This window comes from Cucumis melo, chromosome 7, assembly GCF_025177605.1.
Source record: "Cucumis melo cultivar AY chromosome 7, USDA_Cmelo_AY_1.0, whole genome shotgun sequence".
NCBI lineage: Eukaryota > Viridiplantae > Streptophyta > Magnoliopsida > Cucurbitales > Cucurbitaceae > Cucumis > Cucumis melo.
Genome location: NC_066863.1, coordinates 12,156,171 through 12,228,259, shown reverse-complemented (window position 1 = coordinate 12,228,259; position 72,089 = coordinate 12,156,171). Strand labels below are relative to the sequence as shown.

The window sequence follows — 72,089 nt, the reverse complement described above, 5'->3', positions numbered from 1 at the left end:
TTTGACTTAAGTTGGTCAAATGACCAAAGTACCCTTATGACTAATTACTTTATTAATTAACGTTAATGGGAAATGTGGCAGCCGGTTATGAATTGAAGCCCACTAATTTCATTAAAGAGTTAATGATTTGATTAGGTGTTGATAAGATATGAAATAATTTACATGCAATTTGCATGTAAATTTCATATAAAACTTCTCATTACCGAGTGAGAAAAGTAAGAGGTTTTCTCTGAAAAAAAACACCTAAACGATTGACTTCCATCCCTCTCAAAATTCTCTTCGCATAGCCGAGTCCCACAACTCAGTTCTTGGACCTGAGCATAGTAGGTCAGTTTAGTGGTTGTCCTTGCTCGTGATTTTCAGGAAGAGAAGAAGTTTTGGATCAAAGAAGTAGAGAACTACAAAGGTAAGTTCATCGTTTACCTTCCTCTCTCTTCGTTTAGGTCCATTGCATAGCATATGCATGTTAGCTTCTAAATCGTTTAGATGCATATATTGTAAAACATGATCTTTATCTTCCACTACTGCATGTCTCTTTTGTTTTTTTTTTTTTGTTTTTCCATCACCTATGAGCTTTTTTCGTTTTCGAAATTGTTTTATACAGTGTAAATATTTTGCCGCTTTGTTATAATTTTGAAAAGACCCCTTTGAAATATAAGACACCAAATGAACTCTTTTGTCTAAACTGAGAAAACAAAATGTTTTTTTTTTCTTTTTCCAAAATTCGTTTAAAAGTAACTACTTTTAGTTATATAATTTCTTTGTTTTGTAATTCAAATATCTATTGAGTTTGATTTTTAAAAATTCTTTAAAAATTATAATTTAAAAAAGATTAATTTTCATAAATATAATAAATCGGTAAAATATTTACGACTCGTATAAAGAAATGAATGAAGCTAGCCAATTTTTAAAAAATATTCTAGGTTTGCCATTCCTTTTTATTTTCTTTGTTGAGCAATAAATTTCGGCCAATTAAATTATGTCACGTCATCACAGTAAAATTTGTGCTAATTATAATTTCATTGAGTTCGAGTAGTCAAGTATTATCATACGCAATCCAATTAGCCCCTAAATATAAAAAATGGGCAAAGAAATGGACTTGATCCCACCAAGTAAAGGACTCAAGCCTAAGCCCAACAAGCAAATGGGTCCAAGTCCAAGCCCAACAAGCAAATAGGCTCAAGCCCACCTAAAGCCCATGAAATTTCTCTATAAATAGAGAACTTTGCCATTCATTTTAAGATCTTTTGATTGAACGAAGAACTGAAGGTCTGAAGAATTGAAGACACAAACTTCTAAAAGCTCTCAAGACGTGCAAGTTCTTATCAACCTCGAGATTATCATCATCTGAAAGATCAAAGACTTGGAAGATTAAACTTTCCTACAATTTCAGAAGATTGAAGCTCGAATCGACTTGCAACTACAAATTCCTGAAGATTAAGGACCACAAAGTTCTAAGTTTAAATTGTACGCGAGAGAAAGAATCAAAGGAGTAAATACTAGAGATTATATTCACAATATATAAATCAATATACAAAGTTCAATTCCAATAATTACATTTCTTCAAAAATCTTGTGTGAACAGTTTGGCACGTCCAGTGGGACCGTCTCTACCTTTCATCTCTTTCTCCTTTTGAAGAACGTCTAAAGAAATCATGACAACTCAAGGTAACACTTCCAAAACTCTCAGCGACATCAACAAGCAACCAAATACTTGTTGCCACTCAAGGGAGATTCGATCGTCTGAGAATACGCCATCCTTTGAAGTCGCAAAGAATATTTGGTAACAAATATCCAAGCCACCAAAAGGTGGAATCATAATCAAAGAAAATCCTGTGCTTGATGAACACAACTCATCATTTGAGCGCTCAAACGAGGAGGTGCCTCATCCAAATATAATGTTAGTTATGGTGACTGACGTGGATACAAGCAAATATAGAATGGCAGAGCTAAAAAAAAAGGTTAACATGCTCATGAAGGCGGTTGAGGAAAGAGATTTTGAAATTGCATCGGTAAAGAATCACATTGAGATTCGCGATGCTACTGAATCAAGTCACACTCACACACACTATCAAGAATGTTGACAAAGGGAAGACAATTATGCAAGAAAGTAAACCATAAAATTCGACATAATTACACCGTTGTCTGTCCAGCAGTTGCAAGAGATGATTGCAAACTCCATCAAAACTCAATACGGTGGACCTGCTCAAACTTTCTCTTTATATTTCAAGTCATATATGAAGAGGATTGACAATCTGAGGATGCCACATGGATGCCAGCCACCCAAGTTCCAACAGTTTGATGGAAAGGGCAACCCAAAACAACATGTTGCTCATTTCATCAAAACATGTGAAACTGTTGGTACATGAGAAGATTTGTTATTCAAACAGTTCGTTTGAACTCTCAAAGGAAATGCCTTTGACTGGTACACCGACTTGGAGCCCGAATCCATTGATAGTTGGGAGCAGCTTAAAAGGGACTTTCTCAATCGTTTCTACAACACCTAACGTATTGTTAGCATGATAGAGTTAACTGCCACCAAGCAGCGAAAGGGTGAGCCAGTCATTGACTATATTAATCACTAAAGAGCATTAAGCCTTGACTGCAAAGATAGATTAACTGAATTGTCAGCAGTTGAAATGTGCACTCAAGGAATGCATTGGGGGCTCCTGTACATCTTGTAGGGAATAACTTTGCACCTTTAAAGAGTTAGCAACTAGAGCTAATGATATGGAGCTAAGTATTGCTAATAGAGGAAACAATGATCTACTAGTCTAAAAAATTAGAAAAGAAAAAAAAAGTGAAGAGCACCCAAAAGGAATCGAAGGGTGCTACGAAGGAGGCTATGGTCGTCAACACGACCCTTTTAAAGTTTGTCTTCATGGAAAAGAAAGTGGAAAAACGTCAAGATGAAGGCGAAAAAAGATGTCCGACGTTGAAAGAGAGAAGAAAAAGTTTAGCCTTTTTTAGACTCTGACTTACCCGACATATTAGAGCAACTACTGAAAAGCAACTCATTCAACTTCTTGAATGTAAACGACTTGCATAAATGGGGAGAGTAAATGATCTCAATTACTGCAAATATCATCGAGTCATCAACCATCCTGTTGAAAAATGTTTTGTATTAAAGGAGTTAATTCTAAAGTTAGCTCTAGACAAAAAGATTGAGCTAGATCTTGATGATGTGGCACAAACAAATCATGTCGTAGTAATCATTCAACCAGATAGTCGATTGTCTGCTATAGGGAATCTAATCCAATTTGGATCATTAGAGTCTGTTGTTATATATTCTTCACCATAGGTCTTATAAAATAATGACTTCCAGACTGTTTGCTCCAAGGAAGAAGAAAAGTAGGTAGATGATGCTGATAAGGGATGGACACTGCTAACGCGTCAAAAGAAGCACAAACAAAATTTTTCTTAAAAAGAATCTCGCTCGTATCGAGAGTATAAGAGGAAGAGTAAGTCTCAAAGAAGAAAGACAAGTAAGAATGCTTGAAAGCTTCTATCGATCATTGAAGAAAGTGAGGAGCTTCCTTGACCACAACAACCAATAACTCTAAAGGACTTTTTTCCTGAAAACTTTTCGATGGAAATTATCTCGTGCCATACTATCAGTACAACTGAGGATGACGCTTCCCCCTCAAATTCGATGGAGGTGACACCCAAGCTAGAGGATTTGATATCTTTAGGCATAAATGATTTGTTGACACTATCGCGAGAAGTCAGGGATACAATATCGAGATATTAAAAAATGATGATGTCTCAACTATTGTTGCATCACCAACGAAGGCGTGTGATTCCTGTTATATATCAATATCATTGAGTGATGGAGATTTTCTACTTGGGTCAAAGCTTCATAACAAACCTTTATATGTGTCAGAATATATTCGAGAGCAAAAGCTCAATCAAATTCTCATTGATGATGGTTCTACCGTCAACATTCTGCCAAAGTCAACAATGAATCAATTAGATATCTTAATTGAAGAGTTATCAAACAGTAAACTGGTGATTGAAGGCTTTAATCAAGGAGCACAACGGGCAATGACACTGTTCGTTTGGAGATCACCATAGGGGATCTGCAAGCAAGCACAATATTTCATGTGATCGATTCGAGGACTACTTATAAAATGTTATTAGGCATCCATGGATACATGAAAATGGAATAGTAACCTCCACGCTCCATCAATGTTTTAAATTTTATAAATAGGGAATTAAGAACGTTGATGCTGACACTAAACCATTTTCAAAGACCGAGTCTCACTTTGCTATGCAAAAGTTTACACAAAAAGTGATAATGTGAGTGAAGCATATCAATTGAAGTTTCTGTGGTTAAAGGCACTTATAAGCACAAGCAAGGAATGGTCACAACAATGAAATCAAATGAAGGGGATGCACTCAATGGTCAAGAAAATGATGAACCAACGTCCCAAGCAAAGTTAGAGGCACCAAAGAGTGAAAAGATAGCAGTCCCACAAGAGGAAGTCTCAAATTCCTCTGTTTTATGCTATATTCATCTGTCTCGATGTAAGAAGGGAAAATCACTATTCGTAAAATGTTCAAAAATCTGATGGTCGGATGCATCGAGATATTAGGAAAACTTCACCACGCCACTTACCAAGATAGACAAAGGAGAAGAAAAAAGACTTGAGAAAACTGGGCTTAGAGGCATGCCTTCTAGAAAGATGAACAATGAAGGGATTCAACCCAAAGGCATATAAGTTGATGGCAAAGGTAGGTTATGACTTTACAACTCGTACTGAGCTTGAAAGCATGAAAATATTCAATGAAAGGCCCAAACTTTCACCTATGTGAAAGAAGCTTCAGAAACAAGGATATTCTATACCTAATTCCAAAGTTGGAGTTGGATATAAGTCTTTCGAACCAGTGCGAATAACTAGTAAAAGAAAATTAAAAGTTGCTAATGTATACCACATTACAGTTGAAGAAAGCAAAGATTATGAAAGAAGGTGAAAAAGACAAAAGTCAAAGGAGTTCCATTTTTTATCACATTACTTCTTCTGCTACACATCCTTTAGTCTTCCAAAGGTTGAGTACATCGACAGCGGATGACAAATCAAGGTTCAACTTCTGGCTCCACTCGACTTTCTGTCTTTTAAAGGCTAAACACAACTGCAAAGAAAGTACAATTTACAAGCCCAAGTTTGGCCACAAGAGAATCTGTCTTCAAAAGGTTAAACATGTCGGTAACAAGAGGCCAAAAGAAACCTCTCATATCCGTATCAAGCAAACCTGGCTTAGTGATACGGGGCGAGGAAGTCCGTAGTGCAGCTTCGTCAAGAATGAAAAGAAAGATGTTTGTCTCAGTAAATACAGAGGGTTCATTGAAAGTAAAGTGACATGACGATGTTTTTACTTGACCTAAAAATAATGAACCAGAAGATGAAGTAGATGTGGCAAATTGTGGTCATGTTACAATAGAAGAGGCATCCGACCATGAGACATTTAAAGAAGATGCCGAAGCTGCTCCGTTATCACTTGAGGACGGGATAAATCAATGATTGATGAGTTAAAAGAAGTCAATCTTGGTACGATAGAAGAGCCTCGTCCAACCTTTATAAGTGTCCAACTTTTTTATGATGATGAAAATGAGTATGTGAGCTTACTCAAAGCATATAAAGATATCTTTGCATTGAAATATAAGGAATGCCTAGACTCAATTCAAAGGTGGTCATTCATGGCTTAGCAATCAAACCAGAGCATCAGCCAATCAAGCAAGTCCAACAAATATTTCGACTTGAACTCATTTCTCAAATTGAGGAAGAGGTAAATAAGCTCATTGAGGCTGGATTTATTCGTGAAGTCAAGTACCCAATGTGGATAGCTAATATTGGTCCAGTAAGAAACAAGAATTACTAACTACGTGTTTGTGTTGATTTTTGCGACCTAAATAACGCATGCCCAAAAGATGACTTTCCTTTGCCTATTATGAAAATCATGATAGATGCAACCACAGGGCATGAATCTTTATCTTTCATGGATGGATTGTTAGGATATAACCAGATTCGAATGGCTCTAAATGATGAAGAGAAAACAATATTTCAAACTCCAAAAGATATATACTGTTATAAGGTAATCCTTTCGGATTGAAAAATGCAGGTGCCGCATACCAGCGTGCTATGCAAAGGATCTTTGATGATTTGCTACATAAACACATTGAATGTTATTTGACGATCTTGTAGTGAAGTCCAAGAAGAAATATAATCACCTGAAAGATATAAAGCTTGTACATGATCGCCTAAAAAAATATCAACTAAGAATGAACCCTCTTAAGTGTGCATTCGACATGACTTCAGGAAAGTTTGTGGGATTTATAGTTAGACATCGTGGAATTGAAGTTGATCAATCTAAAATTGAGGTTATACAGAAGATGCCAAGTTCGAAGAACTCGCACGAGTTCGGACGATTGCAAGGTCGTTTGGCTTACATCAGAAGGTTTATATCTAACTTGCGGGTCGATGTCAATCATTCCAGAGATTGATGAGGAATGATGCAGTATTTGATTGGGATTAGTCATGCCAAAATGCATTTGATAGCATAAAGAAGTATTTGTTTAACTCTTCGATCTTGAGTGCGTTGATATTGTATATCGCGGCTCAAGAGGCTTCACTCGGGGCATTACTTACACAAAAAAATGATAAAGGTAAGGAATGCGCACTCTACTATCTAAGTAGAGCTCTGACAGGAGCTAAATTGAATTATTCTCCAATTGAGAAAATGTGTCTTTCTCTCTTCTTTGCAATAGATAAACTGAGACATTATATACAAGCCTTCACTATACATTTGGTGGCAAAAGCTGACCCTGTTAAATATATCTTATTAAAGCCAGTCATCTCGAGATATGATATTGTATATATCCCCCAAAAAGTAGTAAAGGGCTAAGCATTGGCAGATTTCCTAGCTAATCATCCAGTTCCATCAAATTGGGAATTATGTGATGACTTACCTAATGAAGAAGTATTGTTGGTTGAAAACATGGAGCCTTAGACCATATTCTTTAATCGTACGACACGAAGAAGTGGAGTTGGTGTCGGCATTGTCTTCATCTCTCCCGAGAAACATATGTTGCCATATAGCTTCACACTCGGTAAGTTGTGTTCAAATATTGTTGCTAAGTACCAAGCCCTAATCATTGGCCCGCAAATGACTTCAAAATTTGGGATAAAGTACATAGAAATATTCGACGATTCAAAGTTAGTCATAAATCAGCTCTCCTATCAATATGAGGTAAATCATCAAGACTTGAAGCCCTACTTCGTTTATGCTAGAAGATTAATGGACAGATTCGACGGCATAATATTAGAGCATATACCGAGATTAGAAAATAAGAAAGTTGATGCGCTTGCAAACTTGGTCACTGCTTGAACAGTCTCAGAAGACGTACCAATAAACATTTCCCTTTGCCAGAAGTGGATCGTGCCCTCAATTGAAAGTCAATATGAAGAAGCTAATATGATATCGATGTATGCAATTAATTAAGAGGACTGGCGTCAACCCATTATAGACTATTTAGAGCATGACAAACTTTCCACCAATCTTCGACATTGAGCTGAGATACGAAGAAGAGCTACGTGATTTATTTATTACAATGACACTTTATCGATGCTCATATAAAGGTCTTCTTCTACGATGCCAAGGAAAAGAGCGATCAACAAAGGTCTTGGAAGAAGCACATTCAGGTAGACATCGATGCCCATATGTTCTGTGTATTGTAGTTATGTTGGTGAGCTATGTTGTGAACTGGAATAGTATGTCGACGGACTATGAAGTCTTAATGTTATGTAAAGTTGAAGTCTGTTGTCGGGACACTGGTTATAAACTTATGTCGTGGAAGGATTAAGAGTTCGGAAACCTCTTGTGTACATTGAGTATACACTGTTGAACTGTGCTATAGACTGAATATGATTGTTATGCATAATGTGGCCGTTACGCATAACATAGATTACCTGTGGATACGCTAGGGTTTGAACTGAGTCAAAGTATCGTCAGGTGACTTTACAAAGTGACGATTTAACTAGCTGACTGGATTTAAAGAAATGTGACAATGATGTGTGAATTGGATATGCATATAGCAACTGAGGAGATAGTTGTTTAAACATAAATTGTCTGACTGGCTAAGCCTATGACTGAACTTTTAGTTTGAACATTATCGGGATGTGACTATTGTAGATGGTTTAGTATAGGCTGTGGGGTAACGGTTAGCTTTATCTATGGGGTAGTGTACCTTACAGGCATGGTGTCCTTCGGGATTCCTCGACTGATATGTGTATCGTTCGGGATCACTAGACTGATATGTGCATCCTTCGGGATCACTAGACTGATATGTGTATCCTTTGGGATCACTAGACTGATATGTGCATCCTTTGGGATCACTAGACTGATGTGTACGTTCTACGGAACCACTAGACTGTTTATGTAGGGTACCCCTGAATAGGAAGTTAATTGTTATTACCCTAATGGGCCCAGTAGTGGGTCTCTTACTGGGTATATCTTATACTCACCCTTTTTCTCTTAAATTTTTCTTTCAGGTAAGGGTATGGCGAGAGGCAGATCGACGAGGGGCAAGAAGGATGCGTGAAGGCCGTATGGATGCGTCTAGTTTTCTTTATGCTTCCGCTGATGTATTTTGTTACTTGTTATTTTTCATTGTCAGATCGAGTCATGGTTAGAACATTTGATTGGTGGTTTTGATGATTTGAGCACTATATTTTGGAACTCTTGGGAACATAATTTAAAATAGGGACTGAAATTTGCTTTGTGATATTTTAAACATTTTTAATGAATCGTAGCCGGTCTTTTATGAGTTTGTGTGTTTTACTGTCGAGTCTGAGTACTACGTAGTGACCTCAGTTTAGTCCGGAAAGTTGGGTCGTTACAGTTGGTATCAGAGCCTAAGTTTTAGGTTCTGCAAACTGACTTACGATGTGAGTTTGTGTTCTTGTGTCCTTATGGCTAAAACAATCCTTTGCCACTCGTCAGGTACGCTTTCATGAAATTATATGTATAACTCTTTATGCATTACCTTACCTGAGTTAAACTGCGAAGTTAATTATCATTTGAGACTAAAGGAATTATTGGTGGTTGCTAGGGAAATGCCGCCAAGAAGAGGTGCGCATAGGGTTGGAGGCCTTAGGCTAGACATCCAGAGTTTGATTCGAGCCTTCCGACCCGCCACTCATGCCGATGCACTGTGCCTGGCAGTGGATCTCAGTTTACAGGAGAGGGATAACTCATTCAAGGTTGCAGGTAGAGGTTCGACCTCAGGACAGAAAAGGAAGGCTGAGCAGCAGCCTATTTCAGTGCCACAGCGAAACTTCAGATCAGGTGGTGAGTTTCGCCGCCTCTAGCAGAAACCTTTTAAGGCAGAGGAAGCTGCCAGAGGGAAACTTTTGTGTACCAATTGTGGGAAGCACCATCTGGGCCGTTGTTTATTTAGGACTAGGACTTGCTTCAAGTGTAGGCAAGAGGGACATACAACTGACAGATGCCCGATGAGACTTACCGGGAGTGCACAGAATCAGAAAGCAGGTGCTCCACATCAGAGTAAAGTCTTTGCTACAAATAAGACTGAGGCTGAGAGAGCAGGCACAATGGTGATAGGTACGCTTCCAGTGATGGGGCATTGCCTTAGTTTTGTTTTATTCTGGTTCGTCACGTTCCTTTATCTCCTCTGCATTTGTGTTGCATGCCCGCTTAGAGGTAGAGCCCTTACACCATGTTTTATCAGTATCTACTCCTTCTGGGGAGAATATGTTGTTGAAAGAAAAGGTGAAAGCATGCCGGATTGAGATAGCAGGTCATGTGATTGAAGTAACGTTGTTAGTCCTTGACATGCTCGACTTTGATGTAATTCTGGGTATGGATTGGCTAGCTGCTAACCATGCTAGCATAGATTGTTCCCGTAAGGAGGTAACATTTAACCCTCCCTTGATGGCCAGTTTTAATTTTAAGGGAGAAGGATCAAGGTCGTTACCTAAGGTAATCTCAGCTATGAGGGTCAGCAAACTGCTTAGTCTAGGTACTTGGAGTATCTTAGCGAGTGTGGTGGATACTAGAGAGGTTGATGTGTCCTTGTCATCAGAACCAGTGGTGAGGGACTATCCGGATGTCTTTCCTGAAGAACTTCCAAGGTTACCTCCTCATAGAGAGATTGAGTTTGCCATAGAGCTGGAGCCGGGTACGGTTCCTATATCCAGAACTCCATACAGAATGGCCCCAGTAGAATTGAAAGAGCTGAAAGTGCAGTTACAGGAGTTGCTTGATAAAGGCTTCATTCAACCGAGTGTGTCACCTTGGGGTGCACCAGTTTTATTTGTTAAGAAGAAGGATGGATCGATGCGCCTATGTATTGACTATAAGGAGTTGAATAAGGTAACCGTTAAGAACAAATATCCCTTACCCAGGATCGACGATCTGTTTGACCAGTTACAGGGAGCTACAGTGTTCTCTAAGATCGACCTTCGGTCGGGATATTATCAGCTGAGGATTAAGGATAGCGATGTACCAAAGACGGCCTTTCGTTCCAGATATGGGTACTATGAGTTTATTGTAATGTCGTTTGGTTTGACAAACACTCTGGCAGTGTTCATGGATTTGATGAACAGAGTGTTTAGAGAGTTCCTAGACACTTTTGTGATCGTGTTTATTGATGATATTTTGATATATTCCAAGACAGAGGCCGAGCATGAGAAGCATTTACGTATGGTTCTACAAACCCTTCGAGCTAATAAATTGTATGCAAAGTTCTCGAAATGTGAGTTTTGGTTGAAGCAGGTATCCTTTATAGGCCATGTGGTTTCTAAGGCTGGGGTTTCTGTGGATCCAACTAAGATAGAGGCAGTCACTAGTTGGCCCCGACCTTCCACAGTCAGTGAGGTTCGTAGTTTTCTGGGCTTAGCAGGTTATTATCGACGGTTTGTGGAGAACTTTTCTCGTATAGCTACTCCTCTTACTCAATTGACCAGGAAGGGGACTCCTTTTGTTTGGAGCAAGGCCTGTGAAGACAGTTTCCAGAACCTTAAACAGAAGCTAGTTACTGCACCGGTTCTTACTGTACCTGATGGTTCAGGGAGTTTTGTGATTTACAGTGATGCTTCTAAGAAAGGTTTGGGTTGTGTATTGATGCAACAAGGTAAGGTAGTCGCTTATGCTTCTCGTCAGTTGAAGAGTCATGAGCAGAATTACCCTACACATGATTTAGAGTTGGCAGCAGTAGTTTTTGCACTGAAGATGTGGAGGCATTACTTCACTAGTACAAATTTGGGTTTTAACGACACTACAAATCAAAACATTGTGTCGTTAAAAATAAAAAAAGGGTAGGGTGGGAGTAAAATGTGTCGTTGAAAATAGAAGTGACACACTATTTCTTGACACAATTCTACTGTCACAATTTAATTTTTATTGACACATTTAAAGTGTCGTTAATTAACGACAAATTCTTTGTGTCATTAAATAAATTTTGAAATAAGAAAACCAAAAATTCAAAATTTTCCAATTTCCTCTTCGTACGACATTCAGAAAGAGTTTTACAATTTGCTTTGACCTTTTCTCTCTCTCCCTACCAAAAAACGGAAAACAACGTAACTCATCTCCAAATCCAAGAGACTGTCGTCAAACCCACTAATCTCACACCGTCAAACAAGCAAACATTATCTAAGAGACTACTGTCGAACCCACCAATCTAAGAGACTACCATCGAAGAATCTTGGCTACTCCGATTTCTCTTCTCCTCCGACTACTAGAAAAATGGGTTTTAATGACACCACTAATCAAGGTATTGTGTCGTTGAAAATAAAAAAGATGGGGTGCGGTATAATTGTGTCGTTGAAAATTATTTATTGACACAATTCTATTGACACAATTTAATTTTTCTTGACACATTTAAAGCGTCGTTAATCATCAAAAAATCATTGACATTCAAGGTCGTGAGTTTGAATCCTAGCCGAGCGTATTCCTTTATTTCCCATTTTCGAAAGACTTCATGCACCCACCTTCTCCACTCTTCAGCCAATCTACGCATGCAACGTGTCGTCTTCTCCTCATGTGCTGTGTTCGAATCTCATAGCCTGCAAATCATTTTTTCTCACATATTTTCAATGGCAATCTTGTAAATATATAACAACTTTTCGAAAATCCTCTCATTTCCGTCAAATTGAGCGCGCGCCTGGCCCTGAAGTTATGAGTTCGAAACCTATGAAGCGGTTATTTTCATTTGCTTTCTATATATAAGAGATTTTTCTGTAAATCTTATGTTCAGTTATATTTGATCCATTCATAAATTCAACTCCAATTTTCACCCAAATTCTCTTTAAATATCATTTTTTCAGAACTCTCCCATCTCATTCTGTCATTTTTTCTCTAAAATATATTCCATCAATATTTTATTCCAATAGAGGGGTAATCTTCTAAGAGGTAAGAGGATCATGGGTATCAATTTATTTGAGAGTTTCTTTCATTTTTCTTCTAATTTAGCATGTTGATTTTTTAATTTTTGTTCAAGAACGAATTCAATTCCATGTGATCTCTATGAAACAATCTTTTAATTTGCTCTTGATTGTTTAATTAGTATGCAAGATACATTTTGTTTAGAATATTAAAGTACAAAATTCAATTGATTATCTTTGTCTACAAGAAATATTTTTTGATCCAATGGAGGGGTAATTTTCTAAGAAGTTGTAGATACAACATTTTGTCATTTATTTATTATTTTATTTTATTTTATTTATTTACTTTATTTTACTTTATTTTTATTTTATTTTGAGAGTTGGATTTGAATTTGAATTTAACTTTTTCTTTTTTTTTTAATAAAAATGAATATCAGTCTCTTTCCTATTTTTCCTCTGACTCATCCAATTTTCTCTCCACTCCCACCTTCTCCACTCTCCTCTCTATTTTCCCTCAACTAACCCAAATTTCTCTCTCACTCCACCTTCTCCACTATAAAAATAAATGAGGATTTTTTTTGGAGGGTACGTTTGAGATGAATTGGAAGGATCGAAAAAAAGCTAAGAAAACTATTCTGTCAAAGGTAACTTTTTAACTTTTTTTTTTAATTTCTTAACTTTTTTAAAACTATTCTGTCAAATTGGTCTTCAAGTGTTTTTTTTTTTTTTTTTTAATTTTCTCCCTTTCCCTTCCCTTTTGAGAGTGTGATCAATTATAAGGATGTAGTTTTTCAAACTTGTTTTTGTTGTAATTTCGTTAACTAATTTTAAGGTGACTTTAATTTTGTTAGGGTTAGTTTGCTTTTATTGTTTTTCAAATTTAGGTCAATTGAATTTATTGTTGTTTAGGTCAATTAATTTCAATTTGCTTCGAATTTGTTAGATTTAGGTCATTTGAGCTTTTAATTTTGTTAGGTTTAGGTCAATTGAATTTATGATTGCTTCAAATTTAGTAGATCTAGGCCAACGGATTCAAATTTGTTAGATTTAGGTCATTTTATTTTATATTCTTTAAATTTGTTATGTTTAAGCCAATTGATTTAATTTGGCTATCGTTAATTTTTTGGTTTACTGTTTATTAATTGATTAGACTTGTAAAATACAGAATAGTTTGTTAGGTTTGATATTTATTTCACAAACCTGTATTATTTCTCAACTTGTATATTATATTAGATATATTATTTTATATTATATCCGATATATTATTTTATATTATATCCGATATACTATTTTATATTATTTTCGATATACTATTTTATATTATTTTCAATATACTATTTTATATTATTTTCAATATATTATTTTGTATTATTTCCAATATATTTATTCTCAATCTGTATAATATTTCCAATATAGTATTTCTCAACCTTATATTATATTATTTGTCAACTATATTGTTTGCTGTATTATTTGCCAAATCATTTGCCAACCTGTATTATTTTCCAATCTATATTTGTCATATTTCACATTGTTTTGCTATTATTATTATTATTATTATTATTATTATTTATCTATTTATTTATTTATTTATTTATTTTTCAATTTCTATAATTGCAAAATGTATGAAAATTTCATTTGTTTTTTGCCATATGGATATAAAAATTTGAGACGGAAAGGAATAATGTTCATTTATGGATTTTATGGTTCTTGGCTTGCAACTAGTATATTATATTTTTTAATTAGTAAAAAAATTTCATTTTTCCTTACTTAGATGACTTTTTTTGCTTTTCCGAACTTCTGCCAATCTATGAAGTATCATGCTACATAAGTTTCATTATCATCTAATTTTAACATTTACGAATAGTGATAGACTAAATTAAAAACTATAAGAGGATAAGATACAAAACTAGGACTTCTCAATTTAAGCCATTAAAGATTTGCTTAGGTGTTGAATGTCAATGATGATGTTTTCTTAATTTTATGGTTCCCATGAAAAAACAAGGATTATTTAGATCAATATATTGTCTACTCGATTTTTTGGGTTGAATTTGATAGAAGAGGAACTACAAGAGATCTTTGATAGCAACACTTCCCAATCTTCATGGTAAGAAAGTTTTGAAACTTACTTATTTTGCAACTGGATTTTATATATTATTTGGATTTTTGGAGTACGTAAAATTTTAAAGTGTTTGTTATTTGTTACATTGTTGTTGTTTTCTCATAACAGTTGTTTTCTCATAACACTGGTTGCAACTTTTGTTCTTGGAATAACTTTGAAAATGATGTTAACTTAATTTATCATGAACTCCGTTAGGAATCAAATAATGAGTTAATATATTACATATGAAACAATAATTGTATAACTAACGTAGTTTGCTATTCATTATTAGGGCTTCCGAACTTGCAAGAAAGAAGAAACCTCTGTGGAGGGTAATCAAGATATGGGGGTGGAGATTTAGTAAAAGAAAGAGGTAAGCGTGCTTTATGTTTTGTAATGTAACTTAACTATTTTATTTTAGGAATCATGTTAACATGTATTTAGGAATGTTGCTTTGACTATCCTGCAGTGGTAACAATTGAAAATTTATTTTGTGCGATCCGCTTAGACATATGTTTTAGGAATCATGTTGACACATACTTGGGAACTTTACTTTGTTGTGTTAACTATTCTGCAGGTATGGTAGTCATTGAAAAGCTATTTTTTCAATCCGCTTAGACATATGTTATAGGAATCATGTTGTTTTATATTTACTTTGGAGGAGGTGGACTAAGGGTAAGTTTATGCTAAGTTTCAATTTGATGCAGACTAGAACATTGCTTGGTCTGTAAAGATTGAATCGAAACTTACATTTGCAACATTTATATACTATGCTTTTGTCTATGCTTATGTAGTTAGTGTTTTTTTTATCTTTTGCATTCTTTATGAGTCTTTTATTAAAAACCTTGGTTGTATTAACTTTGGACGCTTATTTTGAAAAGTTTATTGGTCTGCTTATTAAGAAGGTGATTTTTGTTTGGCATGTACTTAATGTTTATGCTTATGCTTATGCTTATGCATTTTTCGCAATGAATGTTGGCTAAGGTTCATTTTCTTCAAATTTGTAGGTAGTTGAAGAATCCATGGACCATGGTATCGATCAAGTTCTCATTTATGCGTCAGTTTGATTAGATTAGGTCACACATACATGTAATATTACAGTAAATTTATCTTTTGGATTATTGTAAAATCGTTACCGATAATGTAAGTTATATTTTTTATTATCAAATATAAATATCTTTCCAAACATATGTGGGTAATGCTGAAATTTAGTATTTAATTTTTTTGAAAGAAGAAATATATGACAGAAAAATATGTGTTGCGAAAATGAAGAATAACGACACCAAACATGTGTCGACATATAAGCCTTTATTAAACAGAAACAGTGTCGTTAAAGCACATTTTCTTGACAACAATTTTGTGTAACGAAATATTTACAACGACAATATATTAGTGTTGAGTTATATTGAAAGGTGACACACTTAAAGCGTCGTTGTAAGAGTATTAATGACAATATATTGGTGTCGAGTGATAGATAACGGTGACACATTTAAATTGTCAATGTAATAGTATTACTGACAATATATTTATGTCGAGTGACAGATTACGGTGACACATTTAAAGTGTCAATGTAAGGGTATTAATGACAATATATTTGTGTCAAGGTATAGATAACGGTGACATATTTAAAGCGTCAATATAAAGTTATTAATGACAATAAATTTGTGTCGAGTAATAGATAACGGTGACACATTTAAAACGTCAATCTAAAAGTATTAATGACAATATATTAGTGTCAAGGTATACATAACGGTGACACATGATTTGCGTCAATATAAGGGTATTGATGACAATATATTGGTGTCGAGTTATAGATAACGATAACATATTTATGGCGTCAAGGTAAAGGTATTAATGACACAATTTTGGTGTCATCTAAGCATATTTAAGGACACATTTTTCAAAGTGTCGTTAAATAGCCTTTCTTGACAGTGGCTTCAATGACGCAAAAATTGTGTCGTTGAAAGTCTTTATGACGCAAAACTTGTATCATTAAAACCCATATTTGTAGTAGTGCTTGTATGGTGAAAAGATACAGATCTTCACGGATCATAAAAGCTTGAAATACTTCTTCACTCAGAAGGAATTGAATATGAGACAGCGAAGATGGCTTGAATTAATGAAAGATTACGATTGTGAGATATTGTATTATCCAGGCAAGGCGAATGTGGTAGCTGATGCTCTTAGTAGAAAGGTATCACATTCAGTAGCACTTATTACCCGACAGGCCCCATTGCATCGAGATTTTGAGACGGCTGAGATTGCAGTGTCAGTAGGGGCAGTCACTTTGTAGTTAGCCCAGTTGACGGTGCAGCCGACTTTGAGGCAGAAGATCATTGAAGCTTAGAGTAACGATCCTTACTTGGTTGAGAAGTGTTGCCTAGCAGAAGCACGGCAAGCTGTTGAGTTCTCCATATCCTCTGATGGTGGACTTTTGTTTGAGAGGCGCCTCTGTGTGCCATCAGATAGTGCGGTTAAAACAGAATTATTATCTGAGGCTCACAGTTCCCCATTTTCCATGCACCCAGGTAGTACGAAGATGTATCAGAACTTGAAACGGGTTTACTGGTGGCGTAATATGAAGAGAGAGGTGACAGAATTTGTTAGTAAATGCTTGGTGTGTCAGCAGGTTAAAGCACCAAAGCAGAAACCAGCAAGTTTATTACAACCCTTGAGCGTACCGGAATGGAAGTGGAAAAACGTGTCCATGGATTTCATTACAGGACTGCCTAGGACTCTGAGGGGTTTTACAGTGATTTGGGTTATGGTTGACAGGCTTACCAAATCAGCACACTTCATTCCGGGGAAAATCCACTTATACTGCTAGTAAGTGGACCTAGTTGTACATGTCTAAGATAGTGAGACTACATGGAGTGTCAGTGTCGATTGTTTCTGATAGAGATGCCCGTTTCACTTCCAAATTCTGAAAGGGTTTGCTGGCTGCTATGAGCACGAGGTTAGACTTTAGTACGGCTTTCCACCCATAGACTGATGGTCAAACTGAGCGTCTGAACCAAGTTTTAGAGGATATGTTGCGAGCGTGTGCATTAGAATTCCCAGATAGTTGGGATTCCCACTTACATTTGATGGAATTTGCTTATAATAAAAGTTTTCAGGGTACCATTGGCATGGCACCATTTGAGGCCTTGTACGGCTAATGTTGTAGATCCCCTATTTGCTGTGGTGAGGTGGGTGAGTAGAGATTGATGGGTCCTGAGTTAGTTCAGTCTACTAACGAAGCAATACAGAAAATTAGATCACGTATGCACACCGCACAGAGTAGGCATAAGAGTTATGCTAATGTGAGACGGAAGGATCTTGAGTTTGGTGGGGGACAAAGTGTTCTTGAAAGTAGCACCTATGAAAGGTGTCTTACGATTTGAAAGGAGAGGAAAGCTGGGTCCTCGTTTTGTTGGACCGTTTGAGATTCTAGAGAGAATTGGCCCTGTAGCGTATCGCTTGGCGTTGCCACCATCACTCTCGGCAGTTCATGATGTGTTCCATGTTTTTGTGTTGAGGAAGTATGTGCCAGATCCATCCCATGTAGTGGATTACGAGCCACAAGAGATTGATGAAAACTTGAGCTATACAGAACAACCCGTTGAGGTGTTGGCTAGGGAGGTGAAGATGTTGAGGATTAGAGAGATCCCTTTGGTTAAAGTCTTATGGCGGAATCACAGGGTTGAAGAGGCTACATGGGAGAGAGAAGATGACATGAGAGCTCATTATCCAGAATTGTTCGAGGAATAAAACTTTCGAGGATGAAAGTTCCTTAATGAGGAAAGAATGTAACGCCCCAAATTTTGAGGTAAATTTTAACATTTTATGTTAATTTTCGGGAATTTAAAATTTTTTGGTGTTAATTTTTGTTTGGTTTAGAAGAGAAAAGAAAAAGAAAATGAAGGGTATGAATTTTTAATAATATAATATGATATAAATTAATATAATAATAATATAATGTAAACTATATTATTATTATTATTATTATTATTATTATTATTATTATTATTATTATTATTATTATTATATATATATATATATATATATATATATATATATATATATATATATATATATATATATATATATATATATATTTTGAAAAAGGAGAAACCCTAACTCCCGCGTGCCCCCCTCTTCTCCTTCTCCTTCCTTCATCCGCTGCCGCTCCAATCCTCTCCGTCTCCTTTCCCAACGGCACCGCCGTCTCCATCTCGCCTTCTCCAAGCTGCACGTCGTCCCGTCTTCCTTTTCTAGCGGCAGATCTCGATCACCCTTCCCCTTTCCTTTTCGTTTAACGTCGGCCAGCAGCCGCACGTCTCCCGTTCTCCTACAGCCGACGACTTCGGCCGAAAGTGGCCGTCGAGTCCTCATCGAACAAAATCAAACTCCCCTGGTCGTTCCTCCGCATGCCGCTGGGTCTGAACCCTCACCACACTCCAATCTTCTCCTTCTTCGTTCTTGCACCGCTGCCCCTGTCTTCTCCCCGTGTGTTTGCCCATGCCCAGTCGCCACCGTGCGTCCTTCGTTCGATCGTCCGCTGGGTGAAGCAGAGCTGCGCGTTGCCGACGCCGCGTTCTTCCACAAATTTCGTCGACTTCGGTCGTCGTTCACGAAGTGCCAAGCAGAGCTAACCAAGCCGATCGAGTTGACCAAGCCAAGCCGAGCCGCGAGCTGCAAGCTGAGCCGAGCCGAGCCGCGAGCCGAGGATTTAGCTAAACCGAGTCGAGCCGCGAGGCGAAGACTGAGCCAAGCCGAGCTGAGCTAAGCCGCGAGCCGAGAACTGAGCCAAGCCGAGCTGAGCCGAGCCACGAGCCGAGCCGTGAACTGAGCCAAGCCGAGTTGAGCGGCGAGCCGCGAGTCGAGAGCCGTACCGAGCCGTGAGCCGAGAGTTGAGCTGAGCCGAGCCATTTTTTTAAGCCAATCTCCTGGTTCACTGAGCCGTGTAAGCCGTTCTATCCGTCCTGAGTCTCGGTGAGTTTTGGTAAGGATAATGTGAGGAATTCCTCACGTTTTCATTTGTTAATGTGGGTTTAAATGTCGGATTAAAATGTTGGACTGATTGGTTGGGTTAACTGTTGATCCCCTGAAGGTGCTAGCGAGATGACGCTCGAGTTCAGGAGTGTTACGACAAGTGTAGTTGGAACCAACTCTCCTTTATTTGGGTAAGCCGGTAGAAGTTACTTTGGAATGTTTGTAATGTGGATTTCGGTGATGTCATTGTTAAGCCCATACGTTTGTGTTTAGGTGGATTTGTTTGGACGTCGAATTGAACAAGCAATTCAGCCACATTTCAGTTAAGGAATTTCTTACTACTGGACCTCGGACCGAGACTGGAAACGTAGTAACCCACATGGGAATTATACGTTAGTAACTGTATTGAATGGATTGACGCATGTTTGACTAATACATATCACTTATATGCTCTTGACTGATTAAAGGTAACGTGACCGTTAGTTGTAGCCTATGTACTATTATATATGTAATGAGTTGTTTTTGCGGATAGACATCGATGCCTAGATGTTCTGTGTATTGTAGTTATGTTGGTGAGCTATGTTGTGAACTGGAATAGTATGTCGATGGACTATGAAGTCTTAATGTTATGTAAAGTTGAAGTCTGTTGCCGGGACACTGGTTATGAAGTTATGTCGTGGAAGGATTAAGAGTTTGGAAACCTCTTGTGTACATTGAGTATACGCCATTGAACTGTGCTATAGACTGAATATGATTGTTATGCATAATGTGGACGTTATGCATAACATAGATTACCTGTGGATACGCTAGGGTTTGAATTGAGTCGAAGTATCGTCAGGTGACTTTACAAAGTGATGATTTGACTAGCTGACTGGATTTAAAGAAATGTCACAATGATGTGTGAATTAGATATGCATATAGCATGTAACGACCCAACTTTCCGGACTAAGCTGAGGTCACTACCAAACACCAAAACTCGACCATTCAACATAAAATTTAAAACGGACCAGTTACAATTCATTAAAATATTAAAAATCTTACAAAAGACAGTTTCGGGCCCTATTTTAAATAATCAAAAAGTCACAAAATAAAATATCAAGTCACCAGTTCAAAATCACAAGTCAAAATATTCTGACAAAATACATAGCGGAAGCGATAAGAAAACCAGACGCGTCCATATGGCCTTCACGCATCCTTCCTGCCTCTCGTCGGTCTGCCCCTCGCTGTACCCCTACCTGAAAAGTTAAAGAAGAGAAAGGGTGAGTATAAACATACCCAGTAAGGGACCCACTACTGGGCCCGTTAGGGGACAACAGTTAACTTCCTATTCGGGGGTACCCTACATAACAGTCTAGTGCTCCCGAAGGATGCACATATCAGTCTAGTGCTCCCGAAGGATGCACATATCAGTCTAGTGCTCCCGAAGGACGCACATATCAGTCTAGTGCTCCCGAAGGACGCACATATCAGTCTAGTGCTCCCGAAGGACGCACATATCAGTCTAGTGCTCCCGAAGGACGCACATATCAGTCTAGTGCTCCCGAAGGACGCACATATCAGTCTAGTGCTCCCGAAGGACGCACATATCAGTCTAGTGCTCCCGAAGGACGCACATATCCGTAAGGCACACTACCCCATAGATGAAGCTAACCGTTACCCCTCAGTCCAAACTAAACTGTCTACATCAGTCACATCCCAACGGCATTCATATCACAGTCCCGCCATAGGCTTTGTCAGTCAGATAGTATAGGTTTAAACATCTACACCCTCAGTTGCTATATGCATTACCGATTCGCACACCAATAGGGAAAACCCTAGGTCCAATCGACTAACCAACCAAAACCGGACTCACTGTCCATCCCCGTCCAAATTCCATGAACCACATCCAGACCAGTGTTTTACTACATACTGAACCGTAACTTCAAGGTCCATCAACATAAAATCTCAATCCACAACTCGCAGTCACAGTATATTTACATCAGACAAATATAATAACAGTACTTAACAGTCAACACGCATACAGTTATTCAGTACAGTCACTAACGTGTAATCCCCTGTGGATTACTACGTTTTCAGCCTGGACTCGGGTCCAGTAGTAGGAAAACCCTTACCTGATACTCGGTTATGCCCCTCGATCGAAATCCACGCTCGACAGATCCACCTAACGAAACACGAAAGTTTTAGTTGATGACTTTAGTAGAAGTCGTTTAAAAAAGGTCGGAAGCGACATCCGTTGACTTACCCAAGGAAAGGAAGCTATCTCCAACCAGGCCTGCCGCGGAACCCGAGAACTTAAGCGTCCACTCTGTACTACCTTCAAGGGAGAAAAGTAGGGCCATATCTTAATCCAACATTCAAACTCGAATCGGACGAGGTAACATTAGGGAATTCATCAAAACAATCCTTACCGAAAACTCACCGTGAACCGAAGTGGAGGAAGGAAAGCTTAGGTGGCTCGGCTCGGCTCGGCTCGGCTCGGCTCGGCTCGGCTCGGCTTAACTCGGCTTGGTTCTCGGCTCGGCTCGGCTTGGTTCGGCTCGCGGCTCGGCTTGGTTCGGCTCGCGGCTCGGCTCACTCGGCTCGCGGCTCGGCTCGCTCGGCTCGGACTGGAAACGGATTATGGGTCGGGTCAGCTTGGAACCGGGTCGGGTCGGCTTCACCTCACGGCTCGTGTATCCTTTTTCCCTTCCGGCGACGACGGCGCTTCCCTCTGTGCTCTGTCGGCGTCGGAAACACGAGCTGATGACGGAGAGGAAGCCGGCGGTGGTAGAAACGAACAGAGAGAGGTGGAGAAGCGTCGGCTGATGGAAGCGAAACGGAAATGGTTGGAGGCCGCGGCGAACGTCCGGCGAGGCTACGCACACCGACGGAGATGGGGATAGGGCAGAGGACGGAGACGGAGATGATGGTGATGGTGGCGGTGCAGAGACGAGGAAGGAAGGGATGGAGGAAGAAGAGGAGATGGATGGGGCTCGGGGCGGTGGCGCGGCGTGAGGAAGGAGGAAACGGAAGAGGAGAAGAAAATTTGGATGAGGGGGGGGCGGCGCGAATTAGGGTTTTTAAAAAATAATAATTTTTATTATATATATATATTAATAAAAATTATAATAATAATAAAGTAATATTAATAATATATTAATAATATTAATATTAAACAAATAATAAATTAATATTATGTAATAATAATGTTTATTGTTTTAAAATAATAATATTTCTATAATATTGATTAATAACAATAATTACAATATTAATATTATAACAAATAAAATAAATATTAATAATAATAATATAATTAATATTATATTATTATTATATCAACTTGCACTTTACATAAAACGAGAAAAATTTTACCTTAAATTTTCGGAGCGTTACATAGCAACTGAGGAGATAGTTGTTTAAACCTAAATTGTCTGACTGGCTAAGCCTATGACTGAACTGTTAGTTTGAACGTTATCGGGATGTGACTGTTGTAGATGGTTTAGTATAGGCTGTGGGGTAACGGTTAGCTTTATCTATGGGGTAGTGTACCTTACAGGCATGGTGTCCTTCGGGATTCCTCGACTGATATGTGTATTCTACAGGATCACTAGACTGATATGTGCATCCTTCGGGATTACTAGACTGATATGTGCATCCTTCGGGATCATGAGACTGATGTGTGCATTCTACGGAACCACTAGACTGTTTATGTAGGGTACCCCTGAATAGGAAGTTAACTGTTATTACCCTAACGGGCCCAGTAGTGGGTCCATTACTGGGTATATCTTATACTCACCCTTTTTCTCTTAAATTTTTCTTTCAGGTAAGGGTATGGCGAGGGGCAGACCGACAAGGGGCAAGAAGGATGCGTGAAGGCCGTATGGACGCGTCTGGTTTTCTTTATGCTTCCGCTGATGTATTTTGTTACTTGTTATTTTTCATTGTCAGATCGAGTCATGGTTAGAACATTTGATTGGTGGTTTTGATGATTTGTGCACTATATTTTGGAACTCTTGGGAACGTAATTTAAAATAGGGCTCGAAACTTACTTTTGTGATATTTTAAACGTTTTTAATGAATCGTAACCGGTCTTTTATGAGTTTGTGTGTTTTATTGTCTAGTATTAGTACTACGTAGTGACCTCATCTTAGTCCAAAAAATTGGATCGTTACAGGGTCAAATCAGCCTGCCAACCTTATGACATCAGCTATATGCCTCTCGCCTCAATGCATAACTCTTTCTTATCGCATAACTACAATGCATTATACAGTGAGGTTTTCAACACTTCAAGTTGCTCGTTCTGATCGTGTGCAACCTCAATGTAGCCAATTCCTATTGCGTGTGGTCTTATCGCCTAGTTTCAGAACGTGATCCGTCTCACAATATTGATCACGAGGTTGACGAATATTTGTCGCAGCAGCTGTTTTTTTTAATGACTGAGCACCCTTGGATGTAAAAAAAATAAAAAATCAGAAGTTTATATTTGATACACGATCTTGAACCAAATAATAGTCTATAAAAAAAAGAAGATGAAAAGAAGAAAGACAATAGAAAGAAAAAAGTCAAATCGTAGGGAAAGAGGAGAAGAAAGACGATAAAAGGGAAGGACAAACATGGAATATTTAAAAAATTGCTAACTTAATGAGTTTTGTTATACGATCGTAAACATTTTACTGGTTTGTTATATTTATGAAAATTTCCCTTCTTTTATTCAATTAAAGTAAGAGCTTCAATGTTGTCGCCTCTCACCAAAAATAAGAAACAAAACTTCAATAAAAATTTGAGAGTAAAGTAAATAAGTGGGGATAAGAGTTAGTTGAGCAGAGGAACAAATTCATAGAGTGCCTATGATTTCCCACTCAATGCCATGTACCAGATAAATAAACAAAAAAAATCTCTTCGCCAAAAAGGATTCAAAATTCTTCAAAAGTTTTAGCAATTTCTAAAAACTAAAAACAATATTTTCTCAAGAATGAACAAGGGTATTTTGAGACTCAAGCTTGCCGCATTTTAAACATGGAAATATTTTCATAATAGAAAGTACGCGATGAGAATGAACCCTAATATCGAATAAGACTAACATGCAGAAGTTTAGTGGATGAGAAGAGGAAGGTAAGTCTTAGGTGTGGAATGATGCTTGGGGACAAACATTTGTATGGAGCTATACTTGATGACATCATTGTTTTAAATTTGGGGGTGTGATAACTTGTAGAAATATAAGTTATTGTGGACTTTTAGATAAAAGAATGATGTCTAAATGCAGGGTAAAGTGTCAAAACCCGCAACTTTTACTACAAATTTATAAAGATAAGAATATAGTTTACATACGTCTCCACGCCTGTTTTGCTATACTTTTAGTGATTTTATCGTAGGATATTAAGGTAAAGAAGAATTATAGTGAATCGTAGGAGAAACGCTTGCGAAAGCTAATGTGATAGGAAGATTGCTTCGCGATTTACTTCACTAGGTGATATGCCACATCATCACTCGAAAAGATTCACTAGAAGACACGAATGATATTTGGAGTTGATGTGACCTAACAAGGCTGCTTTTTGGCGCCGAAATGTGCAAAAGAATAAAAGACCTTCATCTTCACCATGAAAAGGAAGGTCTGAATGGACCAAACCCTAAAGAGCTCCATGAAAGCCGACGGAAAGAAGTAGCCTTTCCCCTTTTGTAGAAGTTTCTTATCTCTTCCCCTCTTCTCTGGTCAACTTCTGAGTGAGAGCTTAGAGTAAGATTAGAGAGAGAAACCACCATGTTTTCCCCTAACTTGTAAAAGAGCCAAAGAATGCTCTGCGGCTCGACTCACCTTCTTATTTTCCATTTTTGTACTTTTAATGTAATGTTTTGACTTTATTATTTCAATGACCGAAAGACCTACATCTATCAATACATTGCAATTTTATTCCATGTCAATCTTGTGTTTCTTTACTGTACTTCTGTTGAAATGTTATAAGTAGTTTTAGTTCATGATAAGTGCTTAATAAGAGCTCTTTACTTATAAGGTTCATCACATTTAGTTGAGCTTGACTCCATCACTTAGCTATCGTTTATTGCCAACTGCTCGAGAGAGTAAGTAGCAAGGACATGGCTAAACGCATGCATTAAGGAGTTTGGAAACAAACTCCATTTTGGCGATTGACCTCCATCATCTGTGTTTCCAAAGGAGAACAAGTGTGGTATCTTGATGCCAAGAGGTTGTGTATCTTAAAAGAGAGGCAATATGACTCTTATAAATAAGGAAATCTAGATAGTTATCGCATAGTTCATCTTTATCATTTGTATCCCGAAAGAAGAACAAGTGTGGCGTTTAGGCACTGAGAGGTGCTTGCTTTTATTAGAAGTTGGGTATGTAATCTCTATCGCATGAAGGACAGCCGCATGGCATAATACTAATAGTGTACATCCAAGTATTTCATTACTTGGCAAACAAATTTCTATCTATAATTAGCAGTTTGATCTGAAAATGTATTCCATTATGGTAGTAAATACAGGAATAAGTATAGAATACTGATTTTAGTAACAGAAAGTTACATTCTTATTGACGGTTAAATTCAAGCTTCATTTAAGTTTCAGTCACTTCCCTGCCACTTGAAAAGCTCTTAGAAAAACCTCAGGGGGTTGAGCACCACTCAATTTGTGCTTCCCATTGATCTGGGATAAGATTGTGTTGAGAAAAACAAAAATGAGAACATAAAAGAATTGCCCTAGCTTTATGGATAAAGTTCATTGCATTTCACTTACAACATAAAAGGGAACTCCTGAAATTTTACCCGAGTACTTCTCAAGCTCCTCCTTGACCTACGGTGAATCATAGTAGTATTGGTATTAACACAAGAATGTCAGAAAACTCGAAACTTGCCTCTTGCGGTTCAACATGGCACTGATTTCATTAAATATGATTGAATGGATTTAAGACAAGTTTATGAAAATGGCGTTTAGTTAGAAAATTCAACTTAGCTCAAAATATTGCTGAATCCATAATCAAAGTAATTTGTTTTGTATTCCCTAACTACTATACTCCCTGGTATCTTCTTCATCCTCCCAGTAAAACTCGATTTCCAATAAATTCCAGAAAATAAGAGAACAGCAACAGTAATTACCACAGGATTGTCACTCCCCTTGGTTATTGCCCAAAAAATTACTACAGAACTTCATTTTGCAGCGAAAAAATTGCTGTTGGCATAGGTGAAAGTGGGGATATTGCTAAGGGTTGTAGAATAAAAATAACACATCTACGTCTAGGAAACCAAAGAAAGTATATATGAGGCTATAACTTGTATCAATACCTCCTTAACTCCATTATCAGCGGTCTCGAGAAACTCTGCTGCTCCTTCCACCCCTGCCTTTCTAGCACATTCCAAAAGAAAATCTCTACAACAATTAGACAATGTGATCAGCTTCGTTACACCGTTAATACGGAAAGAAATTTTTTGCTAACAATCTACATATGTCGACAAAATTTCCACCACATACCTGTCACCAATGTATTTTCCCTGAGTGAAGTATCCAAGGCATAACTCCTCCACAAGATCATGTTGTTTGCCTAAGCCTTGTTGGCCAGCCAAATATATAAGCTTATGGCTGTCTAGAGTATTTCCCCTGAAAATACAATGCAAGTGTTAGCAGAAATCATACTTTCAAAGTCTATTCTAAGATGCTTCACACTTACGTCAGCCCAGAAGTGTCATAGTCCAGTCCAAGACCCCTAAACACCTGAAAGATACCCAAATTTCATAGTAACTTAGCATTGAAGGTTGACAAATTGATTAGAAAAGAACACAAATGAGAATGCTTTCATAATTGTTCTTTAGGAAAACCTCTGCCATCCGAGCTTCCATCTGTTCAGATTGAATTCCAAACTTACTCCTGTAATATTCTGTCTTAACAACACCTTCTTTGGGAGCAGAAGGGTTGAGCTGGAAAGGATGCCAATTCAACTACAAAATTATGTTAAACAGTTAATAAGATTACAACCAACAAACTATGGGAGAATTAGAGTTCTCATCATGTGGTGGATGGGCATTGATTCTTGGTCTAACTCTACGAAGTGACATAGGTTGACAATTAGGTAAACAATTCACGTCATAGGTTGACAATTAGGTAAACAATGCACGTCAGGACTACAGTCATCGCATCTTCCATGAATTTTACTCATTGTAGTAGGACTGCAATATAAGCTTCTACCAAATATATCGTGATATATATTGAAAATACTAAATTACCTTAATAACTCAAACCTTTACATTTGATAATTCAACATGTTATTGTAATAGAACAACTTTATGTCCAGATAATTGCAACATTATGTCACCCCATTTCACACTATATTCATAAGCTAACACTTGTCCTAATATCAGACTTGATAGACTGCACAACTATGATAGAGGGCAGTTCTAATTCTGTATAGATAATAATACACATTTTCTCTGTTCTATAAAGAGAGACATAAATTAGAAGAGGAATATTTTCTATTGATGCATTCCATCACTCATATGTTAATACACCTTTTTTGAATGGATTGCTCGAATGAATGTATGTCAAATCGACCAAACCTTGATATATATGATGACAATAGACTAGATAAGAGGGAACCAAATACTAGACAGAGTAAGAACCAACCTCAAAATCATATTGATCCTGAGAAGCAGAAATTGCTTTGTCAAGATTTTTTTTGCCAACAAAACACCACGGGCAAACCGTGTCGGAGCTTATATCGATTTGTATAAGCTTTTTATCCATGTTCCTACTCCCAACTGACTCAGTCATGATCCTGATGAATTTGCACTCTCCCTGAAAACACAACCAGTCATCAATCGGGTTCAAAAGCGAGTACAACAGTTATTTTATCTCCTCAGACACTATATTTAAGATTTAAACTCCTCTAGAAATTATCACCCAAAACATAATAATGTCAAACGGAATTGGTAAATGAGACAAGTTTGTAATGAAAATATTAGATTCACGTTGTTTTAAATTCAGCCCAATTGAAATTACAGGACACTCAAGGGTTTCCCTACATTAGAACAGTCAAAATCAAACCAAGGCTCTAAACTTTCGTATGAAGGTTTTCCTCTAAATTTCATATTTCAAAATTCACATTTCATCTATAATTTTGAAATATGGAAAATGAATTGAAATGATGAATCAGAAGAAGATGGAAATATGACAGAATTAAAAGAAAAATTTAAGGTTTGAGGAGAAAGAAAAGGAAATTTACCTGGAATAATTAAGAAGATGGAATTGGGAGTCTGCCGGGAGAAACGAACCGCAGTGGCAGTTGAATACGGTGAATGGCGATATTTTTAGCGTCTCCATTTTCAATGTCTACCTAACACCTATGACTTGACTTTTGTATCTCCCCTCGAAAAAATAAATAAAATGATATTACACACCAATCTCTCAACTTCAAAGTTGGTCTAAAAAAAATTCTTAAATTACAAAAATGTATTTTTAATTGGGGTCTTTTCAATAATATAACCAAGCGATAAATTATTTATATTTTATAGAACAATTTTAAAAACGAAAAAAAGCCAATAGACCCACAATGCGAAATATAAAAAATATCTCAATGAACGCGCGATTAATCGTCTGTGCGCGCCTGATTAATGTTGATAAACAATTATTAGACACTATCATGTAGAATAATATACAATTGATACACGATCTTGTAAATTATCAAATATATAAACAATAAAAAATAAATTTTAAATAATAACAAAAGACTTTAGATCTAAACGATCGTGTAAATTATCTTTAACGATTATCTCATATGTGCGTCTGATCATGTATGAAAGTATAAACGATAAAAAACGATCATCAAACACGATTTTGTACAATACCATGTATATAAACGATAAGGTAATAAACAGTAAAAGATGACAAAAAAGTTTAGATATAGACAATCATGTAGAGTAGCTTCAACGATCGTATATATAAGTATAAATGATCATTTAGAAAAACTCCAATAACTCATAATTACAAAAATACCATCAAAATGAAGAGACTATAAAAAGATAAAGGAACTTGCTCACTTTTTCATCCATCTTCCTCGTCAATCATTTATATCCGGGTAACTACTTGAACAGAACTGCCGCGATCGATGATCTGTCTTGTATACAAAGAGGTCTGGATCTATATTCATTTCGATATATCTCCATCATCTATATATATCTACCACAATCTATCTCGCATATAAAGAGATCTGAATCTATATTCATTTCGATCTATCTATATCTATCACGATCTATCCCGCAAACAAAGACGTTTGTTTCTATACTCATTGTATATATTTCATTGAATAATTTATATTAGTTTTATTTTTTACAAATAGATGGTGAACAAGAAGCAATAAGCATCATGTAGCAAATCAATAAAGTGTAGAGTAAAGACAGAAGAAAGAAAAATTAAGAAAGAAAAAGAAATAAAGATAACAAACTAGAATGTGAATATTTATCTGTATAACATTGTATATTTGTGTATCTTTTTTTGTATAGCGCTCTGTATTTGTAAGTTTGTTAAAACTTACCTTTGTTTGGAACATACTGTTTATTATGTCTTTCTACAGGTAAAACACTATCCAAATGACATTATTATGTAAGATGAACAAAAAAAACCTTAGAATTAATGTATACTATTGTTTAGAAACATTGAATCAGATCAAGTCCAAAATAGACCAAAGAATTCTTTCTCGAGTTTTGACAAACAGTCCTTTTGGCCAATTCCTTAACATTAAAATGGCCAAAATACCAACACAATTCTTGAATTTTCTATTAAGAAAACAATGTCATACAAAAAAAAAAAAAAAAAAAACTAATGTCCTTGCTTTCAACTTCAATGGACATATAGCAGAATTTGGGCTAAAAGAATTTTGTTTTGTGACTAGACTAAAAGGTCACAAATTGCCAGAGTTAAATCTAGGAGAAAGAAAAGAAAACGATCTGAAAAATGCCCTTTTCCGTCATGATGACTTTATAACAAGAAGAGATATAGAAAGAACTTTCAAAGCATTACGCAATGAAGAAAACTCATTGAAAGAAAAACTAGTTAACTTCTATATCTTAGAAGCATTTTTAATTCCCAAGCAATAACACAACCACATAAATCTCCAACATGTAGACATATTAGATAATGAAGAAATCTTTAAAGAGTATCCATGGGGAAGGTTATCATACATCTTAACATATCAATTCTTGAAAAAAGCATCCTACATTGACAAGGATGTTGTATACCTTTAAGGGTTTCCCCTAGCTTTAGTCTATTGGGCTTTTGAGACAATACCAAGACTTTCTAATTTAGATGTTGGGTTTGGAAGAAAGCTGGCAATTGAAGGGCCGTCAATTGTAACATGGGAATGTTTGGAAACAAGTGGCTGGAGGACTTTAAACATCAATTTTTTTGAATATGAGAATGTAAGTAAATTTAGAGCATGCTTTATATATGTCTATCTAGATAGACAATGAAAGATTTTTATCCATGCCTATTTTGAATAGATGATGATATAAATCTATCACTTTTTATCAATACATTTGCTACTTTTTCACTAATAATCTAGTATCATTTTATTTGTAGTTCTCTATGACACCTCTAGACTCATCAGAAAAAGAGTCTCAAACAATTTTGAAATATTTCAAAGATATTGAGAAGTAGGAAAGAAAAGAAAAGACAGAGCAACATAAAAAAAAAAGAGAAAGAAATGGAAAAAAACAATGAAACAAACAAAATCTTACATGAAATAAGAGAAATTAGAAAAAATCAAGAAAAACTAGAAACATAACAAATATTATTAAGACAAGAAGTAAAAGAAATAAAAATCATGTTGACAATGGTTATGAGAAGCTTGAATGTTCCACCACCATCAGCCAAACTTCAAGAACAACAGAATGAGAAAGGAATTGCATATACAAAAGTCGTGGAGAAAAATAGAGTACCTACTTGTAGCCTTGATCTTCTTGATAAAGTGAAGAAGTTAATACAAAGATGAAGTGTGCAACAACACATTGCTCTGTGGTTAGTGCCTTATTCATTATGTACTCCTTTGTTTTTGTTTAATGTTACTTAATTTTCAAATAAAACACAATTATGTTGTTTCTTTTTCTTTACAGGAAACTGTCGTTTTGGAAACACAAAGTAGTTTGGAAACAATAACTACAAATTTAGAAACACCCAAAACACAAATATTGCCGCAGGTTTAATTCATTTCCAAACAATAAATATAATTTATATCGTATAGACAAAGATAGAAGTCTAACTCTGTTTGGACGTATTTTCTTCATGATGTCTCTGAACATTCTTACTTTATGTGCTTGCAGATAGATGAAGAAGAAGAAGAAGAGAACAATGAAATCATAAATTTAGAAACACAAAAAATACAAAAGTTGACACAGTTTTTAATTTTTTTAATATACAACTGGTTTCATGATCGTTTAATTATGTTAATTGATCGTTTCTTTATATTAAACGATCATTTATTTATGTTAAACGATCGTTTATATATATATATATATATATATATATTTATTTATTTATTTATAGGATCGTTTATATATTTCACACGATTGTTCGTTTAGTTTACACACATTTTAATTTCTTTGTTATTCAATTGGTTTCATGATCATGTATATATGTTATTCGATAGTTTATATATTTTACACAATCGTGTATACGCATTTAAACGATCTTTATATTGCATAACTATCTACATTTTCTCGCATATTCATTGACAACACATTCTCTTTTTACATTCAGAAGATTGAAGTTGAGGATGGAAAAAAAGAAGAAGAAGCTGAAAATAGGAGGCAGGAACACAAAACAAAACGAAGCCAGATTCAATTGGAAAATATTGTAATCGTTGAAGAAAAAAAATAGAAAAACAAAGGGAAGAAAATAAAAAAGATACAGCAAAAGGGAAACAAAAGTTGATTGAAGATGATGAGGTTGATAATAACGAAACTGAAGAAGAAATTGACCCTAATAGCAGTTAAGAACATGCAACATAAGAACTGGAAACAAAAGAGAAATAAAAAAAAAAGCAAAAGAAAAATAATGGTGGTGAGTAAAAAAAGACAAGTTTCAAAAATGATATGGAGACAACTAATCTCAACACAAGAAGAAAACAGTAATAAAAATGAAAGAAGAATGTCAACTAAAAAATACATTGATTCTTCTCCATCCTTTGACCTAAAATTTTCTCAATATTTTAGAGATGATTTATAGTGTTTGTAAAGCTTTAAATCTTTAAATTTAAATTTTGAAAATTTCTTTATTTTATACTCGAGAAATTTGTATTCCATTTCACTCTTTATATTCTACACTATCCAATAAAACGTATAACGGAGGTCAATTACACTTATTACCACGATCGTTTATATTCAACAATACTATCGTTTAATCGTATAACTACACAGTCGTTTAAATAATATCCTTCACGTTCGCGTAACTTGTATAACAGCATCGTTGATATGTAAAATGTACAATAACATCTTGTAAGTAATATCCAACACGATCATCTAATTGTACAATATTATCGTTTAACATTATATCTTTTTGTGATCGTGTAAATTGTATTATAGCATCATTTACATGTAAAATATATAACAACATCATTTACGTATAACATGTAATTAATGAATATACAACAATACTTTTGGTTAAAAACTAGTGATCGTTTACTCTATCGTGTAATTAATGAATGTAATTTCAGTTATAAAATTATAATATTAAGACCATGTGGCGACCATGTGTAAAATTTAGAGTTTGTGGGTGAAAATGGTCAATACGCTTGTTGTAAATAATCAAAATCATAAATCGTTTAACATATGTACCACCATGTAAATCGTATAACCAGATCATTTAGATAAACTAGCACGATCGTGGCGACCATGTGTAGAATTTTAGGGTTTGTGGATAATAATGGTCAAAACACATTTTGTCAATAATCACTTCATATTTATTAACCTGTCAGCGAGTCCAAACGCGAAAAGACGCTTCATTTTTTGTCCCTTCATCTTCATCTTCCTTTAAAATCATTCTCACAAACCATTAGTGTAACGACCCAACTTTTCGAACTAAGCTGAGGTTACTACTTACTACTAAGACTCGACAGTAAAACTCACACTCATAAAAAAGACCTGTTTACGATTCATTAAAAACCTTTAATACATAAGGAAAGCAATTTTGGGCCCTATTTTAAATCGCTTTCCAAAAGTTTCAAAACATAATCCATGAAGTCATCAAAACAAAATAGAAGAATAGTTGTTCTAACCATGACTCCTTTTAATAATTAAAAAGAAACAGAAATAACAAATACGTTTAGTGGAAGCATAAAAAACTAGACATGTCCATATGACCTTCACACATCCTTCTTGCCTCTCGCCGGTTTGCCCCTCGCGTTACCCTTACCTAAAAAAGTTAAAGAGTAAAAGGGTGAGTATAAAAATATACCCAATAAGGGACCCACTACTCGACCTGTTAGGGTAATAATAGTTAGCTTCCTATTAAGGGGTACCCTACATAAAACAGTATAGTGATTCTGTAGAACGCATACATCAATCAGCCTAGTGATCCCGAAGGATACACGTATCAGTCTAGTGATGTCGTCAGATTCACATATCAATCTAGTGATCCCATCGGATACGCATATCAGTCTAGTGATCTTGAAGGATACACGTATCAGTTCGGTGGTCTCGAAGGATACACGTATCAGTCGAGGAATCCTAAAGGACATCGCGCCTGCAAGGTACAATACCCCATAAAAGAAGCTAACCATTACCCCTCAGTCCATACTAAATCGTCTACAACAGTCACATCACAATATCGTTCAAGCTAACAGTTCAGTTTATAAGTTTAGTGAGTCAGACAGTTTAGGTTCAGTCAACAGTCTCGTCTGTCACTATACATATATCCAATCCACACAATACTGTTACATTACCTAAGTCCAATCAACGAGTCAAATCATCACTTTGTAAATTTATTTGACAATCACTTCGTCTTCGTCCAAATCCTAGCACAACCACAAGTAACCTATATTATGCATAATGTCCATATTTAGTCTACACCACAGTCCATCAGTAAATACACAACCTGCACATGAGGTCTCGAACCCTTAGTCCATCAACGACATAACTCAATAATATGTAGCCCAACAACATAATGCAACTATACATAATATCAAGATTTTCTTACTCCATTGATCTCACTATTTCAGTTATCAGCACGACCCATCAATATAACTATGTTACATAGAACATCCATGCATTCGTACTCCATCTGCAGAATAACCCATTCACATATATACAAACTAGCATAACATTTTAGGCATCTAAGCCTAATTAATAGAACAACCCATTCACATCTATATAATGTATAAGTTACAGCCAACAATCATGTCACCTTTACTCAGTCAAGAGTGCATACTAGTGTTATTTTCTAGGCATACATGCATCAATCAATTCAATACAGTCGCTATTGTATAATCTTCATATGAGTTACTACGTTCCCGTCTCGATTTGGGGTCTAGTAGTAAGAAATCCCTTACCTGAGATTTAGCTACAATCCTTGTTCAAGTCAACGTCCAAATGAATCCACCTAAACACAAACATAAGGATTTAAACGATGACACCACCAAAATCCACATTTAAAACGCTCCAAAGCAACATCCACAAACTTACCCAAGTAGAGAAGAGTTGACTCCAAACTACACTTGTTGTAAAACCCAAGAATTCGAGCGTCACCTCTCTAACCAGAGACTCACCGTGACTCAGCATGGAAGGACACAGCTTAAGTGGCTTGGTGAACAGGAAGATCGACTTAGCTTGGGAGGCAACTCGGCTCGGGACGGCTTGAGTCGACACAGATCAGCTAGTCTTAGTTCATAACTTGGCTTGGTTTATGGCTCGACTTGGTTCGTAACTCAGTTTGGCTTGGTTAAGCCAGCTTAGAGGAAACCAGCATCGGCTAGGGTGATTCGGCTTGACGCGGTCGACGGTAGCACGAAGAAGAAGAATGAAGCTTGGGCGACGGCGGTGACTCGGCGTTGGTGGACACAACCAGACGAGGTCGGAAGGCGGTCGACAGCGTTCGACTAAGGGTAGAGACAGCAGACGATTGACGGAACGAGTGAGAAGTAGAGGAAGAGTCAGAGGCTTACGCAGACGATCGGGCTCCGTCGAATGGCGCGAGATGACGATGCTAAAGTGGGGCTTCAACTTGCGGCGACTGCAGGTGGTGGTTGTCAAAGAAGAGCGAGTTTGGCAGTAGGGACTCGACGACCACTTTTGGCTGAAGGCGTCGGCTGCAAGCGAATGGGAGAGAAGCGTGGCGATTGGGAATGAAAGAAAATGAAGAAGAAAAATCAGGGGGGCGGGCTGTGCGGCGCGCGGGAGAGAAGAGAAAAAAAGAAATTAGGTTAAATTTTAAATAAAAAATATAAAAATAAATAATAATAATAATAATAATAATAATAATAATAATAATAATAATAATAATAATAGTAATAATAATAATAATAATAATAATATAATAATAATAATAATAATAATAATATAAAATTTATATTATATTATTATTATGTTATTTTATATTATATCATATTATTAAAACTTTATACCCTTCTTTTTCTTTTCTCTTCTAAACCTAATTAATTTGACACCCAATTTTTTTTAAATCCTCAAAATTAATATAAGTGTCAAGAAATTTACCTAAAGAATTTGGGGCATTACAATTAGATCTTAAGTTTCTCAACTTTTCTTATCAAACTATTCCTCATTCATTAAAAACCATTAGATTATCAATCGCAATTATTAACCTATCAGCAAGTATAATGCAAAAAAACGCTTCCTTTTCCATCAATTCATCTTCATCATCCTTTAAAACCTTTCTCAAAGGCAATTAGATTCTCAACTTTTTGCCTCAAAGTTTTTCTCTCAAACTTTTCTTCATTCTAACAAAATAAAGGTCTAAATGCTGAAATTCAAGATGCTGCTATTTGGACAAAGAACGATAAGATCAAGAAAAAAGGAAATGACGCGCAAGATGCTCCCAAAAATGTCTACAAAAAACTATGGTATGCACTTAACAACTTTCTAGATTTCGAGGCCTCTTCCAGGCCAAGTTGGAAGATGACAGGATTCACAAAGGAAGATATCCTTAGTATTTGGTGTACGATTCTTGCGAGGTTGTGCACGAACTTGGTCAAGTACACAACCCCTTGAAGCTGTGCAAGCATTACTAAACATCGACGAAGACCTTCTTTTTGAAGCCTTTGAATTTCTTGAGAAAGGAAAGAATGCCAAAATGTTTATTGCAATTAATGAAAACTTATGAAGCAGATGGTTGAGGACAAATCTGTGCAAAAATAATGATGAATGGCGATACAATTGTATTAAACATTTTTCCATTTTCATCACGATATGTGCATGAACATGTTCTGTAAAATTTACATAAAATGAAAACATGTAATAACGTTTACAATCAATGTATAGTAACTTTTCAGAATTTCTCTGTTTTATACATGTTAAACATTTACATCTAATCATTTTGCAATAACTACGAGATCGTTTAAATTGTATAACATCATCTCTTAGATGTTGTTAAATGATCATTTAATATAATTAACGTTAGTGATTAGATGTTTTTAAACGGTCGTTTAACAAAATTAACATTATTGCTTGTATGTTGTAAACGATCGTTTATAATAGTTAACTTTATTGTTTGGTTGTTATCAATCGATTGTTAGATCAAATTTTTAATTTTGAAGATCGATTATGCTTTAAAGATCTTTTGGGTTTATTATCAAATCGTTTAGTCACATAAACCATCGTTTATAGAGTACAACAAGATAGTTTAAGACCAACAACCTAATCATTTATAGTTTACTTGTAATAACGAGATTGGTTAACGTACTCAAAGATCGTTCGAAATAAGTACACGATTGTTCAACATATATATTACCATCACATAAAACGTATAACCGTATTGTTTAGATAAACTAGCACGGTCATTTAGGTTTAACGAAACGATCGTTTGCATTTCAAACGAATATCATTTTGATTGCAGAACTGTCTACATTATTCGTGATCATAACTGATCGTTTAAACCTATCGTGTAATTAAAAATGTGATTTCAATTATAAAATTACTGTATTATGGCCATGTGGCGACTATGTGTAGACTTTTAGGTTTTGTGGGTAAAAATGGTCAAAAAGCATTTTATCAATAACCAATTCGTATTTATTAAACTGTCAGTGAGTACAATGCAAAAAGACGCTTCATTTTTCGTCCCTTTATCTTCATTTTCCTTTACAATAGCACAATCGTTTATGTTGGAATTAATGTCCTAAAACTCGTAGTTTGTAATCATATTCTTTTTCAATAAAGTCGTTATTGAGAATTTGAAAACTATATTCTTAAATCCAATAAACATAGATCCCAAGACTATTTTAAGTAAACTTGAACTTTATGTAGAGACATAAACATGGATTAAGTTCGAGTAAATAGTCTAAATAGTCTATAGTATATGATTAAATGTTGAGCGCTGTATTCAGAAATAATACAAACGATGTAATCCTGAATCGTTCATGTAGAGACATGAAAGAGGGGGCATCCTAAATAAAAGGTTTACATAAGACAGAACCATGAAATAGTCACTTTTACGTAATAACGTCGTTTACTGTTTAAAATTGACTATCTCGTTTATTGAATGACTAGTTAACGAATGATGATTAGCTTGGTCTAAAAGGGTTTAGCCAGTTAATCTCGGATCGTTGGAGCCCATGATGTATAGGTCTATTAGGTTCCCTTGCTAGCTCATATGAAATTAACTTAGAACAACATGTTGGAATGATTCGAATTGTTCGAATTAGGTAAAGAGAGAAAAACCGATGAATATATATGTGATATAATCGTCGGTTATAAGACTTTATATTCAAATGTGATTTGAATATCAAGAAAATGAATGCGAATTCATACTTGGGAAGTCAAAATTAGTCAAAATGGACAAAATGGTAAAAAGTCAAAATGTTGGCTTTTGACTTAAAAAGTCAAAGTTTGACTTTGACTAAAATGGTGAAATGACCATTTTGCCCTTGACTAAAATTAATGGGAATATACAAAAATCCCACTAAATGGAATGGTGAGTAATTCCACTAAATGTTAGCGGAATACAAAGTGTTGAAAACTTAGCTAACTAATTACATGCAATCATGCATGTAATTAGGTTATAAATAGTTCATTTTCTTCAAGCGGTAAAAGGATGGTTTTTTGCTAATTTTATCAAAAACTTCATTCCATTTCTCTCTCTAAAATTCCATCATTCAACGGGTACCACAACTGGTTTTTAGTCCTGAGTATAGCAGGTGAATTCTGGTGGTGGTTCCGGGTGTGTGGTCGTGAGAATATTTGGAGCATCAGGGAGCTTTAAAGGTAAAAAATTTCTTTTAACCCTAACCTTTGTAATTAGGGTTGTCTTAAGCATGTTAATTACTAAAGTGTTTAGTTGCAATTAAAGTATTTTTTCGATCTTGTTTTCACTGTGTTTGTATGTTTTTAGCAGTTTAAAGCCATGTGGAGACCATGGGAAGAGTTTGTGTGCTATAAATAATCAATTAAGATCATTTGACTTAACTACACAATCGTTTAGGGTTTCTAATGTTTTCCTCTCGAACTTTTCCCTTTCTTAAACTGTACTTCAATATGCTCCTATCTCAACGAAGAACAACAAGATCGAAAAGAAGAAGAAAAAAGCATGCAAGATGCAGATGGAAAGAAATGGATGGTAGATTTGACAAAGCAAACTGTGATGGTGATTCCGAAAATGTCTGTAAAAGACCATGGTATGCTCTTACCTACTTCATCTTGAAACAACCAGCTATAAATTTCCTATCTATCTGGAAATTTGTAACCCATCGGAAAAGGTATACAATCATTTTAACCAAGGCCACCATTCTGGATTAACATGACTGTACATATTTTTTGGTGGTTCGTACAGACTAGAGGAAGTTTTGGCTGCTAAAGATGATGTAGGAGATTGAGAGCAAGAACAAAGGATATAAGTTGCTCGTGATTCCATGGTCGGCGATGACAAGATTGAGGTCAATCAAGCAATTGAAGGAAATAGAGAGTGAAAATCAACAAATCAAGGAATTGTACATGTTCGAATATTTCTCTGTATTACACTGCATTATAAATAATCGTTTATGATTACGTATTGTAAAATAATCATTAAAATAAAGAATATACACATTCATTTAGAACGTTTAGATTTTATTATCATATTTTTCAGTTTCATAAACATTCATTTATAGGTTAACACATGACCGTTTATGACTAACAGACCAATCGTTCAAAGGTTATTGAATGATTGTTTAAATTTTATGATAATATCGTTTAGATCTATTCAAACATGAACCCACGATCCTTTCTGATAATGACATAATCGTTCACATGTTGTAAATAATCGTTTACATATAATCGTTTAATTACAGTTTCGTTTAATATATATTAAACAATAAGTGTAAATGTTGGTTTGTGGGCGAAAAAGGTATAAACCATCGTTTATAAATGTTGGTTTGTAAACATTGAAGAATGTTTCCATTTTATTAACAAATTGTTTACATGCATAAATCATCGTTTATACAACACTGCATGATCGTCTGTGACTAACAACTTAAAGATCGTTTGACATAAGTACATGATCGTTTAACATATTATCATGAAGTAAAACGTAGATAGGGTTAAGTCGAAGTGGGGACCATGTGTAGAGGCTAAATACACGTGTTGTAAGTAATTGTAATCAATTCGTGTTTATTAAGCTATCAGAAGGAACAACGGAAAAAAACTTTTCCATATCCGTCCAATCATCTTCCTTTGGAACACCTTCTGTAAAAAGAAGAGATCATTTACATTTTGTTTGAAAATCGTTTGGATTTTATTATGAAAATCATTTACATACATAAACGATCGTTTATACAATACTAGATGATCATTTATAGTTCATAAGCAATGATAATATTTTTAGACGTTCGTAAACATCGTTTGATTTGACTATATGATCGTTTAACATATAATACTTGATCGTTTCGATTTAGTAGAATGATGAGGCAGGCTTAGAAACAAGATCGTTTATATTCAGATTAGATATCGTTTGGATTACAGTGAAATTTAGATTATTTGATAAGGTTGATTGATCGTTTATTCGTATTGTGTAGTTAGTGAGAGAGATTTCTATTATAATATTAAAGGAATTAAGGCCACGTGGCGTATATGTGTAGAGTTTAGGGTTTGTGGATTAAAAAAGTAAATACGTATTTATTAACTTGTCAGCGAGTACAACGCAAAAAAAAAATCTCTTCCTTTTCCATCTCTTCATCTTCCATTATATTTTAGGATTTTCAAACTTTTCGTTAAAACTTTCCTCTCAAACTTTTAATCTCAAACTTTTCGTCGTTCCTACAAAATGAAGTTCAAAATGCTGAGATTCAAGGTGCTGCTATTTGGACAAAGAACAACAAGGTCTAAAAGAAAAAGGGATAATTGTGCAAGTTATGAATCTCCACAAAAGACTATGATATGCTCTTATTAACTTCCTTTAGGAGAGAATCTGCTTCTCCTTTATCTTTGGCTATCTAAAAATCGTGATGGTGATTCTGAAGATATTTTCATAAAAAATATGGCAAGCTCTTACATGTCAAGTTTAGCCAACTCCGAATCTTTCGTATAAAGCATATAACAGTTACATGTAAAGCATGTATAGTTTTACATGTTTCATAACATTGGCGTCCTCTTTTTCATCAAAACTGTGATGATGATTCCGAAATTGTCTTGAAAAGACTATGGTAAGCTCTTATATATTTCCTATATTCTAAAACTTCCAGATCCTACCAGGAGAAATGCAAAGTTGGCTTCACAACAGATATCGACTTCGATCTGCAAAGGTCATTTCAGAATTTGTAAACAAGAGCTCCACAAGTGACAACTTCTAGTAATCTTAGATATGGTGAATCAAATTTACAAATATTTAATGTGAAAAGACTTGTTGAGTGTGAAGACCTGTTAAGTGTGCAAACCTTCTTTTTTAAGCTTTTTAGTTTCTTGAGAAGGGAATGAATGCCTAAATGTTTATTGCAATGAATGCAAGCTTACAAAGCTTTGTGAAAATAATGTATAAGAGTTTTTCAGAATTTCTCCATTTTATACTTGTTTAACTTGTGTCACACTATCGCTTATGTGTTGTAAAATGATCGTTTAAAAGAATTAACATTATCGCTTATATGTTTTGAACGATGCTTTAAATTAATTAATATTATCGTTTTGACTTAAATAAACAATCGCGTAGATTAATCAGTATGATCGTTTTGATATTATTGGGAGGTCTTACCTGACGATCGTTTTGAGTGTCTCATTTACATAGAACAATGCGATCATTTACATCTTTTAAAAGATCGTACTATAATGTTACGTTTCGTCTTCTATATTTCAAACGTTTCCACTTCTGTCTTGAACACTATCGTTCTGTTGTTAAATTCTTATTCTCAAGTGTTTCTGATTCGTTTAAACTTTTATTCTAGATATTGTTAAATGTTTCAATTTATCATTACTTTTCTATTAATTGTATTACGAATGTCTTTCTGTTTGGATTAAATGATCTGTTACATCAAGTAAACAAAACTTTAACCTAGACTAGAGGATCATGTTTATTGGACTGAACGATATATTATATAGTCTAAACGATGTATAGAGCTTACATATGAATTTTAGGGTTTAGAGTCTAGAGTTTTATAAACGACTATGTACACATAACGAAAATATATTATGATCATTATTTTTAAGATGCCTGTACCTGACGACAAATATTTTCCTACCACTATCTCATGCCAAGTGCACAAGATTGACACTCTTATTAAGGATAAACTGACCAAGGAACAACTACAGATGTTCCACAAAACAATTTTTGGTCCATTACTAAATGTCAACATAGTGTTCAATGGCCAGTTGATCCATCATTTCTTGCCGAGGTAGGTCCCTGAAGAAGCCAATGCAAATAGAATCTATTTTTATGTTTTGGGGAAAAATATCATTTTTGTTTGAATTTGTGTCCTAAAACTCGTACTTTTTTATTTGATTCAATAAATTCTATTATTGAATATTATAATCTTAAAACCAATAAGTTAAGGTCCCAAGACTATTTTACTGAATTTGTCAAATACACTTGAACTTTATGTATAGACATAGACATGGATTAAGCTCAAGTTAATAGCCTAAATAGTCTATAGTGTATGAATAAGATTGAGCGCCTTATTCTGGATAAACACTATGGATGCGGCCCGCTCAATAGTTAGTACAAACGATGTAATCCTGAATCGTTCATGTAGAGACATGGGAGTAGGGGCATCCTATGTAAATGGTTTGCATAAGACCAGAACCACGAAATAGTCACTTTTCGTTATAACACCGTAAACTATAAACTGACTATTTCAATTATGATAACCTAGGTAACTTGATCTTAATTCGGAGCTAACTATAAACTTCTGTTCATTCGGTAGTATCCTTAGATCTGCATAGGTGAGGGAAGCTCATCATTGCTTGCCCAATAATTCTCCCATTTCAGGGATAAGACTGAGTGGATAGCTAGGGACATAGGGTGCAAACCAGAATTCACTCCTACCCATTTCTGGGATGGTAGATAGGTTGTTCCCTTAAGGACTGAATCCAAGTCTTGAACAAGGGGCCCCACCTTCTCATTGGCCCGAGAGGGATTTAGGTTTATAGGTTGGACCTTAAACCAATTGTTCAATAGTGGATCAATGGGTCTTAAGGAGCAATATATAATCTCGAGGGTAAAACGATATTTTAACCCAACCAAGATTACGAACAACTTATGAGGGATCAACTTACTCATCATGGTTATATCAGGTGGACAAAAATATATCTATAGTGAGGGGAGTGCAACTAAGAATCTTTAATTGAATGACTTTTTAGTTAAAGAATGTTGATTAAGCTTGGTCTAAAAAAGTTTAGCCAGTTAATCTCGAATCGTTGGAGCCCATGATCTATAGGTCCATTAGGTTCCCCTACTAGCTCATATGGATTCAACTAAGAACAATATGTTGAAGTAACTCGAATTGTTCGAATTAAGAAAAGAGAGAGAAACCGACAAATATATATATGATATAAGTCGGTAGATATAAACTTTAAGCTTTGTGTTTAAATATAATTTAAATAATTATGAATATAGATTCATATTTAAAAGCTTGGAAATTTTTGAAACGGTAAAAGTTGTAAAAGTCAACTTGTTGACTTTTAACTTTGAGAAACAAACCTTTGACCGGATTTATATTCAAATATGATTTGAATTTTAAGAAAATGAATGCAGATTCATATTCAGGAGGTTAGAATTAGTCAAGATGGAAAAAATAGTAAAAAATCAAAAAGTTAGACTTTTGACTATGAAAAGTCAAAGTTTAACTTTTGACTATGAAAGTCAAAGTTTGACTTTGACTTATTGGCCAAATGACCAAATGCCCATTTGACTAATTATTTTATTAATTATGAATTAATGGAAAATGTGCCAGATTATTGTGAATTTGAAGCCACTAATTCCATTATGAATTAATGGATTAATTATATGTTAAACATATATGAAATAATTTGCATGCAATTTGCATGTAAATATCATATAAAACATTTCTCATTACAAAATGAGAGAGGATGGTGTTTTTCTGAAAAACCACTTAAACGATATACTACCTTCTTCTTTCTCTTTAAGTTTTACTTCACAAAACCGAGTCCCACAACTCCGTTCTTGGTCTTGAGCTTAGTATGTCAACTTAGTGGTTGTCCTTGCTCGTGATATTCAGGCAGAGAAGAAAAAAAGGATCGAAGAAAAAGTTCAGAACAATAAAAGGTAAGTTCATCGTTTACCTTTTAGGCTCTTCGTTTAGGTCCATCACATAACATGTGCATGTTAATTTATAAATTGTTTAGATGCATATAGAGTAAAGCATGATCTTTTTCCTTCCCCTGCAGCATGTCTCTTGTTGTTTTTTCCATCATGTGGTATCAGAGCATGCATAGCTTTACTCATATGCATATGGTGGGTTCTTACTATCTATGCGATAAATTGCTATGGTTGAACTAAAATGGATTAGTTTTGGATTTGGTTCTAAATTAAGTTGTTTATTTGCTTTAATATTTGTAATTAGCCCTTTCGGTGGCTTAATTTATTTTTCAAAAGAGTTTGTAATTTATAGGAGTCGTTAGATTTGTGTAAAATGCTGTAAATAATTCATTCGGGAAGAAGATGATGATGTTTTGAAGCTTAGAAGGAGATGTGTCAAGCCTATCGTTCACTCTCTCAACGATCGCATATGGTATGCGCATCGCTTGGGCTAGTGAACATCGCTCTTACCAACTAAACGATCGCATATGGTATGCGTATCATATGAAGGTGACTCCATCGTTTATAAGCTAAACAATCGTGTAAGGTACGTGTATCGTTTGCATAAGAAACGATCGTATACCCGCTAAGCGATCGCGTAAGGTACGTGTAGTACAAGCGCTTAAACGATCATTTACCTCTTAAACGATCACTCATTCGCTAAGCGATCACGTAAGGTACGCGTAACGCTAAGCGCTGAAGCGATCGCATACCCGCTAAGCGATCACGTAAGGTATGCGTAACGCTAAACGCTGAAACGATCGTATACCCGCTAAGTGATCGCGTAAGGTATGCGTAACGCTATGTGTTGAAACAATCGTATACCTGCTAAGCGATCGCATAAGGTACGCGTATTGCTAGCGCTTAAACAATTGTTTACTTTTTAAACAATCGCTCACCTTTGTAAACGATCGCTCACCTAAAAACGTTGATGTTCAACAATCGTTTACATGCTCAGTGATAGCGTATGATTTGCTCAGCGATCGCATATGGTTTGCTTAGCGATCGCGTATGGTTTGCTCGGCGATCGCATATGGTATGCGAATCGCCTATGCCGGTGAATGTCATCTTCTTGCTCAACAATTGTGCAAAGATTATCAAGCGATTATTATACTTCATCAAGCTATTATTGTAATAATTTACTTTTAACTTAATTTAGAGAGCCAAAACCAGTCTATTTTAAGGTGTTTTAATTAATCTTGCATATGATGTAAGTTTAATTATTTCTAAAATTATATTTGCATATTGTATGACATATAGTTTTAAAATCCCAATATAGGTTAACATGTTCATGCATGTTAAGAAATTAATATGGAAATTAATTAATATGATTAATTAATGGTCAAATTAATATGATTAATTTAAAAAATAATTGAATTAATTTTATTAAATATGATTTAATAGAATTAATCAATTATTGAAATACCATATTAATTTGTTGTTGTTCTAGATGAATGATTATAGGTTTGTCTTAAAGTTTTATAATTATTATAAAATAAATTAGACTTTAAAATCTATAATAAAGATAAGGTGCATGCTCACTTAGGTTAATACGATATCTTCCAAAATTAGATTTAGGTTGATATCTTATAAAAATAGGTTACAAGAGGCTCACCTGATTCGATCTTGTCAACAAGTCAGATAAGATGACTAAGGAGTGGAAGTTTTTAAGTTGACGATTTACGGAACACCTCTTACCTGGAGATCGTAATCGGTTCTTGAGCCTAGTTAACCTAATTTTATGAGCATGCGTGAGAGATGTAAGGTAATAAAATTGGTTTATCACCTAGACATCGTAGATTAAATCCAGTATAAATGTTATGCTTGGATGTTTTACCTAGATTTAGGATTTGTTTAAGTTAGCCTAAATTAAATCCTGAATAATTTACCAAAAAAATTTAGAACACTTCAGCTAGAGAAAAGTATCGTACTTTTAACTCTAGCGTCCCCAAGAGTTCACACCTTGAGGTTCATCATGCAGGGCTTTGGGCCGTGCGTAGGAGCGGACTCCATTCGGAGAGTGTTTGCATGAGCTATGAACAAGGTGAATGGGGGAAGTAGTTCATAGTAAGTGGGTGAGGGATATATGAAAAATACATCCCACGGTCTCTTCTATTGGGTCGCACTGTGAGATTCTTATAATGCGCCTGCTTGTCTGTCCTAGAGCGACGTTCCATTCGGAGGGTTGTATAGGATTTGAAACACCGCGAAATCCATATTTTGGATAGGGTCTCTTAGATAAGTTTTCATATTGTCTTTCCACTTTCGGGAGCATAATGATTCTCATCTTTGAGGACCAAAAAAGGAGGGTCACACTTACAAGAATTACTAAAATAGTTAGTTATTCTTGACTGAAGTAAACTGTAACTAAATGCTAAGCAAATATTTGTGTGTTAGCATTTGGTCAAGATTGTCTTGATTCAAAGGACGAGTAATCGACTACCCCTCGGTAGAGGTTATTCTGAACCGTTGAATTATCGTTGCAAAGCATAATAAAGGATATATTATTTAAAGTTTTGCTAAAAAGATTGGTTTATTTAGATTATAGTTTCTAAACAAAGTATGTTTTTTTTCAGCATGAATAACTCGATAGTTTAATTATTAGCTTCCGAAAAACTTAACGATGGTAACTATGCGGCATGGAAATCAAATCTTAACACAATACTAGTGGTTGATGATTTAAGATTTGTCTTAACTGAGGAATGTCCTCAAACCTCTGCCTCAAATGCAAATTGAGCTAATCAGAAAACATATGGTCGATGGATAAAAGCAAATGAGAAAGCCCGTGTCTACATCCTTGCTAGCATGTTAGATGTTTTAGCAAAGAAACATGAATCCTTAGCCACGACTAAAGAGATTATGGATTCATTAAAAGGAATGTCTGGGCAACCAGAATGGTCCCTAAGACACGAGGCAATAAAATACATTTACACTAAGCGTATGAAGGAGGGTACCTCTGTCAGAGAACATGTCCTGGACATGATGGACTTCAATATAGCTGAGGTAAATGGTGGTGCCATCGATGAGGCTAATCAAGTTAGTTTTATCTTAGAATCTTTTCCGAAGAGTTTCATACCATTTCAAACAAATGCGTCCCTGAACAAGATAGAGTTTAACTTGACAACCCTTCTGAATGAGCTCCAGCGTTTCCAAAATCTTACCAAAGGTAAAGGAAAAGAAGTAGAAGCAAATGTTGCTACTACAAAAGGAAAATTTTAAAGAGGATCGTCCTCTAAATCTAAAGCTGGACCCTCAAAATCTAATAGAAAAATAGAAAAGAAAGGAAAGGGGAAGACTCCTGAGCAGAACAAGGATAAGAAGACTGCAGAAAAAGGTAAATGTTACCACTGTGGTGAAAATGAGCACTGGTTAAGAAACTACCCAAAATATCTTGCTTAGAAAAAAGCAGAGAATGTCTTGTATGTCTTGTATGTACCTTAAATGAATAGAAATTTGATATCTATCTCTTGTTTGTTAAATGATATGTATAGAATATCTTTTGAAATTAATGAAGCGTTCATTTTCCGAAAAGGTATTCATATTTATTCTGCTATACTTGAAAACAACTTATATAAGTTAAGACCAACACGAGCAAATTTTGTCTTAAATATTGAGATGTTTAGAACAGCTGAAACTTGGAATAAAAGACAAAGTTTCTTCCAATGCCTTCTTATGGCACTTAAGACTCGATCACATTAATCTCAATAGGATTGGGAGATTGGTTAAGAGTAGACTTCTAAGTTAGTTAGAAGATAACTCTCTACCTCCCTTGTGATTCGTGTCTTGAAGGAAAAATGACCAAAAGATCTTTTACTAGAAAAGGTCTTAGAGCCAAAACACTTTTAGAGCTTGTACATTCGGAGAGGATACAAATATTTCATTAGTTTTATTGATGATTATTCAAGGTATGGTCATGTTTACCAAATTCAGAACAAGTTTGATTTTTTTGAAAAGTTCAAAGAATATAAGGCTGAAGTTGAAAATGAATAAGGTAAAACAATAAAGACATTTTGACCAGATCGAGGTGGAAAGTATATGGACTTGCGATTCCAAGACTATTTGATAGAACATGGAATCCAATCACAACTCTTTGCACCTAGTACGCCTCAGCAGAACGGTGTATCAGATAAAAGAAACCAAACTTTGTTAGACATGGTTCGCTTTATGATGAGTTTTGCTCAGTTGTCGGATTCTTTTTGGGGATATGCTTTAGAAATAGCTATCTATATTTTGAACAACGTTCCCTCTAAAAGTGTTTCTGAAACACCTTATGAGCTATGGAAAGGGCGTAAAGGTAGTTTACGTCACTTTAGGATTTGGGGATGTCCATCACACGTGTTGGTGCAAAGTCCTAAAAAGTTGGAACGTCGTTCAAAATTATGCCTATTTGTAGGTTATCCAAAAGAATCAAAAGGTGGTTTATTTTATGACCCTCAAGAAAATAAAGTATTTGTATCGACAAATGCTATGTTCTTAGAGGAAAACCACATTATAAATCATCAAACCCACAGTAAACTAGTACTAGAAGAAATTTCCAAGAATACTACAGATAAACCTAGTTCATCTACTAAAGTAATTGATAAAACTAGGAATATTGGTCAAACACATCCTTCTCAAGAGTTAGGAGAGCCTCGTCGTAGTGAGAGGGTTGTACGACAGCCTGATCGCTATTTGGGTTTAAGTGAAGCTCAAATCATCATACCTAATGATGGGATAGAGGATCCATTGACATATAAACACGCAATGAATGATGTGTACTGTGACCAATGGATCAAAGCCATGGACCTCGAAATGGAATCTATGTATTCCAATTCTGTCTGGACTCTAGTAGATAAACCAAATGATGTAAAACCTATTTGTTGTAAATGGATCTACAAGAGAAAACGAGACTAAGCTGGTATAGTACAAACTTTCAAAGCTCGACTAGTGGCAAAAGGTTATACACAAAAGGAGGGAATAAATTATGAAGAAATGTTCTCTCCTGGTGCCATATAAAGTCAATTAGAATACTCTTATCCATCGCCACTTTTTATGATTATAAAATTTGGCAGATGGATGTCAAGACAGCCTTTTTAAATGGAAATCTTGAGAAGAGTATCTATCTGGTTCAACCAGAGGGGTTTATACAAAAGGGTCAAGAACAAAGGGTTTGTAAGCTTCAAAAATCCATATATGGATTAAAACTAGCATCTAAATTCTGGAATATAAGATTTGATACTACGATCAAATCTTATGGTTTTGAACAAAATGTTGCTGAACCTTGTGTTTACAAAAGAATCATCAAATCTACTGTAGTATTCTTAGTTCTGTATGTAGATAACATTCTACTCATTGGGAATGATGTAGGTAATCTAACTGATATTAAGAAATGGCTAGCTACGCAATTCCAAATGAAAGATTTGGGAAATGCACAATATGTTCTTGGTATCCAAATAGTTCGAAACCGAAAGAACAAAACACTAGTCATGTCTCAAACATCTTATATAGACAAAATGTTGTGAAGATATAAGATGCAGAATTCCAAAAAGGGGATGTTGCCGTACAGATATGGAATTCATTTATCAAAAGAACAATGTCCAAAGACACCTCAAGAAGTTGAGGATATGAGTAACATTCCCTATGCTTCTGCTGTTGGGAGCTTGATGTATGCAATGTTATGTACTAGACCTGACATTTGCTATTCAGTGGGGATAGTTAGTAGATATCGGTCCAATCTTGGACGTGATCATTGAACAGCCGTTAAGAATATTCTAAAATATCTTAGAAGAACAAAAGACTACATGCTCGTGTATGGTTCTAAGGATCTGATCCTTACCGGATACACTGACTCCGATTTTCAAACTGATAAAGATGATAGAAAGTCTACATCAAGATAAGTTTTCACTCTGAACGGAGGAGCAATAGTATGGAAAAGCATAAGACAATCCTGTATTGCCGACTCCACTATGAGGCTGAATATGTAGCTGCCTGTGAAGCAGCGAAAGAAGCAGTATGGCTTAAAAAGTTCTTAACAGATTTGGAAGTTGTTCCAAATATGCATCTGCCAATTACCTTATACTGTGACAACAGTGGTGCAGTTGCAAATTTACGAGAACCTAGAAGTCAGAAACGAGGAAAGCACATTGAACGAAAGTACCATCTGATCAGGGAAATCGTACATTGAGGAGATGTTACAGTAACAAAAATCTTCTTCGAGCAAAACATGGCTGATCCGTTTTCTCTTGTGGAAGGTCGGGTCCAACCAGTGACTGTGGAAGGTCGGGTCCAACCGGTGACTGCCTTTATCTTAGCTGGATCCACAGAGACTCCAGCCTTAGAAACCACGTGGCCCAGAAAGAACACCTGCTTCAGCCAAAACTCGCATTTCGAGAACTTTGCATACAACTTATTATCCCGAAGTGTTTACAAAACTATACGTAAATGCTCCTCATGTTCGGCCTCCGTCTTGGAGTATATCAAGATATCGTCAATAAACACGATCACAAAAGTATCTAGGAACTCCCTAAACACTCTGTTCATCAAATCCATAAACACTGCCTGAGCATTCGTTAAACCAAAAGACATCACAATAAACTCGTAGTGTCCATACCTGGAACGAAATGCTATCTTCGGTACATCACCATCCTTAATCCTGAGCTGATGGTATCCCGACCGAAGATCAATCTTAGAGAACACTGTGGCTCCCTGTAACTGGTCAAATAGATCGTCGATCCTGGGCAAGGGATATCTGTTCTTTACGGTTACCTTGTTCAACTCCCTATAGTCAATGCATAGACGCATCGATCCATCCTTCTTCTTAACAAATAAAACTGGCGCACCCCAAGGTGACACGCTCGGTCGAATGAATCCCTTATCAAGCAATTCTTGTAACTGCACCTTCAGTTCTTTCAGCTCTGCGGGGGCCATTCTGTAAGGGGCTCTGGATATAGGAACCGTGCCCGTCTCCAACTCTATGGCAAACTCAACCTCTCTGTGAGGAGGTAACCCTGGAAGTTCTTCAGGAAAGACATTCGGATAGTCCCTCACCACCGGTTCTGATGACAGGGATACATCGACCTCTCTAGTATCCACCACGCTCGCTAAGATACCCCAAGTACCCTGACTGAGCAGTTTACTGGCCCTGATGGCTGAGATTACTTGAGGTAATGACCTTGACCCTTCTTCCTTAAATTTAAAACTGGCCATCGAGGGAGGGTTAAACGTTACCTCCTTACGGGAACAATCTATGCTGGCGTGGTTAGCGGCCAACCAATCCATACTCAGGATTACATCAAAGTCGAGCATATCCAGGACTAACAGCGTTACTTCAATCACATGGCCTGCTATCTCAATCTGGCATGCTTTCACCTTTTCCTTCGACAACATACACTCCCTGGAAGGAGTAGATACTGATAGAACATGGTGTAAGGGCTCTACCTCTAAGCGGGCATGCAACACAAATGCGGAAGAGATAAAAGAATGTGACGATCCCGAATCAAACAAAACTAAGGCGTAATGCCCCAATACTGGAAGCGTACCTGTCACCACCGTGCCTGCCCTCTCAGCCTCAGTCTTGTTGGTAGCAAAGACTCTACCCTGATGTGGAGCACCTGCTCCCTGATTCTGCGCGTTCCCCGTAAGTCTCAACGGGCATCTATCAGTTGTATGACCCTCTTGCCTACACTTAAAGCAAGTCCTGATCCCGAATAAACAACGGCCCAGATGGTGCTTTCTACAAGTGGTACACAACGGCTTCCCTCTGGCAGCTTCCCCTGCCTCAAAAGGTTTCTGCTGGAAGCGGCGAAACTCACCACCTGATCTGAAGTTCCGATGTGGCACTGGAACAGGCTGCTGCTCAGCCTTCCTCTTCTGTCCCGATGTTGAACCTCTACCAGCGGTCTTAGACGAGTTAGCCCTCTCCTGTAAACTGAGATCCACTGCCAGGCACAGTGCATCGGCATGAGTAGCAGGTCGGAAGGCTCGAACCAAACCCTGAATGTCCAGTCGAAGGCCTCTAACAAACTTACCAGCTCTGGCCGCCTCGGTCGCTATCATCTCGGGAGCGAAGCGGGATAACATGTCAAACTCCGCATCATACTGCTCCACTGTCATGTCACCCTGCTCTAAGTTCAGGAACTCCTGCCGCTTGGCATCTCTCAAACTAGCAGAGAAGAATTTCGCATAGAAACTCTCCTTGAACTGTTGCCACGTGATCTGACTCACATCACCACCTAGCATTCTCTCTGTAGTCTCCCACCATGCAGTACCTCTGTCAGTCAACATGAAAACAGCACACTGAACTTTCTGATCCTCACGGCACTTCATGTATCGGAATATGGTCTCCAAAGACGATAACCACAGCTGAGCCCTGGTGGGGTCCTCCAAAGACCCATCGAATGTCGTGGGATTATACTTCCTGAAATCCCTCAGGTGCTTAGCCTCTGCTGACAATTGATCCGACACAACCTGGGGCGCAACTGGTACTGGAGCCGGAGCTGGTGCTGAAGCTGGCACAGGAGCTGGCGGGGTAGGCTGCTGCTGCTCCCGCATCTGCATAATCAAATCCCTAAACCTCTACTCCATGGCAGCTAGATCCGCATGAGTAACTGGCGCAGCCGGGTCAGTGGCTTGGGCTACAGGCTGCACCTCAGGTTGAACACGTCCTCCTCTCCTTCCTCGGCCTCCTCGGCCACCCCTACGTGCACCTCTCCTTGGCAACATTTCCCTAACAACCACCAATGATCCCTTTAGTCATAAATGGTAATTAACTGCGCAGTTTAACTTAGGTAAGGTAATGCATATAGAGTTATACATATAATTTCATGAGAGCGTACCTGACAAGTGGCAAGGATCGTTTTAGCCATAAGGACACAAAACACAGACTCACATTATAAGTCAGTCTACAGAACCTAAAACTTAGGCTCTGATACCAACTGTAACGACCCAGCTTTCCGGACTAAGCTGAGGTCACTACTCAGTACTAAGACTCGACCACACAACACAAAATTCATAACGGACCGGTTACGATTTCTTAAAACGTTAGAAATATTACAAAAACAGTTTCGGGCCCTATTTTAAATCACAGTCACAAAAGTTTCAAATAAAAACTCAGGTCATCAACTCAAAATCACAAAACCAAATATTCTAACAAAATACATCAGCGGAAGCAATAAGAAAACCAGACGCGTCCATATGGCCTTCACGCATCCTTTCTGCCCCTCGTCGGTCTGCCCCTCGCTGTGCCCTTACCTGAAAAGTTTAAGAAGAGACAAGGGTGAGTATAAACATACCCAGTAAGGGATCCACTACTGGGCCCGTTAGGGAACAGCAGTTAACTTCCTATTCAGGGGTACCCTACATAACAGTCTAGTGGTTCCGTAGAACGCACATATCAGTCTCGTGATCCCGAAGGATACACCTATCAGTCTAGTGATCCCGAAGGATGCACATATCAGTCTAGTGCTCCCGAAGGATGCACATATCAGTCTAGTGCTCCCGAAGGATGCACATATCAGTCTAGTGCTCCCGAAGGATGCACATATCAGTCTAGTGCTCCCGAAGGATGCACATATCAGTCTAGTGCTCCCGCAGGATGCACATATCCGTAAGGTACACTACCCCATAGATGAAGCTAACCGTTACCCCTCAGTCCATACTAAACTGTCTACCACAGTCATACCCCATCAACACTCATATTACAATTTCGCCATAGGCTTTGCCAGTTAGATAGTATAGGTTTAAACAACTACACCCTCAGTTGCTATACGCGTTTCCAATTCGCACACCATTATGGTAACCCCTAGACCCAATCAACTAATCAATCAAAATCGGACTCACTGTCCTTCCCCATCCAAACTCCATGATCAATATCTAGACCAATGACTACCACGTACCTAACCGTAACTTCAAGGTCCATCGACATACAATTCCAATCTACAAGGTAGCCCATTAACATAACCACACTATACCGAACATCCAGCATCGGGGTCTACTAGCAAGTAACTCCTTATACCCGATAGCACACAAGCTACAACTAGCGGTCGCGTTACCTTTACATCAGACAAGAGTATAGTAACAATGCTTAAAATTTAAACACACATATATTTATTCGGTACAGTTACTAACGTGTAATCCCCTGTGGACTACTACGTTTCCAGCCTCGATCCGAGGTTCAGTAGTAGGAAAACCCTTACCTGAAACTTGGTTATGCCCCTCGATCGAGTCCACGCTCAATGGATCCACCTAAACGAAAACACAAGGGTTTTTAAACGATGATACTAATAGAAGTCATTTTAATTGGCCCTAAGCAACAATCGTTGACTTACCCGAGGAAAGGAAAACTATCTCCAAATAAGCCTGCCGCGGAACCCGAGAACTTAAACGTCAGCTCCTTAATACCTTCAAGGGATGAAAGGTAGGACCAAATCTTATTCCAATATTCAAATTCGAATCGGACGTAGCAACATTAGGAAATTCATCAAAATAATCCTTACCGAAGTCTCACCGTGACCCGAAGTGGAGGAAGGAAGGCTTAGGTGGCTCGGTGAACAGGGAGCTCGGCTTGGCTTGGAGGTGTTCGACTCGGCACGGCTCGGCTCGCGACTTGGCTCGGCTTGGCTCACCCTCGACTCGGCTCGGCTTGGCATCGGCTCACAGCTCGGCTCGGCTCGGCTTGGCCTCGGCTCACGGCTCGGCTCAACTTGGCTCGCGGCTCGGCTCAACTCGGCTCGCGGCTCGACTCAACTCGGCTCGCGGCTCGGCTCACAGCTTGAAACACGGGTCGGACTGGAAGCGGGTTCTCGGGTCGGGTCGACTTGAAATCGGGCAACCACGAATGACAAACCTTCGGGCGTTCGACGACGGAGGCGCGTCGCGGCTTGGCGGAGTCCGACGACTGGCTCTGCTTCAACGCGGCGGAGGGAGACGGATTGACGGCGGACACGGTCGGACGAAGGACGCACGGCGGTGTCCGAGTGCTTTGAACCGAGAGGAGACCCGAAATGGTAGGGAGCCGCGGCGGACGAAAAGGATGAAGTTGAAGACGTTGCCGACGCTGGAGACGGAAATGGAGACGGAACGCGACGGAGGAGATGGGGACGGAGGCGACGGCGAGTGTGAGGAAGAGAGATGGTGAGAGGCGGCGCTGAAAGGAAAGAAAAGAAGATGGGTTGCGGCGGCGCAAGGAAGAAGAAAACGAAAATGGATGAGGGGGGGTGCCGCACGCGCTTTAGGGTTTTTTTTTAAAAAAAATATTATTATATATATATATATTAACTTATAATAATTATAAATAATAATAATAATAATAATACTAATAATAATAATAAAAGATAATATTAATATTAAATTATATATAAAGATTATAATAAATAATAATAATAATAATATAATTAATATTATATTATTATTAGATAAATTTACAAATATTAATTTAAGAATTTCAGAAATTACTCCAAAATTTAAAATTTCCGAAAAATTTACGCAAAATGATAAAAGTTTACCTCGAGAATTCGGGGCGTTACATGGTCAAAAAGAGTTTAGCCAGTTAATCTCAAATCGTTGGAGCCCATGATCTATAGGTTCATTAGGTTCCCCACTAGCTCATATGGATTCAACTAAGAACAATATGTTGAAGTAACTCGAATTGTTCTAATTAAGAAAAGAAAGAGAAATCGACAAATATAAATATGAATATAGATTCATATTTAAAAGCTTGGAAAGTTTTGAAACGGTAAAAGTTATAAAAGTAAACTTGACTTTTAACTTTGAGAAACAAAACTTTGACCGGATTTATATTCAAATATGATCTGAATTTTAAGAAAATGATTGTGGATTCATACTCGAGAGGTTAGAATTAGTGAAGATGGAAAAAATAGTAAAAAGTCAAAAAGTTGACTTTTGACTCTGAAATGTTAAATTTTGACTTTGACTTAATTGGTCAAATGACCAAAATGCCCCTTTGACTAATTATTTTATTAATTATGAATTAATTGGGAATGTGCCAGATTATTGTGAGTTTGAAGCCACTAATTCCATTATGAATTAATGGATTAATTAGGTGTTGAACATATATGAAATAATTTGCATGCAATTTACATGTAAATATCATATAAAACATTTCTCATTACAGAATGAGAAAGGATGATGTTTTTCTGAAAAACCACCTAAACGATATACTACCTCCTTCTTTCTCTCTAAGTTTTACTTCACAAAATCGAGTCCCACAACTCCGTTCTTGGTCCAAAGCTTAGTAGGTCAACTTAGTGGTTGTCCTTGCTCGTGATAATCAGGCAGAGAAGAAAAAAAGGATCGCAGAAGAAGTTTAGAACAATAAAAGGTAAGTTCATCATTTACCTTTTAGGCTTTTTGTTTAGGTCCATCGCATAGCATGTGCATGTTGATTTCTAAATTGTTTAGATGGATATAGAGTAAAACATGATCTTTTTCCTTCCGCTACAACATACTCTTGTTGTTTTTTCCATCAGTTTCACCCAAAATGAATTCAACATTATAGTCGGGTTGTGACCAACCAATGTAACATTGGATAAAAATTATGACAATAAGCGCCTAAAAAGCCTCCTATTCAGATCAGAAAATAAGAAAATAATAACATACTTGGAAGTTGAGGAAATTTTAAAATTTTTTGACTTTACGAATGATGATGATGTTGTGAAGGTTGCCTTAGCCCTTTTTATTGAAATTTCCATGGTCAGGAAGGATAAAAACGCAGTTTGATATGGATGTTTTGGGAAGAGTAGACGATGAAGAAATTTTTAAGAACTTTGATTGGTCAACTTTCTTCTACACTCGTTTGCTCAACAACTTGAAAACAATTCTACAAAGAAAAAAAGAAGCATACGAGTTAAAGAAGGCAAGAAGTTCAAAAGCAGTGGCATACTACAACGTCAAGGCTACGTACTTGCTTTTCAGGTGATTTTTATTTGTTTATACACTTTAGTTAAATTCAAACTAAACATCAAAGATTAACATATTTGTTTGACTGTTTTAGGTGTGGGCTTATGAAACACTTTCAACTGCAAGTGAGCACTTGACCACAAAAATAGTAAGAGATCAATCCCTCGAATATAAAGATGGAATTGTGCACAAGCTCAATCGTACAAAATGTTACAGAAAAACATATTCGACAACAAAAATGTAAGTAAAAGTTGTCAGTAATTGTTTAAAAAAATTGCATAATCGTTTACATTTGAAACGTGATCGATCTCGTATGATTTTATAGACGATCGTTTAGCTTAATGTAATATCATTTACATTGAATACCATATTGAGTATCATATGATTTTATTGACAATCGTTTACTGGCTTAGTTTGATATACAATAAAACAATTCTTTGATTATAACATTGCAGACTGTTGTTCAACCTAAACTGAAGCTATCAACCCCAAAAGAAAGCTTTCATGGAGAGTCCAATTCGAGGGGATGATAACATGGTAATTGAAGACAATGAATCCATGCCAGATATTAACAGTAATAATACTAATACTCCTACTAAGACTATGAACAATCAATCATCGGATCATAATGACTTGAATAACTTGAGATCAACTTCATCTCCACTACTTCAATACAATGAAAATGTTGGTGGGCTTAGTTATGCTGTGCAACTGTCACCACGAAGAAAAGAAAGACAAATAGTGGTTGGCCAGTCTGAAACGCATCCAATAACCAACAAGAAATGTTCTAGATCCAATGACAAACTAGAACGAAGTCATTCGAAATCCTACAAAAAACTAGAAAATGACACAACGAAGTTCGTATGGATTTATCCATATTAACTTCTATAGTCTGTAGGATGGATGATGCAATTAGAAAGCAGCCATTGGAGCTGTCTGAAATAAAGTACATGCTGGAGAGATTGGTCCAGGTAAACTTTGGTTCCAGAAAGTATTTCGTTTATGAGTTGTTTAAATAAACAATTGTTTAACTAAAATATCCGATCAGATATCATATTTCAACGATTGCTTATCACATTTACACGACCATTTAGATAGGATACATCATTGTTTGCTTTTGTATACACGATCATTTAGCAATCGATTTTTTTAATTTTAATTTTAATTTTATTTATTTATCAGAATCAAAATCAGAATCAAGGGAATGATGATACTCATCACTTCCAAGATGATCTTCATGATGGTTTTAATCTTAACAATATGGACAAAAATAATGATCATATGAATAGAGAAGATATGATCAGCAATGAGCAACCATATGTTGAAGAACAACATATTCAAGAACTCATCGTGGAAACTCAAAAGGTTAATATTTCATTCATTATTTACTGATTTAGAATTTTCATCAATATAAAGAAGTAACAATTGCATTTTTTTTTTATTTTTCTCATTTTTTTCTCGTTTTGTTTAGGGAACAAAAAACATCACCTGAACATTAAGAGGAATCAGGCAGTGATATTAGCATAGACGATAGGAATGCAGACTTGCTATTAACTATAAGAAATATATCAGATAATATAAATGCTCAAAGTCAGAAAGAAAAGACCTACCAAGAATGATTTCTACTCTTCCACTTATAAGCCAACCACTTCCACTTTGTGAGATATTACCATTAAGTACTCTCAAAGATCTTGCATTAGCTCCATTGGAACAAATTTTAAGAATTCACGAAGTGCCACCATCAATTTCAATTGTGAATGTTCAACTGGTATGTATACACAACAACTGTGTAATCCTTTGAATTAAGAGTTTGTTGCATATAATATTATGCATTGTAGAAAATACAAAAAAATGATCAAGCAGTTACTTTGGTTAAGATAGAAAAAGAAAATGAACAAGTAACTGAGGAACAAAGTTTAACAATTGACAATGTGCAGCAATCTACTTCAGCTTAAAAAATATAATCTCAATTGGTATGTATACACAACAACTTTGTAGTTCTTTTATTTAAGAGTTTGTTTCTTATCTAATTTTATACACTGTAGGAAATACAAAAAAAAAAAAAAAAGATAAAGCAGTTACTTTGATTGACATACAAAAAGAAAATGAACCAGTAATTGACAAACAAAGTTCTACAATTTATTTAGAATCTCAAGTGGTATGTATACACAACAATTGTGTACTCCTTTAAATAAAGAGTTTGTTTCTTGTCTAATATCAGACGAAAACAATAGGTTGAGATTAAAAAAAATGATGAAGCAATTACTTTGGTTGAAAATGAACCAGTAACTGAGAAACAAAGTTCTACAATTGATTTAGAATCTATATTGGTATGTATATAAGAACTCTAAAGTACTTTGCATCAATTATTATTATTATTATTTTGTTATTTAACGTTGTGCATTATAGAAAATGAATGAACAACAAAAACCAATAAAAAGAAAGAAGTTATGTAAAATAGCAGATAAAAAAGTGTCTGATCAACAAGTTAATTCATCTACAACATCTACTGAGGTCATATTAAAACTTACAATACCTGTCCCAAATGTCAAATTGTGAGATGTAGATAGTTAAGATCCTGTGTGACTAGTGGATCCAAAATTGTTGAAGGCATACTTATCTTGGAAGAGATCTAGAAAAACAACTAACGAAAAGAGGACAGTAGCGTTCACAACCAGAAAGAAGGATTTTTTCAAAAAGCTTGAATAAAACACAGGGATACTAGGAGACTTAAGTACTCTTTTCAAATTTCATTTTATATATAAAACTACACGACCGAGTACAATACTCTTTATGTAACTAAACGATTGTTTATATATAATACACGATCACTCAGTAAGTAAAAGAATGTTGTAAACGGTCACTTGTATTTGTTAAACGATGACTTTAATTTTGATAAACTATTGCTTCTATTCCCTAAACGATCGTTTGATTTTTTGTAGACCATGGATTTGTTATTATACCACCTGTGGAAAACAATGTTGCATATCAAGCTATAACGCTACAAAATTTAGGTAATTTATTCGTAATTATCTTAAGTTGAATGTTGAAATTATTTTGGGTGATTCGATTTAATTGTTGGAAATCTTTGACACGTAGAAATTAGAATTAATTAGATACTTTGGAGCATATCTAATTAATTAATTTAGGAATTTATGTTTGAATTGGTTTCTTTTAAGTAGTTTGTGTTGGAAGATTTGTATTTAGGAGAAATTTGATTAATTATATATGATTTTTAATTAATTGAAATTTAAAGATAAAATAATTATATTATGAAGATAATGAAATTATTTAAGGTTATATATTATTTTTTTGGAAAGAAAAAGGGTGATTTGATTGGAGAGAGAGGGAGATCTGAGTTAAAAAAAAAAGATTTGGTGGGTTTTTAAGAAGAGAGAGAGTATAAGATTTTCGGAAAAAGTAATAATAATTTATTATTACTTTATTAAATAGGATCCTTGGGAAAAGCACTATTCATCATTTTCCTCAAGAAACCTTAATCACACATCAAGGAAACCCTAGCTCCCCTCGCTGCCACCACCCATCTCCGATCACCGCCACGAGTCTTCAGTCGCAATTGCCTGAGTTTCCTTAACGTCGTCGTTTGTTGTCATGTTGTTCCATCAGTCATTGCCTCGTTTCGTCGCACATGTTGTCGGCTATCATCGAACAACATCCGAGCCACACAAGACAAGCCTCAATTTATCATCGGTCGTCTCCATCTTCGTCAGTTGATCGTCTGAACCAACCCGAGCCGTGTTCGTACAAGCCAATTATCTCTACCATTTTGTCAAGGTGAGCGTCGTTGACCGTCTGAAGCACAGCCGTGAGCCGTCTTCGTCAGTCACGAGCTATGCACACGAAGTCCGAGTCATATGCGTGCCTTTGTGAAGCCACCGAGCTGTCTGCGTAAACCCGAGCCAGCATCCATGCCGCGCCAACCTCTTTTGCACGCACCGTCCTGTCCTTCAGCCAAGTTGCGTAGCCAGTTTCCCCTCTAGCCAAGCCATTTTGAGCCACCAAGCCTATTTTTGGCATTTTTACCTATTTTTGGTAAGTTTTGATTGAGTTTTTGGCATACCCAATAGAGGTTGCTTTTTTACAGTAAATAATTTAATTTTAGATTAAATTGAATTATTCTTCTTAAAGGATTGGTTAGATCAATTGGAAGTAAGCTGTGGAGCGTTGTCCTAAATTAAGGTTGAGTTGGATCCGACATCAACTTTAGGTAAGTTGAATTAACTAGATTTTTTTATCCTAATTTAACTGCAAATTTAGTTATCTTAGTATTTTACCCTTAATGTTTAGGATTTTTCTTGGGAAGCTTGACTTTGCTGTTAGGAGAGTATTTCAGTGAGTTGAGTTAATCTCCAGGTAAGAGATTCTCCTACTAGACCTACGAATTGAAGTCAGAGCTTGCATGTAACTTTTCCATTATGCACAGATGTAGCTAATATGCATAATGTGTTTATGTTTATGATGATTGCTAGTCACGACTAGTCTACATTATGATGACGGATAGATCCGACTGAGTTATGTTTATGATGATGATATTTGATGTTGTTGATGTTATGCAAGAAGATGATGATACTTATGTCATGTTTATGATGATGCTATGTTATGCTACATGCTATGGATATGATGTACTGTTAGCTTTCTTTTTCTATTAGAGCTGTAGCGACATGGGTGTCCCTCGGGATCATCACCTTTTTATGACTTTGTAGTCCGACAGGATCACCAATCCAATATGAGATGATATGTTTACGAGTGGCTTGATAGGGTCACACACAGCTCGTTTGTCTTAGTGTTTCGTTCGAGATTCACTAAAGACAGTTTGTCCTAGGTGTTTTTTGTGTTCATCGAAGACCAGTTTTGTCCTAGGTGTTCCTTTGGATTCACTGAAGACCAGAGACATTCCTACGAGATCACAGATTGCACGTGTTTGGGAACATGCCAGTTAGGGGTACCACTTTACAGGACTCTAATAGGAAATTAACAGCCACCTAGCGGGACTAGTAGTAGGTTCCTTACTGAGTATATTTTTATACTCACTCTCTTATGTTTAATTTTTCAGGCAGAGGTAGAGGTAAAATTAAAGGAAAGCTGGCGAATGACAAGAAGTGATCATGGCATGCCATAGGGAACGTTTTGCTTCTGCCTAATGATATTAATTTTTGATTTCAATATTTATGCACTTTTATTTATTTTACTCTTTAAAACTAGATAAGGCCCGAACTACAAATTTTTTATTTTGAGTTTTGTTTCTATTGATTTATTTATTTATGATTTTAAATGAGTATTTGAAGTTTTGACCATGGATATTTGTTTTACCTTTAAATTTAAATTAAGAAATTTTATTTTCCTTTTGAGTAGTAATGATCTTAGCTTAGTATAAAGAGTTGGGTCGTCGTTACACAAGCATCTTTGCAAATATACTTTACAGTACTAGATTTGTCATTTATGGTATGTTGTTATTCTTTAATTTTTTTTGTATAGAAGTTAAACTACATAATTATATTTTGACTAAATTTTCTTATTTATTCTTTAAGACTGGAATCAATAAAGAACACTGCATAGTTAGGCAATGACTTTTTGATAATTATGTGCTGACAACAGACAATAAGGAAGTTAAATAGACAGACACAACAACATACTTAGCACTATGGATAGAACCAGATTTAGATTACTATTTTAATTTATCATTTGGTGATATCTAAGATAAAGAAGGGTGAGGAGATGTCAACTACGTGATTGGTTGTTGCACCAACATAAAAGAACACTGGTTGGCTGTTGCAGTTGATATGAAGAAATGATAAATCTATTGGTTTGACTCAATGCCAAAATATGTTTAAAAAAACTTGTTGATTCAGTTCTTGAAATACCTGCACGATGCATCCCCTCATTGGCAATTGCTATTAGAATACATGCACATTCAAAACATTTCACATATGGCCCTTGGCCAGTAGTAAAATCAAATACCACATTACAAAAAGGCGCTTCATTAGATTCCGGGATTTTTTGTGCCAAATTTATTGAATACCTTGTAACAAATGTAAACCGTGATTGTCTAATTATGGATAACATGAAACTGTTTAGGCAATAGTACGTAGTAGAATTTTAGGCAAATAAATTATATGGGTAAATAAAATGTATGTTTTAGTTGTGTACCTGTACAGTCTTTACTTTTTAATTTTAATCAAATTTTGATTGAATGTTTGAATCCATTTAGATAGATATCAGAAAAGAATTGTATAGATATATAAAAACATTCGTGTAAAGAAATGTAAAAGATCATGCATATAGCTTTAAACAACTTTTTATATACACCACACTAATGTCTACACAATTGCGAATTTTCCAATTAATCTAAATGATCATATAAGACATCATAGACCACCACGTACTTAAGTTAAACCGATTTCCTAAACTATATGTAAGCGTACAAGTATCAAGAATAAACGATTAGGCGATGCAAATCACACGATAATTTAGTAAAGTCTAAACGATCTTCTTAATACATGTAAACAATATTAAGCGATCGTTTATATAAACCACACTAATTTCTAAACGATCGCGAATCTTCTAATCGATCTAAACGATCATGTAAAACATCATAGACCACCACGCATTTAAGTCAAACTAGTTTCTTAAACTATATGTAAACGTACAAGTATCAAGCATAAACGATCAGGTGATACAAATCACACGATCATTTAGTAAAGTCTAAACGATCTTCTTAATACATGTAAACAATATGAAGCGATTGTTTATATATACCAAACTAATGTCTAAACGATCGTGAATTTTCTGATTGATCTAAACCATCATGTAAAACATCATAGACCACTACGCATTTAAGTCAAACTAGTTTCCTAAACTATATGTAAACGTACAAGTATCAAGCATAAACGATCAGGTGATATAAATCACACGATCATTTAGTAAAGTTTAAACGATCTTCTTTAATACATATAAAGAATATTAAGCGATCGTTTATATATACCACATTAATGTCTAAACGATATTAAATCTCCATCAAGTTTAATATTAAACGTTTATACATAATAATGAAAGAAAGAGATTACACATTTTCATTAATTGTTCAAACCTTGCTTACAAGTCCTATTATTATGTCCTTTACGATTACAATTGGAACATTTGGTTGAACTACTAAATTCACCAACAGATGGAATTTTTTGTTTTCTTGGTCTTCTAGCTTGCCCTTTAAAGACTGAAGGTAATATTTTCATGACAGAATCTACAACTCTCCAATCGAAATAAGATCCAACACATTGAATACAACCACTATATGTTGATGATAATGTTTCTCTATAATAAAACTCAGATACATAAGAATAGGTATCTAAATTAAGCATTTGTAGAATAGCAAGAGCATGCACAGAAGGAATTTCTTCAACATCCCATACTTGGCAACTACAACATCACACGTTTAACTTCACAATAAACTATTGATTTCCATCCGTTACTTGGTAATCAATCGTACTAATTGGATCAACCTAATACATAAGAAAAATAAGGACAATTAATAAAATAATAACAAATAGATTTCAATCTCTGTATGTTGGAATTTATGTCCTAAAGCTCGTAGTTTGTAATCATATTCTATTCAATAAAATCGTTATTGAAAAATTGAATACTATAATCTTAAATCCAATAAACTAAGATCCCAAGGCTATTTTAAGTAAACTTGAACTTTATGTAGAGACATAAATATGGATTAAGTTTGAGTAAATAGCCTAAATAGTCTATAGTATATAAATAAAGGTTGTGCGCCTTATTCAGAGATACTATGGATGCAGCTCGCTTTGTAGTTAATACAAATGATGTAATCCTAAATCGTTCATGTATAGACATGAAAGTGGGGGTATCCTATGTAAAGGGTTTACATAAGACAGAACCATGAAATAGTCACTTTTGCTTTATAACATCATTTACTATTCAAAACTGACTATCTCGATTATTGATAACCTATGTAACTTAATCTTAATCCTGAGCTAACTGCGCACTCCTGTTCTCACGAGATTATCCTTAGATCTGCATAGGTGAGGGTAATTCATTAGCGCTAGCCCAGTAAGCCTCCCATTTTAGGGATAAGATCGGATGGATAGATGGAAACATAGGGTGCAAGACGGAATTCACTCCTACCCGCTTTAACGTTAATAGATAGGTTGTTCTCTTAAATACTGAATCCAAGTCTTTAACAAAGGGGCGCCACCCTCTCATTGGTCCGAGTGGGATTTGGTTTATAGGTTAGACCTTAAACCAATTGTTCAATAGTGGATTAGTGGGACTTAAGGAAAAAAATGTAGTCTTAGAGGTAAAACGGTACTTTTCGACCTAGCCAAGCTTACGAACAACCTGTGAAGGATTAACTTACTGATCATGGTTATATCAAATGGACACAAATATATCTATAGTGAGGGGAGTGCAACTACGAGACTTTAGTGGAATGACCCGTTAGTTAACAAATATTGATTAGCTCGGTATAAAAGAGTTTAGCCTGTAAATTTCGGATCGTTGGAGCCTATGATCTATAGGTTCATTAGGTTCCCCTACTAGCTCATATGGAATAAACTTAGAATAGTATGATGGAATGAGTCGAATTGTTTGAACTAGGAGAGGAGAGAGAAATCGACAAGTATATGTGATATAGCCGTCGGTTTTAGATTACTAAAAGAGCTTTATGCTTAAATGGGATTTAAATATTAAAAATATGAATGTGGATTCATACTTAGAATCTCAGAAAAGATGAAAATAGTCAAAGTTGTAAAAAGTCAAAATGTTGACTTTTGACTTTGAAAAGTCAAACTTTGACCGGCAATATATTCAAATATGATTTGAATCTTGAGAAAATAAATGCGGATTCATGCTCAGAAGGTCAAAATTAGTCAAGAAGGATAAAATTGTAAAAAGTCAAAATGTTGACTTTTTGGTTTGAGAAGTCAAAGTTTAACTTTGACCAAATGACAATTTTACCCTTTAACTAAAGTTAGTGGGAAAATCCAACATTTTTTTGGATAAACCCACTAACTATAATGGGCTAGGTGTTAGCAAACTATAATGACATTAAGCCCACTAATGGTTAATGGATTATTTGTTGTTAGCCCATGTGTTTGCATGCACATGCAACCTTGCATGAAAAGCCTCTATAAATTGAGCTCTTAGGGCTTTAAGGAAGAAGGTTGGCTGATTTTCTAAAGAACAAAATTGGGCCGGTTTTTTTCTAAAAAATCAAACCCAACCCTTTTCCATCTTTTTTCTCTCTCCCGATTTCATTCATCCAACGGGTCCCAGAACCCGGTTTTGAGTCCAGAGGATAGCAGATCAACTCTAGTGGTGGTCCAAGCATCAATCGGAGCTTCAAACATAAGTTTTTCCTTAAAACCTTAATTTTAAACTTTTTTTGGTTTAGGGTTATTTTGTTAATTAATTGCAATTAGAGTAATTATCCGATCCTGTTTTCGCTGAATTTGTATGCTTTTCTACCATTGTATTCATCACATATATATAGGTAGCAATCTATTTGTGCTTATCTAAGACAAGAATAGAAAAATTGCTATCTTTATCTATCAGATAGAAAAAGATAGCAATCTATCTCTAACTGTCGGAGATAAAAAAAAAAAAAAAAGATCTTACCAGTAATCTTCTCGACTTTTCATGTTCTAAACACATAACATCCCTAGCCCAAGACATCAAACGAGTCTTCATTGTAGAAGCAACTTTACTTCATTCATAAAACCACTTTTACAAAACATCCCTAATTGAATTAAGCATCGTAGCCACAGGTAGTTCTCTAAGATCTTTAAACACTGAATTTACACTTTTTGCACAATTTGATGTTATCATTCTATACCTTCGTCTACGTGAATATGCCTGAGACCACTTCTTGAAACCAACACTACTAAGATGATCTTTGATATTTGAACAAATGGACTCCATGCATCTCATGTGGTACTCAAATTCATCAACGATGAAGGCATAAACACAACTAAAGAAATATTTATCAAGTAGTTGATCCTTAAAATGAAGTTTCAAGTTACTTAAAAGATGTTTTGTGCACACACAATACTCAACATCAGGAAACACTATTAGAACTCCTTTAGGGATGCTAAGATGCCTATCAGAAACAATGACAAGATTAGCTCGCTCTGAAAAACTATTTCATATCTTCTAAAAAAAACCATGTCCATGATACATCATTTTCAGAATCTACAATGGCAAAAGAAGGGGAAGATTTGGCTGTTACCATCTTGTGATGAGGCTGTTAATAGGATGTCTCCAAACTTACACTTCAAAAATGTTCTATCAACAGAAATAATAGGTCTACAATATTTCCACCCTTCAATTGATGCACCAAAAACCATAAAGAAAAACTTGAAATGACTACTATCATCCATTTCTAAAGCAATGCATGTACCTATAATAATTACAAACACACTTCTATCTGCACAAACAAAAAAGGATAAAAAGAATATGAAAGATGCTAATATTGGTCTATCTAGATAGACTGAGATATTAGTCTATTCACATCTATCTGCAAATGAATTTAAATTTGATATACAAAACTGATCATACATGGGTTTAATTCAACTAATTTATCAAAGAATCTTGGAATCAATTCATACGATTCAACTGTGGCACCACGTAATATCTTTACCATATGTTCTTTCGCTCTCCAAGTTTTTTGGTAACTTATATTAACACCAAGATTTGTACCAACCCTATGCACAATCTCTTTATGAATGGAACGACCAATAGACATGAATCTAAAATCATCTATCAAACAATTGCCAATTACTGTTGAAGAAGCTTGCATGTGAGAACTTTAAGCAGTACACAATGAACAATCATGGTCAGAAGTGTATTTTCACAGAATCCACAAATCACTCTTCTTATAACGAGATGCCCTTACATACCATTTGCAGCCTTGTTGCAGACGTCTAAATTCAAGAGATCTATAATTTGATACAATAGTCCTAAATTGAAAGTTGGTCTTCACTGCTATTATGCAAAAACACTTTTAAAGCACTTCTTTACTTTCAAATAAACATTTTTCCTTCAAATTAGAATAATAAGAGATGTCTCTTATAACTTCATCATTTGAAACAGAAGAAGAAGAACCTATATTTAGTAACATATCAACATTCTCCCGTATACTACTAGATGAAGAAGACATTCTCAAACAATTAACACTTACATGGGCAACTAATGGATGTCTACTAGTTGCATCTTTAGCAAAAGTTAAATACCAAGCAACATCATTGTCTTTCTTTATTGGCACCATAATTTGAACATTGGTTTTATTAAAATCAAGTAAAACAAATAATTCTACTGATTCATCCAATTCAATTTGTTCACATGTTAAAGGAACCAAAGAATTAAAACTAACTCGCATATATATCAAAATTCCATACACTGAGTAATTCTCATATACAGTGTAGTCATTCCATTGACCTCCATAAAAAACAACAATAGAAATAGACATTCTAATATGGAAAAAAAATATAATTAAGTATTTAATGGTGAAAAGAAGAATTAGATAGATATATATCACAAAATAAGAGAATAAAATGTACTAAACAATAAAAATAAACACAATGCAAAAAATAAATAAATGATCGTGCAAAAAAGGTTATAAATACTAAACGATCATTTAACTACAATAGATGATCGTATAAATTAAACCATCGTATAGAATAAACTAAACGATCGTTTAAAGCATCGTATTGACTTAGATACATGATCGTTTAAAGACGCTGATCAGACCAAACATTGAAAATTTTCGTGTTCATAAAGATGAACGATCATGTTCATCAAGATGAACAATCGTGTTCATATAGCAAAACAATCATCTTTATACTGATAAATGATGATGTTGATACAGGTAAACAATCAAGTAATTCAATGAAAATTATTGTGAAAAACTTCAAAATATCGATCTTCATAATGAAATACACGATTCTTACAGTGATTCTTAAAAGTTCTAAACGAAAAAAACTTTAAATTCTTACAAACAACAAAAAACAAAAACGACATTCATACTGAAATATAAATTCTTAGTTTGACATAAATAATCATCAAAGTCTTCAACAATCTTCCTAACAAAATACAGGATGTCTAACAGTAATACCTACATATTCTAAACATTCTATCTTGATGTCAAAATATATAATTCTTAACGAAATTTTATGATCAACTAAATAGTTCAAATACAAAATAATATTTAGAATACTTACCGAAACCAAAATCACCGAGACGATATTAACAAAGCAATATAGAAGATCTTGATTATCCAAGATGACAAAGAAAAACGATGTTATCGAAGATGATGGATATGAGAGCGAATGTTGTCGAAAATTACGAAAAAGGCAAAGAATAATCAAGATGAAAGATATATAAAAGACGAGATGAATAACTTGGACATGACGATCGTGAAAAAATCGAAAAGAAGTAGAACTATCAGATTTGAAAGATCATTATAAAGTAGTAAGGGCAAATAAGAAATTTTGAAAAAATAATTTGCCTTAGGCTTGTTATATTAGCCGTAAATAATTTACTATTTTGTTATATTTATGAAAGTTTCTCTTTTTAATTTTGTAATTAGTAGATTTCTAAGCTAAATGTTTAGTTCGTCCTTAATATGTCTATGATATATTTTGATGTAAAATTAAATCATTTTTTAAACCACAAAACTACAAAATGTTATTATCTATTAGTGATAGACTATATTATATATTGATATACTAATAGACACCAATAAATGTTTATCTATATCGATCATTGTCTAATACTAATGGATAATAATATTTGACTATATTTGTTAATATTTTGGTTCAATTTATATATTTGAAAACAACCTTATAAAATTTGATATGAATTTTCAATCTTGTGTTATGAAAAGTCAGAGATACTAGACACCAAGTTAAAATCTTGGAGACTATTAAAAATAGAACAAAGCGTGAAAATATTTTCACCGTATAAAACAATTTTGAAAAAGGAAAAAGCTCACAAGCCCACAATCTGAAATAATAAAAATACCTCTACAATTAATCAGTCACACATGCGTGAAAAGACAATCTTGTACCAGTCTAAACGATCTTGTACCCTTATACCAAGTCTAAACGATATTGTACTTTTGTACCTAGTGTAAATGATATTGTGCCAAATATATACCCTTGTATATCCAGTCTTAACGATCTTGTACCATTGTACCTAGTCTAAACAATCTTGTACCTAAGCTAAATGATCTATTAGTGATAATGGTTTATCTCCGTCTATTTGGGATAGAAAATTGATCATTTAAATATTGGTACACGATCTTCGTTTAGATCTTAAACCAATGAAGAAAAAGAAAGAAATTCTGGAAGAGGAAATGAAGAAATTGCAGACAAGAAGTGGAAATATGAATAATGAGAAGTAATAATATAAAGAAATTAATAACATGAAGAAGAAAAGAAGAAATGCAAATTTTTTAGAAACTTGGGTTTTAATGACGCAAAATTTTGTGTCGTAAAGAGTTTCAGCGACACAATTTTTGCATCATTAAAGTCCATGTCAAGAAAGGCTATTTAAGGACACTTCGGAAAAAGTATCGTTAAATATGCTTAGATGGCACCAAGATTGTGTGATTAATACCCTTTCCTTTATGCAATAAACATGTTACCATTATCTATAACTCGACACCAATATATTGTCATCAATAGCATTACATTGACGCTTTAAATGTGTCACTGTTAACTATAACTTGACACCAATATATTGTCATTAATACCCTTATATTGACTCTTTAAATGTGAAACGCCCCGAATTTCGAGGTAAAATTTTAGCATTTATGTGAATTTTTCGGGATTTTAAAATTTTGTAGATGATGAAATAATAATATAATATTCAGTATCTTATTATTATTATTTATTATTATCATTATAATTTAATGTTAATACCATTATTTTTTTTATTGAATATTATATTAATTATTTGATATTAATATTATTATAATTAATTAATATTAATTTTGTATTATTAATTTTATTTTTATTTTTTTATTTTATTTTTATTGTTTAATATTTTCTTTTATTATTTATATTATTATCATTATTTTTATTTATTTATTTTTATTTAATATATATATATAATAAGAATTTTTTTAAAAAAACAACCCTAGCCGCGCGCGACACCCCCCCCCCCCCCCCGCCGTTCCGTCTTCTTCTTCTTCTTCCTACATCGTCCGACGCCGCCGTTTCCATCCGTTCTCCTCCATTCGTGTCTCCACCTCCGTCCGCGCGTCCTCGATTGCCTTCACGAAGCCAACGCCACGCTGTTCTTCTCCTTCTCTTCAGATTCTTCACTCGACGAACGCAGCCACCATCCGCGCGTTTGCGCCGTCCATCTGCAGCCGACGTCTCTCTCTCTCTCTTCGTCTCTGCCACGGCCGGTGGCTTTTCCCTCCTCATCTCGTGTTCCCGACGCAGACAGAACACCGAAGGGAGCTGCCTTCTGCCGCCGTCGTTGCCGGAAAGTGAAAGGAGTAAACCCGAGCCGCGAAGTAAAGCCGACCCGAGCCACGAATCCGAATCGAGCGAGCCGCGAGCCGCGAGTCGAGCCGCGAGTCAAGCCGCAAACCGAGTTGAGCTGAGCCGCAAGCCGAGTTGAGCCGAGCCGCGAACCGAGCCGCAAGTCGAGTTGAGCCGAGCCGCGAGCCGAGCCGCAATCCGAGTTGAGCCGAGCCACGAGCCGAGCTATAAGTCGAGTTGAGGCGAGCCGCGAGCCAAGGCGTGAGCCGAGTCGAGC

The 72,089-nt window shown here is 35.7% G+C and overlaps 1 protein-coding gene across 6 annotated transcripts; it reads right to left on the bottom strand.

Moving 5' to 3' along the window:
• Nucleotides 1–25,761: 25,761 nt before the first annotated feature.
• On the bottom strand, nucleotides 25,762–28,813 carry LOC103502411 (uncharacterized). Of its 6 annotated transcripts, none has more exons than XM_008466348.3 (8): nucleotides 28,678–28,813; nucleotides 28,080–28,250; nucleotides 27,278–27,397; nucleotides 27,130–27,173; nucleotides 26,934–27,059; nucleotides 26,747–26,831; nucleotides 26,202–26,258; nucleotides 25,762–26,111 (listed from the first exon to the last, which is right to left on the bottom strand). In XM_008466348.3, the coding sequence occupies exons 2-8, from the start codon at nucleotides 28,224–28,226 to the stop codon at nucleotides 26,034–26,036; spliced, it is 657 nt and encodes a 218-aa protein (XP_008464570.1). In that variant the 5' UTR covers nucleotides 28,227–28,250; nucleotides 28,678–28,813; the 3' UTR covers nucleotides 25,762–26,033. The 6 variants fall into 6 exon arrangements, with proteins under 6 accessions (XP_008464570.1, XP_008464574.1, XP_008464571.1 ...); XM_008466352.3 differs by having other exon boundaries at nucleotides 26,231–26,258; nucleotides 28,678–28,741; XM_008466349.3 differs by having other exon boundaries at nucleotides 26,747–26,807; nucleotides 28,678–28,737.
• Between the last annotated feature and the right edge of the window lie 43,276 nt (nucleotides 28,814–72,089).

Bases quoted from the DNA above. Each gene is read 5' to 3' on its own strand.
- LOC103502411 (XM_008466348.3), bottom strand. From the start codon at position 28,226: ATGACTGAGTCAGTTGGGAGTAGGAACATGGATAAAAAGCTTATACAA. The intron at 26,832-26,933 runs GTATGTGGTGGA...TAATTGTTGTAG, and splicing joins GGAAAATACATTGGTGACAG to AGATTTTCTTTTGGAATGTG. The intron at 26,112-26,201 runs GTAAGTGAAATG...ATCTTATCCCAG, and splicing joins CAGGAGTTCCCTTTTATGTT to ATCAATGGGAAGCACAAATT.